Consider the following 72,089-nt stretch of genomic DNA (forward strand, 5'->3'; position numbering starts at 1 on the left):
TGCATCAGTTTTAGATCTCAGATATTCAGTCACGATTTAGTTTGTAGGTGCCCCATGCATCGTCTTAGCTTTTCCTTAGTATCTTAGCCAAGTCAGCATTCTTCGAGGGACATAATGTCCCAAGGGGAGATGCACTATAAACCCCGAGCTTTGATGTCCTAAACCTTTCAATTTCTCTTCACGTAATGAATCTAGTTTGGAGTAATGGATACTCATAAGTTGACCCTCTCATTCCAATCTCAACTGAATTACCATTCCCAAGTCATGGAATGTATTCAAGGACCCAGTTCCATTCATGATAGTCAGTCCATGTATCATATTTTAGACTCAATTATATTCTCATATTCCTGTTCATATGTTCAGTAAATGATCTCAGGTTCATTAATATTCTTAGTTTAAGGTAACAATCTTCCTTAGCTCTACTCCGTTCCATGTTCAGTTACAGTTTTAAACTTTGTATCCCTTACCACTGCATAACCAGCCATGCATTCATGAATCAGTTTAGTCATGTATTCCATGCATCAGATATGCATATTCAGTATGAAAATTTAGTATGTTAGTAGTTCAGTTATGTATTCCATGCAATATGCATGTTCAGTGAGTAAACTCAGTATATCAGTTTTTCTCAGCTTAATCAGTCTCATTCAACGATGAATGTTCCAAAGGGGGAGATATTGTAATACCCCATATTTCCCTAGCCTAGATTAACTCTCATTACATGAGTGATCCAATACAGTTATCCATATATCAGCAAGATAGTATCAGTCCCTCAGTATTCAGTAGTACAGTATTAGTTTCTACTCATCAGTGACTCAAATATCAATGTCAGTAGACTCAGTAGTCAGAACTCATTATCCAGTCCTGTCATGATCTCAGTTACAGTTATATATGCATACATGTATTCTGATGTTTATGTTAGTCAGTCAGTTAGTGTTGTTCATACATATGAACCTATTACGTTTAGCCTACCTTAATTGCATACCAGTACATTCAAAATACTGACGCATTTGCACTATGGTGTCTTATACCATAGGTTTAGAAGCATGATCTCCAGAGCATCAGTAACATCTCGGTTCAGTTATTAGATCAGATGTGAGTCCTCATCCTTTGAGGATATGATGATTACATTACTATTTCAATTTTCAAATTATTTCAGTAGATGGAGTTAGTTTGGGACATATCCCATCAACTCCTTATTTAGTTCAGTTTAGAGGCTTTCAGACTATAGCATGTCAAATAGTTATTTCAAATTTGCTTTGGTATTATTATACCATTTTCAGACATTGTTTTATCAGATATTTATCCAGTTTGAACCGTATGGCCTTTTAGTACATATTTCCACATTTATACAGTATATTATGCAGTAATTAGGTACAGATATCAGTCATGGGTTAGCTTGTGGTCCTTCGGGGTCATGGGCATTGTGTGGCATTCCGGATACCAGATTGGGGCATTATAAACTTGGTATCAGAGCTTAAGGTTCAATATATTCCTAGGAAGTCTGAAAAACCGCATCTAGTAGAGTCTTGTGCATGCATATGTTTTGCACCACACTTATGTATATAAGGCTATGAGGTGTTTTAGGAACATTTTCCCTTCTTTCAGTATTTATGTTGTGCCAGTGAACATAATATCAAGTCAATCTCTCAGTCTAATCTATTTCCCCCTTTTTTATATAGAACATGCCTCCTAAAAGAAGAAACGAGAATCAGTCAGCCCCTCAGCCCGAAGAACCTTTGGGCGAACATGTTTCTCATACGGAGTTCAGGGCTACATTCACTACTCTTGCTCAGTCAGTTGCTACTTATAATAAGCAACCAACTGTCATTTTAGCCAACCCAGTGGCCAATTCAGCTGCAGCTCGGATGGAGGGACTTCACCCGAATAAACCCTCCATCCTTTCTTGGGTCTAAGTTAGATGAGGACCATCAGGAATTCCTAGATCAGGTTCAGGCGATGACTGACATCATGAGGGTGACTACTATTGAGAGTTCTAAGCTAGCTGCATATCAGTTACAGGATGTGGCTCATACATGGTTCAAGTAGTAGAAGTCAGAAAGTAAATATAATGCAGGACCTATAGAATGGGATGATTTTGTCACTGCATTCTTAGAGAGGTTCTTTCCCCAAGAGCTTAGAGAATCTAAGGTGTTAGAATTCATCAACCTCAGGCAGGGCACCATGATAGTGAAAGAGTATTCTCTTAAGTTTACTTAATTAGCTAGATATGCTCCTCATGAGGTTGCAGATAGTAGGGCCAAAATGAGTAAGTTTCTGTCAAAGGTGAATGATAGTATGGTTAATGAGTGTAGATCTGCCATGCTAAATAGTGACATGACTTTAGCTATACTTATGAACCATGCTCAGCAGATAGACGAGAAAAAGATTAAGATAAAGGAAAAGTAGAATAAGAGGGCAAGAATAGGTAGTTTCAGTTTTGCTCAGCCTAAGTCAGGAGGTGGTAGCCGTACTCAATATAGTCATAAGCTTTCAGTACCAGCTCCATCGTAAGCTAGTGCACCAGTACCTAAGTTTAGGAATGACTGTCGTGATGGGTCGCCAGGCTTCAAGGCCCAGGGTAGTGAGAACAGGAGTCTTACTTATTCAGTTTGCAAAGAGTGTGGTAAGAATCACCTAGGTGTATGTAGAGAAGGTAGTGAGGTATGTTATGGATATGGTAAGACAGGAAATAGGCTATGGGAATATAGAGTAATAGATTAGAAGGGAAAAAATTTCTGCTAGCAGGGCGTCACTTCCAGTACCACTAGTGGTCAGTGTCAGAATAGGTTTTACGCTCTTCAAACTCGCCCTGATCAAGGAAATTCCCTTGGCATAGATTCGGGTACGTTATTGGTCCTTCATACTCATGATATGCACTGTTAGACCTTTTTCTCTGATTTTAGCTTAATATTTTTAGCATGAGTTGTTCAGTCATGAATTAATCCATTGATGCCCTGTGCATTACCCAGTATCTCAGTAAGGTGAGCGTTCTTAGAGGGACATAGTATCCCAAGAGAGAGATACCCCATTTTCTCCCAATGCTCTCATGTCTTAAATTAAGTTTCTCTTCGCATAAAAAATCCAGTTTAGAATAGAGGGTAATCATAAGTTGACCCTCAAAGTCCCAACCTTAGCTATGGGCCAAGTATTCAGAGGCTAAGTTCAATTCATGAAATTCAGTTTATATGTCATGTTTCTGCCTCAGTCATATTCTCAGGTTTTCGTTCATCCATACTTCTAGAATAATCATGGGGTCATCAATACTTTTCAGTTATATGATAGTTTTCTTAAACTTACTCAGTTCTCTATTCAAATTACCATTACAAACTTGGTATTCAGGTCATGCTCATATCCTCATTACAAACTTGGTACTAAGTACCCTTGCATATTCATTCATGCATTCATATATCAGTTCAGTCATGTAATTATGCATTAGACATGTATTCTCACTATGGGAAATTTAGTTCATTAGAATATTCAATCATGTATTCATGAGTCAATAATTATCAGTCATGCATCAGATATGCATGAATTCAGCTTATTAGTCATGCATCAAATATGCATGTTCAGTATGTTATATTCAGCAATCTGTCATGTCAGTCATGAAATCATGTTCCAGCCAGTCATGTTCAGTATGTACGTCAGTTTTTATTCTTTCCCTCTCACTTAATCTCATTTGAGGATGAATGTTCTCAAGGGGAGATATTGTAATACCCCATACTTTTCCTAGCTTGAAAAGTTTCCCAATATTGTTAGAAGCTTTATTTGAAAGATGAATCCACTTATTTACACATGGTATTTTCAAGATTTTCACTTTTTGTCATGTTGGGAACTGAATAAGCTTTCCATTGATACCAAATTAACCCAAATCCGATACCCGGGTAAAGAGTTAGAGCCTTTTTAGTGAGATAGTGCATCACCTAAGCCTTCAGTGCATCGCAGAGATAGTACAAATGGCAATTGTCAATTTCCAGTGTTGCTCCGCGATAATGGCGCATCACGCCAAACTTCTAGGTCACAGACAAAGTGGCAACACGATAGCTCCGCATTGTGCCACCGTGTAATTTTCCATTTGTCTTTTAGTGACTTGGTGTGATAGTGGCGCGTCGCGCCAAGGATGAAAATTAAGAAATTTTCTTAGAAATTAAATATGTGTCCTAGGGTTAAAAAGGTCAATTTACCACCCTATATAAGCCTTATAACACTAGATTTGGCCATAATTCAGCAACTTATACTCAATTACTCTCAAAAACTCTCAAGAAACAAGCCCTAGGGTTTTCATAGAAGGTTCAATTCCAAGGGAATTCACCGTCAAATTTCAAGAATCTCTCTGTCAATCTTCATAGAATCACAAGCTAAGGTATGCGTAGTGTTCATTCATGGACTTTTTTCGTCTATAAACCCCAAGAATCTCTTTTCTAAGTTTAAGTTTATGGATTTTTTATGAATTTCATGTTGGGTTTGTTTTGTTTATGTTGAAAATGATCAATTAAATTCAAATATATGTTGGGTGATCAATTTTATATAGAATTGATTTATATAGATGTATATTCATGTGAACCTATAAATAAACCCTAGGATTATGAAATTAGAGATGAATCATGATGATTAATTATTGTATAAGGTTGTTTACATGTGCTATGCCTACCATGTGTATGATTAAATGCCTACATGAAGGAACAATTTCGAACTAGTATGATATCATAAAATCCCCATGTATGTACAAGCTTATGCATATCACATGTTTGATAAAGTGCTTCAATATATGAATTATGAATTGTGTTGTTGATCATATGTTCAAGTAACCCATTCTATGTTAGTTTCTTCTCATTGAGTCCTGGGGGTACTTGTACCCGAACATTTAGCTGTGTGCCTAGAGCCATGTAATTTTTTCATGATCTCCTCAGTCAAGCTATGATTCATAGAACTCAGTCAGTCATGTGACTCAGGAAATCTACGAAATCTCAGTAATCTCAGTAGTTCAGTAATCTCAGTGATCTCAGTACTCAGTAATCTCAGTAACCTTAGTATTCCAAGTCAATCTCAGTAACTTCAGTATTCTCGGTCAGTCCTCAGAACTCAGTACATTCCGTTAGTTAACATAACTAAGTAAATTTAGTTTAGCTTCACTAGACAATAACGCTAGCATTAGTTTAGTTTAGTTAATCAACTCAGTTTAGTTAATCATTTTAGTATCTTTCAGATGGGAGAAGGATTCAGCACCGAGCGAGCCTAGGGGATGGGGACTCACCCGCTAGATAGGACTGAGATCCCTAGAAGTAATCCCTAAGTTCCAAAACTACATAGCCAGTGTAGGTACAAGATGTCACCCGTTAGATAGGACTGACATACTCAGGGATCACCCATTAGCACATTTAAATGTATAGGAATAATCCCAGGGGTCACCCGCTAGATTAGGACTGACTCTACAACAGTTGTCTTTACCAGCGGCGCGGCACTGGCATCGTTCTAGCTGGGGTTATAGGTTAGACCCCAATTATCTTAGTATGGGGCATGTTGGTTAGGCGAATATATCTCACAGTTTCAGTTACAGAATTAGGTCTGTCAGATACAGTTAATTAAGCTCAGTAGTATAAATTTAGGACTATCAGATATAGTCATTCCTTATCATTATAAATAGACTCCGGGATCACACACTAGATAGGACTGATCTCAACTATGGTCAATCAGTAATGGTATTATCAGATTTAGAGATCACCACCTAGATAGGACTGATCTCAGATTTAGTTACTCAGATGCAGTATGGAACTCAGCTAGTTCCATCAGATTTAGGACTGTCAGATACAGTCACTCATGTTATCATTTATATCAGTTATCACAACTTATGTTATTAGTATTCAGCTTCTGGACTGTCAGATACAGTCAACCAAACCAGTTCTTCATAATAAGAACTGTCTGACATGGTTATCCATGTATCAGCGACATAGTATCAGTCCCTCAGTATTCAGTAATACCGTATTAGTTTCTACTAATCAGTGACTCAGATATCAATGTCAGTAGACTCAGTAGTCAGAACTCAGTATCCAGTCCTATCATGATCTCTGTTACAGTTACATATGCATGCATGTATTCTTACGTTTATGTTAGTCAGTCAGTTAGTATTGTTCATGCATATGAACCTATTGCATTCAGCCTACCTTATTTGCATACCAGTATATTTAAAGTACTGATGCATTTGTGCTATGGTGTCTTATACCATAGGTTTTGAAGAACGATCTCCAGAGCATCAGCAATATCCCGGTTCAACAGTCAGAGTTAGATGTGAGTCCTCATCCTTTGAGGACATGATGATTACATTACTATTTCAGTTTTCAGTTTATTTCCGTAGATGGAGTTAGTTGGGCACATGTCCCATCAAATCCTTATTCAGTTCAGTTTAGAGGCTTTCAGACTATAGCATGTCAAACAGTTATTTTAGATTTTCTTTGGTATTGTTATACCATTATCAGACATTGTTTTATCAGATATTTATCCAGTTTGACCCTTATGGCCTTTCAGTACATGTTTTCCTTATTTATGTAGTAATATTATGCAGTGATTAGGTACAGATATCAACATAGGTTAGCTTGTGGTCCTTCAGGGTCATGGGTACCGTGTGGCATTTCGGGTACCAGATTTGGGGCATTACAGCTTTGCTCTGCCCAGGTGTCACCCATCAATTAGGCTTGGTATCCTGGTTTTCCAGTGTTAGTACCTGTTGCACGGTATTAGCACCCTTCCAACTATAGTCACAGGTTGGACTCCTATCAGCTCAGATTTGGGGCATGTTGGTTAGGTGATTACCTCCTACAGTTTTAGTTTTAGTCTTCAGTTTAGAACTCAGTTCAGTCTTACAAAATTAGGACTGTCAGACACAGTTAATTAGTATTAGTAAATTAGTTATCAGTAACTTCAGATATCAGTTAACCAGTACTTAGCTTTAGAAAAGCTCAGTTATAATATACATATATGCACAGTTGTAATACCCTAAAAAATCCAAACCAATATATCAATTTTACCTAAATCTGATATCGGAGCAAGGAGTTATTTCTATTTTACTCCAGCAAGTCAGCTTGAAACTGTGTAACAACATTCGTGGTAGCTTACCACATTTGTGACACCCGACCATGAAGGTCGTTATCCTTAGGCAGAAACCAGATCCTAAGTGATGATATTCGTGGTAGTTTACCATATTTATGATGCCTTACCATGAAAGTCGTCAGCCTTAGGCAGAAACTAGCTCCTAAGTGACGACATTTGTGGTAGCTTACCATATTTGTGACACCTTACCACGAAGGTCGTCATCCTTAGGCAGAAACCAGCTCCTAAGTGACGACATTCATGGTAGCTTACCACATTTGTAATGCCTTATCACAAAGGTCGTCAGCCTTAGGCAGAAACCAGCTTTTGTGTGACGACATTCGTGGTAGCTTACCACATTTTTTGACGCCTTGTCACAAATATCGTCAGCTATGATTTTTAGCAACTATAAATTTATTTCATAAGGCTATTTTTATATTTTCCCTTCACTTCCCATGACTTATAAACCTAAAGAGGAGTAAATTTTCCCATTTTTCTTCAGTTAAGCATCTCAAAAACCCTCTCTTACGCTTTTTACCACAAGATTAGGGTTTTCTCTCAAGATCATATCCTCAGGAACAAGAACATTCTTTCCCAAAGGGGTTAAACCCTAGTCAAGAAAAATCAAAGGCAAGCCTAAGGATTTCTTTAGGAACCTTCAAAAATATTAGATCTCTTTCAAGATCAAGCTTTAAGGTATGCGTAGTGTTCATCTATGGACCAATCCGTTCATAGTGCTCAAGAACCACGTTTTAAATCTATTTTGTGAATTTTTTGTGGTGATATGAGCATGTACATGTTGATGATTGTTGTTTAAGTTTCAAGATGATATCTAGAGGTGTTTTCATGGAATATATATGCTTGTTAGTTGAAAACTATGAACCTTAGATGGTGTAAAATGGTACAAGTTATGAAACACACCTATGCCTTAAAGAATGCATGCAAGGTGTTCGATAAAATGCTTAGGATGCTAGAAATTCATGTTTATATGGTTCCATGATGTCTAAATAACAAGTCCATGTTAGCTATATACTTTAATATGAATTCCATACTTTTCGTATGTTGCTATTGTTGTGGTATGAAGCATGTATGATAATGGAGATATACATTATGCACACGAAATATAGCTATGCACTCCCTACCATGCTTAATATGTTGAGGAACTACATGATGTATAATATCCTCTATTTATGATAATATGAATTGTGGACTCCAATCTTATGATCAATCAGTCATGTTGTGTCAGTTTCCTTCCATTGAGTCCTGGGAGTATTCGTACCCAAAAACTATAGTTGTATGCCTAGACCCATGTCTTGTTTCATGATATACAAAATCAAGCCATGATTCAGTAGAATTTAGTCAGTCATGTGACTCAGGAAAACCCAGTAATCTCAGTAGTTTAGTAATCTCAGTGATCTGAGTACTCAGTAATATCTGTAACCTCAGTATTCAAAGTCAATCTCAGTAACTTCAGTACTCTTAACCAATCCTCAGAACTCAGTACATTCCGTCAGTCATCGGAATCTATTAAACTTAGTTTAGCTCCATTAAACAATACCACTAGTATCAATCTAGTTAATCAGTATCAGTTCAACTAATCAGTTCAGTTCAGTTATTCAGTTCATCCCAGTTATTTAGTTTAGTGTCTTTCAGATAGGAGAAGGATTCAGCACCGAGTGATCCTAGGGATGAGGACTCACTCGCTAGATTAGGACTGAGATCCTTAGAAACAATCCCTAAGTTCTACAACTATGTAGCTAGCATAGGTTGAGATATCGCAGCCTGTTATATGAGGGTAGATGAGGTGGCTTAACCTATTATATAAGGGTTCCCACCATTCTCACTAGAGTTACCTGTTATATGAGGGTTGCTCACATATTTTCCTTACCAGTGGCGTAGTATTGACACCCTTCCAGTCAGGGCAGAGATTGGACCCCAGTCAGCTTAGCTTGGGGCATGTCGGTTAGATGAATACATCCCACAGTTTTAGTTACAGATTTAAGACTATCATATACAGTCAACTCAGTTCAGTAGTACGGATTCAGTACTGTTAGAGACAATTAATCCTTACCATTATAAATAGACTTCAAGATCACCCATTAGACAGGACTGATCTCAACTATAGTTAAATAGTATCAGAATCATCAGATTTAAAGATCACCCACTAGATAGGACTGATCTCAAATTCAGTTACTCCATATAAAATAGAACTTAGATAGTTTCATCAGAACTTAGACTGTCAGATATAATCTCTCAGTATCAGTTACATCGATTAGGCCGATCATCATATTTATATTAGTTATATCAGTTTTTTGAACTCATGTATCAGTCATATCAGTTATCAGAATTCATGATATCAGTATTAAGCATCAGGACTGTCAGACACAGTCAACCAGACTAGTTCTTTATAATTCAGACTATCAAAAATAGTCATTCATCTATTCAGTATCTCAGTATTAGCACACTCATGTTGTCAGTATTCAGACTCAGTAGTCAGTATCTCTACGAGTTCAGTTATAGTTGCTTATGCATGTATGTATTCTCACGTTCATATCAGTCAGAATTGTTCATGCATATAACCCTTTGCATTTAGCATACCTCACTTGTATACTCAGTACATTCAGACGTACTGACATATTTGCGCTATGGTGCTTTCTCTTATGTTACACCTTAGGTTCAGAGGTATGAGCTTCAGCTCAGTAGTAGCATTCCAGGTTCAGAGTTTGCAGTGAGTCCTTCTCATTCAAGGATGATATGATTATTGCTTCATTTACTATTTTAGTTCAGTCGCTAGATGGAGTTAGTTAGGGACATATCCCATCAACTCCTTATTCAGACAGTTTAGAGGCTTTCCAGACTATAACATGTTAGACAGTTATTTCAAATTTGTTTTGGTATTGTTATACCATTTTAAGACATTGTCCTATCAGATATTTATTCAGATTTGAACCTTATGGCCATTCAGTATGGTTTCTACATTTTCATATTATATTATGTAGTGTATAGGTATAGATATCAGTCATGGGTTAGCTTGTGGTCCTTCGAGGTCATGAGCACCGTGTAGCATTCTGGTTCAGAAAATCAGGGTGTTACAACAGTATTACATACTTAGTATTTATAGTAGTTTTAGTTATCCTTGTACTCTCATATTCAGTTACTCTATATCATTCAGTTAGTTACTGTTCATGCATATGAACCTTTGCATTTAGCCTTACCTCAACTACCATACCAGTATATTCCATGTACTGACACATACTGTTTCTTTTCGCTATGATATCTCATATCATAGGTTCGCATGCTCAGGTTTCTGACCGCGCTTAGGTAGTTGGAGTTAGTTGGGGGCTTGTCTTATCAACTCCATATTCAACAGTTTAGTTAGAGGCTTTTAGACTTAGACCAGTTCAGACAGTATTTAGTTTTTAGATATTTTTACCAGATATTATTATTTATCAGTATTTATATTTTGAACCTTATGTCAATTGAGCCTAATTCTGCATTTTTTCAGTATAATTATTCAGTGCTTATAGCAAATATCAGTCATGGGTTAGCTTGTGTCCTTCGGGGTTCTAAGCACCATGTGACGCGCAGGGTGTACTCTCGGGGCATTACAAACCTCTTTAGCATTGACACATAAAACTTTGTATGACCCCTGACAGGTTTAGCAGCACTGCCAACCTACAGGCTATCGACCTACATCACCATGAACCTAAAATAGACCCGTATATCAAGGGATAAACTTACCCTTCTTGCAAGTCTCATGACTTTCTATATAGGAGATACTTTCAATAATACTTGTTCACCCGATTTGAATGACATGTCTCTCACCTTGCAATCCATATATTCTTGCCTAGTCTGGGCTACTAACAACTTGATTTGAATAAAGCACGCCTTTTTCTGAGCTTTCTTAACCAAGTCTATTACTAAAGACTTCATATCGCCGACTTTGAATCATCCATAGGATGATCAATATCTCCTCTCTTAGAGTGTTTCGAATAAAGACATATCAATGTTATAATGGTAGCTATTGTCTTATGAAAACTCACATAACAACAAAATTTTATCAAAATGACCACCAAAGTCAATCACACAGGCGCTTAGTGACCAACTTCTCATGTAACTTGTCCTAAAGCTTAGAGGTGAATTACATACCTCTAATAAAAATGCTGGAATCAGTACTCCATACAGCCTCTATATCTCTTTGATATAAATCTTTGCTACCTACTTTGAGCCATAATCCACTCTAACTGGGATAAATGAGCTGACTTTATCAACCTGTTTACTATGACCCAAATCGAGTCATGTTGTCCCAAGGTGTTGGGAAGAATTACTACAAAGTTTATATCTTTTCTATTCATTTCTACTCAAGAACGGGCACCATCTAAAGTAAACCTGCAGGACTTTGATGCTCATACCTACTGAGAATTGTGTCCCTTAGACACATACTCAACTATATCCCTCTTTATCTTAGGCCACAAATAGAGTGGTATCAAGTCACGATACATCTTGGTTGTACATAAATGAAGAGATTATCAAGAACCATGAGCACTTGCAAGAAAACCTAGAGTGAAATCACCAACTCTAGTCATGCACACACGCCCCCTCACTATTAATACCCCCCACACATCAAGTATGGCATCAGAATATTCACCACATACTAAATTGTTCCAAAGTTTATTCAACTTCACATCTTTAAACTATCTGGCCTTGATCAAATCAAGGAATGTTGACCTTACTTCCACACTAGCCAACACTCTACCCCTTCCAAAAATAACAAACTTCATCAATTGGTATGCTAGAGTCTAAATCATCCTATCCAGGGATCGTTTCCCATAAGCAAGCCAGACTACCCATACTTATAATTTATCGATTCAATGCGTCTTCCACCATATTGCCCTAACTCGGCTGGTATTAGATGGTCATATTATAATCCTTCAATAATTTTAACCACCTTTTCTATCTTAATTTCAAACCCCTTTAGGTGAAAACATATTGCAAACTTTGATGGCCTGTGAATACTTCACACTTGACACCATAGATATATTGTCTCCAAATCTTAAGTGCAAAGATCACTGCCGCCAACTCCAAGTCATGGGTTGGATAATTATTCTCATGAGGCTTTAACTACTTGAATCATAAGCAGTCACATTCTTGTCCTGCATTAACACAACACCTAAACCAGAGAGTGAAACATCACAAAATACCATAAAATTCTTACCTTCAATTGGAAAGGAAATAATGAGAGTTGTAGTCAAAAGTGTCTTGAGCTTTTGTAATCTCTCCTCATACTTATCCGATCATACAAGTGGAACCTCCTTCCACTTCTACCTTGTCAAGTAAGTGGCAGTAGAGGTAAAGTTCTTGAAAAACCTATGATTGTATATAGCAAGACCCAAAAACTTCTAACTTTAATTATAGAGCTAAGCGCAACCCAACTCTTAACAACCTCAATCTTCTAGGGATCCACCACTACCCTCTTTTCTAAAATTAAATGCCTCAAAAAGGTAATAAAAAACAATAGGAAGTCGCATTTAGATAACTTAGTATACAACATATTCTCTTTCAAGATCCCTAAAATAATGTGAAGATAACCTACAGGTTCCTCTTTATTCTTGGAGTAAACAAGAATATCATCAGTAAATACAAACATAAACGAACAAAAAAGACTTAATGATACCGTTCATCAAGCTTATGAAAGTTATTGGTGTATTAGTCAATCTAAATAACATCACTAAGAACTCGTAATGCCCATACTGAGTCTTGAAATTTGTCTTGGGTATATCCTCAGGTCAAATTTTTAACTAGTGATAACCGAACCTTAAGTCTATCTTACCAAAAATAGAAACATCTTTAACTGATTAAAGAGATTGTCTATTTGGGCACCAGGTACTTATTCTCGATGGTAACTTTATTCAACCGTCTATAGTCAATTCTTATCCATTGAGTCAATTCTCATGGTGTTAGAATAAAAGATCATCTAATAAAAGATCCCAAATAAAAGATCTAATTTTTAGAGTCCTTTCCCAAATAACTTCTTATCCCAAATAAAAGATCTAATTTTTAGAGGACTAGTCTCATATACACCTTGTCACTCTATCTTATCCATTCTAGGTATCTATATAGTCATTGTCTTAGCATTATAATTTAAAATGACATGATATAGTGAGATCCAACTTATACCTAGGATAATTCCAAAGTCAAGCATATAACAATTTAGGTTGAATACCAAGGCAAATCTAACAGATACATATGAATAAGTGGACCCTGAATCCAATAAAATAGTTGTCATCTAGTTAAAGATGAGAATAATACCTATAATGATGGCATCAGATGCCTCGACCTCAGTTTTTCTTGGAAAGGCATAATAGTGAGCTTTATCATCAATCTAGGCAACCTCCCTAGCAGGTTGCATTTCACCCTTCCCTGCATTAGCATTACCTTGGTTATTATTATAACCTCTCTAATGATTACTCCACCCACTCTTTGAATGACCCTTACCATTACCATTACCTCCATCCTCTCTACTAACAAGAACTATAACTCTAGCCTGCTGGTATACCTATATCCCAACCTATTTCTATGGACACTCTCTCTTGAAGTGCCCTACAATACCATAAATATAACAAGATCACTCAAGAAAAGTCCTATTGGCAAAGAATGAGAAACCCTTTGGTCTTTAGCAACTAAGTACTGCTGAGTGACTTCTTAGTGACCCCTTATAGAAGTTGGTAAAGCTGACTAAATAGGACAAGCCTGATACCTCTAGAATAAGAAACATCAAAGTTACTCGTATTTTAGGACTTTTTTGCTAATACTTTTCCTAAACAACTTGCTTCATCCCTTCTATATTTTTTGCATAACAACCTCATTAAAAGTCTTCCCAACAAAAGTTATATGAATAGACAAAACCTACAAAGCTAGTGTTTAGGCCTTTCAATCAAATCCTCTTATTCTCTATACTAAGTAACTGACTAACATAATGGGACAAACCTTGAAACTTTGCCTCATATGCCACAACAGACATATTTCCCTGCTCGAGGGCTAGAAACTCATTCTTTTTGTGATAAGAAAGAGTACATGGTACTTATTTTCCAAAAAATTGGGTACAAAACCGAGCCCATGACAGTGAAGGTAAAGTGGTGATTGGCAATCCAAATATGATCTCTACCACTGCTTGGCATCACCTTACAACTAAAAAGTAATGAACTCAACACCGTGCTTCTTAATAATACCCATTTTATGCAACCTTCCATAACAATTAGCGATGAACTTAAAATGCATCCTTAGTCATAAAGCCAACAAAAGTAGGGGGTTTCATATTCAGAAACTTAGTCAACATGTTATGTTTAGTCCCAGTCAGAACATTACCTAACATCGGGCAAGAGAAAACCTTAGTACCCAAGGCCTTAACCATTTTAGGAGCAATTATAGCAATCGACTGAATACCTCGAGATGGTAAGCAGTTATAATAGGGGTGCCCAGTATTGACCAATCCACTCAAAAAAAGCACCTTTTTAATCATCTCAGAAGGCATCGGGGGAAGAGATGTACCCCCAACTAGTGTCACCTTCTCATTCTCTAAAATTCCCCATTCATTACTTTAACTTTCTCATTATGATCTTAGGATGGAGGAGGTGTCACTAATCTCTGACGGTACTGATCAGCTGATGATTAAGATCCATCCTTGATGGGTGTTGCTCCCTCTCTCTTCTTCTTCAACTACTCCTTCCCTGTTTTCATCCCCAAACAACACGTTCTGTATTTAGAGCTGCTGGTGCAGGGGATGCACCTTATATTTATTCATTCCAGTAGTCATAATCTACAGACACAAGAATGAAGAAGGTCAATTACCAATTTAGATCGCCATATACAATTGGAATTAAGTTATAACATAAAAGAAGAAAGATATGATAGTTCCTTGAAGTCCTAAATCTTCTTAAAGAAAAGTACAGGCGTCTCCATACAATTCTAAAAGACTCTACTAGTCCTCTTTTGGAATAATAGTATGACTAAACCTAAGACTCTAATATAAATTCTGTCACGATCCAAACCCATTGTGAGTAGCACCCATACTAAATCCTAATGGGAAAACCATCTAAAACCCTAAAACCAACAAGCCGAACACTTAGCCAAAATAAGGAAAATTATCTATTTTACATTAAATGAGATAATGTCATCAATAATCTAAATAATAACCCTATAGAATTAACGAACATCTAAATAATACCCTAGAATCTTAAAGTTATTGTACCAAAATAATATAAATATCAACAAAAAGGGTTCAAATAAAAACAACTAAAAATGTCCAATTCTAAATAATGGACCAAAATCTAAGTAAAGAACACAAGGAAGCCTGGAAGATCGTCTCCCCATTGGAAGAAAACTTTAACCTTTTTCTGATAAAATATTTTCATTAACTGGCTTAGTACAGGAACATTATGTTGTTTCTCTTTCACTTGAGCTATTAAGGTTGACTCTAAACCATTAAACCACCATCATCCGTGTCACACAAATGAGCTCCCAATAAAGCTAATCTAGTCACCTTCTTGGCCAACTCTTTCTTCTCCTTTTCCATATGGGCTATGCCATCCATAGATGACCTACTCAAAGCATCAGCTACTACATGTGCCTTACCCAAACTCATTTATGTCATAATCCCTTAACAACTCCAACCACTTTCTCTGCTTAAAATTTAAATCTTTCTATATGAACACGTATTGGAGAATCTAGTGATTAGTGAAAATATCCACATACATGCAATTATTTATGCTTTATTGATGGATATTAGAACTCATTGTGTTTATGGGTATGGATAATGCAATGGCGGTCATGGATTCTCCTAAATTTATGAATAATGTAATGGGGGTCGTGGATCCCCCAAACTTATGGATTTTGTTAATGGAGTTGGTAAAACCTAAATCCACCTTTATGAAATTAGCATTGAAACATAACTATATATAAATAAATTAATCATTTTGAAACTATTGCATTGCATAAAAGGTTAATGGAATATAAATGATTTTGAAAGGCCTTAGTAGCCATGATTTGGTCTAAGTTTGTGGTTAATTGGAATGGGAATGGCATGATTCTATAAGTTTGCATGCATATTGGTATGACGATACCAATAGTGAATGCCTTAATAAATGGTTATTGGTTAATGGATGGGTTATATACAAATATTTTAATTAGGTTAATAGAGGTTTTGTAGCTCACAGTGGAAGGTGGGGGTCCTGGGGGAATTGATACTGGAAGCCACATTTGCCAGCGTGGGGGTCTTCATGACTGTGTGCATAGTTTAAACTTGATATATATATATATATATGACTTATATTGGCATGGGGTTGTGGATTTCCTGGCCTTTCCTTAGATTTCTCTAGTTTGTGTGGCCAACACGCATTGGAGCCCTTCTAGTGGGGGGATCCAAACCCGTATAGCCCATGGGTACCCTTAGGACAGTTAGAGCTACACAGTCCAGGTTAATAATTTTAAATCTCATGCTAAACCTTGTTCCCTATTCCAACATCTTGTATATATGTATGCATGTATATGAACATGTACATTGATTTAGACTCGATTTTTGAAATGGCATTAATTTTTCTCTATTCTGAGTTACATGCTAGCGCTCACCTTATTAACCATCCTAGGATTCTACATTATTTTATAATGTAGGGTCTGAGGATACCTCTTTTACCCCTATACAACATTAGGTGATCCGAGTTTGTCGATTAGTTCATAGTGAAGTGGTGAGCTTTCATCCTCTGGAGAGCTTAGTCACTCCATTGATTTACTTCCATACTTTAGAATTGAAGAGTTCACATTAACATTGTCATTGTCATTTTCACCGTCATAGTTGAGGGCATGTCTCGACCAAGTTGATATTGGGATTCTTTTAGAGGCTTTGTGGACAACTGCGAATTAGGATATATGTTTGGAATCTTAGAACCTTTGTCTTGGTTTATTTATTTTTCATATGTTTGTTTGGATCGCTTCTGCTATTATACTATATCATATTTAGATTAGAAAAACTATGGTGGTGGGCCCACAGTGGCCTTGAGGCACCCATCACGGCTAGACTCGGGGTTGGGTACTAACAAAGGTATAGTTCTAATTATGTCTCATATCCTCTCGCTCATAAGTGTACCATGCTTCACACCATTGATCAAGACTCTACATAATATAGTTCATCAGACTCCCCAGGACTCTTAAAACCTTAGGGTTTGATATCAAGTTTGTAAGACTTGAGGCTACCCCCCAGATGTCGCATGATACATAGGACCACAAGTAGCCCTAAAGTTAACCCATGATATCTACTCAACACTGAACCATGAACAATATACCTAAAATATGAGAGAGAACTAAAATTTAATGTAATGCCTCGATTTTCTGGAACTAGAACGCCACACGGTGCTCATGATCCCGAAGGACCACAAGCTAACCCTCTGCTGGTACTTGTAACTGAGCACTGCACAATATACTAAAATAAATACAGAAAATTGGCAAAAACTTGCCATAAGGTTCAAAACATCTAAAATACTCAAAACTGAAAATTGAATACTGATACATCTGTCCGAAAAGCCTCTAAACTATCTGAACTGTGGAGTTGATGGGACATGTCCCCAACTAACTCTATCTGCTGAAAATAAACTAAATCTAATAAAATAATAAAATACGGATCATCCTCGAATGAAGAGGACTCACTTCTACGTTTACTGTTGCTGACTGAGTCTGGACTGTTATGGGTGCTCTAGACCCCATACATCTGAACCTATGGGATAAGACACCATAGCGTAGGAAAGTATGCATTAGTAATTTGAATGTACTGGTATGCTAGATGAGGTAAGGCTGAATTTAAGGGCTTATGCATGAACATTACTTAACTCAATATCATGAGAATACTAAATGGGGATATATGCATGAACGCACAAACCAAAACTGGTATCGCAGTAACACTGAATATGAACTCTGAATACTAGTTTTTGAATACTAACTTACTGATGGATAGGTCTACTAATAAAGATATCTGAGTTTACTAACTCTAGAATACTGAATAATTAAATCTACTCATATCCATAACTGAGTTCTGAGCTTGATACTATCGACTGACTACATTTGGGATCAAACCTCTCTAACGGATGATCTCTGAGTCTACTAATAATGATAAGGAATGATTGTATCTGAGATCAGACCTTTCCAGCGGAAGATCTCTAAATCTTTTAATAATAGAAATGATGGACTGAGTTGGAGATCAGGCCTATCTAACAAGTGATATCTAGATCTATTAGTATTGATACTGATTAACTTTATGTGAGACCAGACCTATCTAGTGGGTGGTCTATGAATCTATGGAACCATCTAAGTTCCTTACTGAGATAGGTGACTATATCTGACAGTCCTAATTTTTGAGTTCTACTCTGAAGACTGATACTGTAGGAGTTCTCACTTAATTGACATGCCCCAAATATGAACTAGTGGGGTCTAACCTGTAACCCCAACTGGAAGGGTATCAATACCCTGCCATGGGTAAAGACCTCTACTATGGTCAAGCCTCTCTAATGGGTGATCCTGAATAGGAAGTCAAGCCTAAGATAGTATGATAGTCAAGCCTTAATCTAATGGGTGACTCCTAGTCCTGTAGTGGCTATGCAGTTCTGGAGTTTAAGGATTGTTAGTAATGACTCTACCTCTCTAATGGGGAAGCCGTCATCCCTGCACTCGCTCGGTGCTAGTTCCTACTCCCAACTGAAGGACTCTGAACTGATTCTTAATTGAACTTGGACTGAGCTGAATCTGTTACTATTCATATTTCATGACTGGTCTGACTGAGTTCACTTGGTTCCGTTATCTGATGGAATGTCACTTAGATTCTACTATCTGTATAAATGCTACTGAATTCTTTTTAGCCTGCTGAGTCTCACTGAAGTCTGAGCTGAATACTAAATACTACTGAGTACTACTGAATATTGATTACTTTTGAATACTGTTAAGTCAGAACTGAATACAAAGTCGGATTAGACTGATACTGAGTCTGGATTGCACTTATACTGAGATCACTGAATTTTCTTAAGTTCTGTAACTGTCTGAATTCTACTGAGCATAACACGACTACGATTATCTTGAGACTGACTTAGCTCTAGACAAGCAGCTACATTTCAGGTGTTAGATACTCCCAGGACTCGGTAACATAAATATCATAAAACAGGACAACTCATACATGACATGACAATAGGCTATCATCCATAACATAATCAATCCGATATCTCGCTAATCACTTGAATATCATGAACATGTAATGGTATATAAAGTACATACCAATATCTCAAATTTCACTCAATAAGAATACACGTGAATGGGAATGCATACAACATAGCATAAATTATTCAATAAGGATTTTCAACAAGCACTTGGCTTACATGAACTTATACATAATTTGGGATTTCTTGCTAACCATGCGATATTGACTCTATTTTCTTCACATAAGCATTTTAGCAAACATGTGGGGAGCATGCTTTAGTTATACAACAAATACTACACCCAAGTATCATGCTTTCATCAACCAACATGCAACTTGAAGAGGGTTTATCATGAACATCACACAATTAATCACATGTTAGAATTAATTTTTAATACCTGTAGTCTAAATCATGAATTAAAACTCAACAACACTTAATCATGAACTTCAATACACATAAATCATGAAATCTCATATATACATAAACTTTGTAATTTTTAAAAGGATTATTGGACTTCTTGGGTGGAAGGAACCCAAGAATCAACATCTAACACACCTTAGGAGATTCTTTCTTGAAGGTTCTTGGAGAGATTCTTAGTTTCTTGAGTTTTCTTGAAGAAGGATTTTGATCTTGTTCTTGGGTTTTGATCTTGAAAGAAACCCTAGATTTTGATGTTATAGATGAATAATGAAGTTGAGAGCCTTGATCTGATATAAATAGGTGCTAAAAAGGGTGGAAAAAGACCAAAAATCCCTTTCTAAAATGACTAAAAATCACTGAACGGGATATGAGACGGTCCATCTTTGGGTCGACGGTCCGTAGGACTAACTGTCGTACCTGGACCAGAACTGGGACTTACTACCTCATCGTAATGTCCTGGGGCGACAGTCCATCGCTAGCTTGATGGTCCATAGGTCCTGACCGTCGTACTTGTCCAGTGAATGGGGCTACTGCCTCATGGCGACGGCTATGGGCGACAGTCTGTCGGCCTGTCCATCGCACCTGGGCAGTTCAGACAACTTTCTGTAAAACGTCCATAACATTTTACCCCGACATCAAATTTTGATGAATTTGGTATCGATGGAAAGAATATTAAATTCTCCACATGACAAAAAGTTGATATATTGAAAATTCTACATGGGTTAAAATATTTCTAACTTGGTAAGTCAGACCTTACTCTTCTTAAGGATAAAACACGACTTAAAGAAAGTTTGGGGTATTATAGTTTATAGCCTGGGACCAAATGGATTAAAAATCTCCATAAAACACTAAAAACTAAACATCATCTATAAATCATAAAATCTAGAGAAAAACAATTAAACTAATTGATCATGACAAGCCTCTAAGTCTACTGAAGAGCCTGTTGGATAGACCTTAGCTGACAAAATTGAAAACATTCAGTCAAAACTGATAGTAATTGATCATCTGATAGTAAACATAAATATGAGGACTCACCAACTGGCAGGATGTAGGAGGTGGTGATCGTGGCTAATCATACTGCTGAGGACGAATACCAGAACCTATATTATAAAATAATGTAGTCACATAGACATATATCTAGTCAGTATTTCTGGAACGTAGCGAGTATATGCGGGTGAATGTAATAAGTAAAACTAAAAGTGATCATAATCAAAACATGCATACTTAGTGAAAGAAGACTTACCATGATCATGGATAAACTAAAAACTAAATCAACATAAGATATGTCATAAAACAATATCTAAATAAAGTTTGTGAGCCATTACACTTAGATTCTGAACCCATTACTTCTATGGGAGATTCTTAAAATCAACATAAATCATGTGAGCTAGAATGGAGTCTAACATTTGACCCATATTAAGGAGGGTTGTCCCATACCTTGCCATCAGTATAGAATATGAACTAGAGTGATCACTAAATTGAACCTATTTGGGCAAGGGTGTCACAACTTGATTTCTCATATCATGATGACACCTACTATAACCCACTAGCAGGTAAACCAACCTGTATTTCAAAACTTCTAGTAACAGACTACCAATAGAAATAATGTGGAAAATATGGCATACTTATAATAAAAGACTAATACATATAGGACATTGTCCCAAAACATGGTAAAATCAGCACAAGAGCTTCTAATACAATAAGAATACATAGTGAAATACAAAAGGAATATACAGGTATAACCCATCTCTGAATACAAATAGAGATTAGTCTAATACATAAGAGGGATAATGGTAATATCATGAACACCATGAGCTCGCCCTAAGTCTCTGAACCATAGTTGATACACACGATTAACACAACAATGAACAGAACATGTACTATTATTTGCAGGCTATAAAAGTGTAGTATGAGTACCAATCACGTAGTACGTAGTAGGAAACTTCCTCATTGAACCATGTACCATCATATACATTATCCATCTACATTGAATTGCAATTAAAATTCATATGTTAGTAATTATTTATTACATTATCTTTTAAATATTTTGTTTTCCAAACAAATAAATATGGTTAAATATCAATTTTTACATTAAAATTTTATAATTTTTACTCCATCTATTCCTTTTTATTTGATCCCTGTTCTTTTATAAATTAAAATGGTAAACCTTTGATCAACCTTTTAAGTTGTACATATCATCTACTAAATTTTATCTTTATTAAGTTAGTTACTTCAAAATATGTAAACTTAAGATTCCTCCTTTGACTTGGGAATTTATATATAGATATAAAATTTTTAATCTAGTAAGTTACCAATACAAATTATTACTCTTTTACCACCTTCTTATTTATCCAGTTTACAATGATTTTCATCTACGTATTACACAACAGCTAACCCTTCATATCTAGGATTGTTAACTGCCTTTAATTTTTCTTCCGTTAATCTATAAACTCAATTCAAATACTAATTTAACCACTGATTCCTTCGTAAATTACTTTGAATCTTAAAATCTTTACCATATTCTACAGATAGCTTCAAATACTGATGTAGTCGTTGATTTCTTCATAAATTACTTTAATTATTTTAAGCTTTACCATATTCTACAAATACCTAAATACTCTATCCAAAATGACAGACTTCATCAATGACATAACAATCACAAAAATGCATTGAAAGTTGAAAGTTTGGATTGTTCGGCTATGAAAAGTGAAAGATCGTTTTAACCCTGACGCTTTGTATGCAATTGAAATAATTCCTCATAATGAACATGTATCCAACATTTTTTAATTTCTTTATATTTCTAATAATCACTTTGTTTGACTCATTATTCAATATTTTAAATTCATGTTTTATTTTTATAAGGTGATTGGATTCAAGCTTCTATATGCAGTTCTATGCTTAGACAATTCAAATTTGATATCAACGAACGTGGTTTATATTTTACGGAGAATGTTATAGTATGTGAAAATTCTACCAAGATAATGGCCATTACTCATATGTTGAAGCTTAATTTTACACTACGAACAATTGTACTAAAAAATCTGATCTATCTTTTTCAATGAAGTCTTTGATTTCTGACCTTATCCACACTTGATAAATAAGGTTTATATGAATGATTCTGAGTTATTTGGTAAGTAAAATATCACATCAACATTCTATGTATTACATTTAATACTGCTAATATTAACAAATTTAAATGTACTAGATGCTATTGGAGAAATCATCAATTTCAGTTAGATACAGACTCATAATGTTGGAGGAAATTCTAGGAAGTTCATGAATATTGAACTAGAAGATGATGAATAAGAAAAAAATACTCATCCATTGATTATTTATGAAATTTGTATTATAATATTATCATAAGTTGTATCTTTATTATATTTAATAGAAACAACATTCTAATATCTACATTTTGGGGAGAATTTATTGATCAAATTGTACCTTAACTTCTAAATTTGGATAACCAACCAGTTGTTGTTGTTCTATAACTCATACAGGCACATAAATTTTAAGGTAATAATTTATATTTAATATAATTAATAAAAAAGTTTAGTGCATTTGACATATATTGTGTGACAGATTCCTATACCATGTGCAATACTTAGAATGCCTCAACGCCGTGTATTGATCCAACTGATATGAAGAGTTTAAAACATGGTTAATTATACATTTTAATCCTTCTGCTCAAACTCACTCTTGGAATACACTAAGATGTCATCTATAAATACAATAGCAAAGGAGTTGAGATACGTCAAAACACCGAGTTCATCAACTCCATTAATGCGACAAGGGAATTGGTCAACCCAAAAGACATGACCACGAACTCATAATGACCATACCGGGTCTGAAAAGCTATCTTTAAAATATTCAAATCTCTAATCATCAACTGGTGATAACCAGACCTCAAATCAATCTTCAAAAACATGGTATTACCCTGAAGCTAATTAAATAAATTATCAATGCTAGGAACATGATACTTATTCTTAGCCATCACCTTGTTCAACTGTCGATAATTAATACACATCCACATAGACCCATCTTTTTTCTTCTCAAATAAGAGAGGCATACCCTAAGGCGATATACTAGGCTGGATAAATCCCTTACCCAGCAATTCCTACAATTGATCCTTTAATTTTTTCAATTCGACTAGGCTATCCTATAAGGAGAAATAGAAATGGGCTTAGTGCCTGACTCAACAACAATAGCAAAATTAATATAATAATTTGGAGGTATACCAGGAAAATCCATAGAAAACACATCCATAAACTCATGAACAACACAAAAAGAATCCAATGAAGGAGGTGAAACAACACTAGTATCATAAATATGAGCTAAATAAGCTAACCATCCCTTATAAACTAATTGATAAGCTGAACATAAGATATGCCCTTCTTGGGTCCCGAATGAAGCGCACCCTTCCAAGCTATCCTTGGCACACCCGACGAAGCTAAAATCATAGTCTTAGTAAAACAATCAAAGATAACATCATAAGGAGCCAACCAATCCATACCAAAAATAACATCCAAATCAACCATATCTAACACAAGCAAATCTACCCAAGTCTTACAGCTACAAAAAGTCACAACACAAGATTGATACACCCAATCCACCACTAAAGAATCTCCATTAGGGGTAGATACATGAATATGCATGGCAAAAGGCTCACTAATAGAATCAAAGACCAAAGAAAAATTTATAGACAAATAGGAGAAAGTTGATTTGGGATCAAATAACACAGATGCAAATCTGAAATCAATAGGTATGATACCTATGATCACAACATCTGAAGCCTCTGCCTTTGGTCTGGATGGTATATCATAGAAATGACCATGATAAATAATTGCCTGATTGGCCCCGAGACCACCCCCATGAGCTCTACTAGCTCTGTCCCTCACACTTGTGGTAGTACCCCTACCTCTCACTACTGAAATAAGAGTATCCTTAATAACATGGGGGAGGGGGGAAGTCCTTGGCCAAATGGCCAACCTCATGACACATATAACAAGTCCTATGGCCCACCTTAAAAGGGGAATGAACCATTGGGCCCAAATGGCCAACCTGCACTGCTGACCCCAAAGATTTACCACTTGAATTCTAAAAGGCCACCTGCACTGGCCTACCTTGATAACTACAAGAACCTCAAAATTCTCTATCATGAGAAGATTAACCTTTGAACTTACCAAAATAGTTCACCTTATTGGTGATACCTTGAGATACTCAAAGAATGCCCTCTGTTATCTTGGCATGATCTATAATACTCTAAAAATAGTCCCCAAATACAACCATTTGAGATGTAGCCAATTGAAGGGAGATATATAGACCCTTCACAAGCTTCTAAATCTTCTCAGACTCAGTGGATATACTAGCATAGAAATATCAAGATGCGGCATAGAAGCGTGCCTCATACTCTACTATAGTTATGGATCCCTGCTCTATTCGGTCAAACTTATCACGCATCTAATTTCTTAAACTATAAGGCACAAATCTATCTAGAAAAGTATCAATAAATTAATCCCAAGTCAACTTAGAGCATTAATAGGTCTATAACTAACAAATGACCTCAACCAATCTCTTGAAGCATCCATCAACTGATAGGTACTATAAGCCAGTCTATGCGACTCAAGAGAACCTAAGTTATGCAGCTTCTCCTGATAATTAATCAAGAACTCGTATGCATTCTTTCCCCCAACACCAAAAAATCTAAGAGGTAACAAATGAGTAAATCTCTCAAACCTCTTTTGATCATTAGAAGACATCATAATACTCACAATAAGAGAAGGCATAGTTAATCTAGTAAGTTGAGATCCCATATGAGGAGGTAACATAGATGACGGATAAACTCTCAATCTCAGAACACCATGCTCAAATGTCGATAGTGAAATAGAAAAAGGACTTGGGGTATGAGGAGTACCCATAACAGAAGCTGGTGAAACTGAAAGATCCACACTCTAAAAGAGAGAAACACCCGACACAACCAAAGGAGAATCGTCTAGATAGGTTAGCAAATGCACCAACAACCCACCCAAAATTGGGGAAGATAGACTTTAAGAAATTAAAGTAGAACCTATACCTCTAACCTACTCACCACAAGGCTCAGGGGAGAGTACCCCTAGTACTACTCCTAGATGAGACTAAACCACGAGCTTGTTCCCTCCCTCGAGTCAGTCCATGACTCGTGGCTTGCCTATTTGAATGACCTCTCTCTCCAAAAGCAAGCTCTGCATGTATAACCTCATAGAACCTAGTCTATACCATCTATGCAAAAAGAGTGAAAGATAACTCAGAACACAAGATATCAAAGAACTTCGCATGATAAGGAATTAATTAAGAAAAGATTCCTAAATATATCCTATAGTCTATAGAAGATAGATATTGACATCTACATACCAATCCATGAGACTCAATTAGACATCCCGTTCTTACACCGATAAGACCAATGAAACTTGGCTTCTTTGATACTAATTTATCACAACCCAAAATCCAAAAGGTTATATGGCACTTATCGTGGTGAACCTTGACAAGTAAGACTATCACCCTAACCAATACACAAAGAGTGAAAACACAGTAATAACCTCAAGTTAAGGGTCATAGAATGAAACTGAACTAACAAATATAATAAATGCAGAAAGAAATATAAAAATACAGCCATAACTCCCAAAACTAGGTGTCAATAGTATAAGAACGTATCTAGTAAAACTTGTATCTATATAAAATATATAAGGTATCCAAGTACAAAAGAAACTCTATCTTTGAAATAAAAATAAAGACATATTCTATAGTGAAAGGTAGCAGAAGACATCCGGATGCCTAAAAGTCATCAACTACCTTAAAAGCTCCAACAATCGCTCGAGTCAAGCAACGTGGGGCGTAGCCAAACCTGAATTTGCACTAAAAGGGTACAGTAGGAGTGAGTATGGTCCACTAGTACTCAGTAGTTATCATAGGCCGACCGAGCAAAGTAGAAAATAAGGTACACAAAATACACACTAATGGCACGCCACTTGCAATAAGAATATGTCCCACATAGGTAGCCCACACTGCTTGCACTAGTGTGTGTGTGTGTATATATATATATATATATATATATATATATAAGAAATACAAAAATAATACAATAAGTATAACAAAATTATACATTATATGACATGTAAATATAAATAGAAAAAAACATACATATAAATGATGGTCAAGTATAAGTAACAAATTATCGAGCAAGTAGACATATAACAAGTCAATACATAAATTCAATCACAAAATCAACCCAATAAAGCAAATGCAATGTATAAGATACTGCTGCTGCTGCTGCTGATGATGCACGAGGTTGGCACACAACCTTTTAGTCTTGTCTGGTATAATTCATTGGAGAAGGTTCATAATATACAATATCTTATACCAATATCTTGTATTTTCCAGGTTTCCTATATTTTTAATATTTTCTAGTATTTCCCAATGTTTCCAATATTTCCAGTGTTTCCAAGAAGATACATAACATAATACACAAATCAAGTAAACATACATGATAATAAATAAATATAAAGCAATAAAACAAACAAGTGAAATGATTCATAGGGTGCATGAGAATAATGATGCACTATTCACAACCCATTCAAAATGAATATTTCCATAACCAAGCTACATGGTTTATTTCCACAACCAATCCATATGATGTATTTTCACAACTAACCATAATATTATAGTTCCACAATCATGGGACCCAATATCCACTCACTATTTCCACTATCCATGAATTTTCATATGCTTCATGTTCTATCAAAGAATGAATATATCACAGTACGCCAAAGGCACCACAATAGGCATTTCTAATAATACAATAAAATTGTTCATATGTATTCCAGGCCATCAAAATCACACAAGAATCCGCACTGTCACACATATTACATGATATCTTAGATTTAATAATTATATCATATTTAGGCCCCCACACAGGCATATCATATAGGTAGCCATATATAATGATTAGTTCCCGCCCTTAACATGTATTTTGATACACAAATTAACTACCCAACCCAGTCTAAAGAGTTAAGCCAGGCCAAAATTGGTCTGTGATACTTCAGCCACAAAACTCTACTTCTCACGAATAGTCATAAAATCAACTCAAATAAAGAAATATAGAATCTATACATCAAAACAAGGCTAGCAATACCCATATTTCCTAATTTTGGTTTAGGGTCAAAATGGACCCAAAAAATGAATTTCCAAAAAAACACAAAATTGGAACTTTATTACAAAAATGTGTTTTCCATGCTTTTAGGAATCTATAGTGGAAAAACCAAATCAAATCGAGTTTAAAACGCAGTTCAATTCAAAGAAAAATTATTTTTAGACTTTATTGGGTAAAACCTTTGAAATTCATAACAATTCAAAAATCGAAGTTGTTTTAAGATAAAATCGAGTTAAAACAAGTAGTTATAGGATTAGGAACACTATTTAAGTAAAAGGGAGTGAAATTTGGGGATAAATCAAGTAATAAAGTTTTTAGGATTTTGAACAATTATATCAATTAAAGTAAGAAAAGGATAAAATCTCACCTTAAATCCGTAAAAGAATCAAGAAATAGACATTAATCTAGCTTTCCAAGAAACCACAAGCTTCACTTTTATGCTCTCACACTATTTTAGGGTTTAGCTCTCAAGAGGCAAGGTGATAGAATGAGCAAAATTAGGAAAAAAGGTTTTTTATACCTGAACTGGGTTGTTAGGAAAATAAGGTGTAAATCGAATGCCTTGAATGCAATTTACCCTTTATTGGCCAGGTCAGCACCCTGGTGCACTAGATTTTTAAGTTCATAATGGACTTCAATGGTGTGCCTGAAATTAGTTCAGAGTCCAATATGAGCAAATGAACTATGTAACTACACTAAATTCAATGCTCTAGACTCAATGACAATATTAGATTTTTGAAAAAATATCATTTTCATAGAGTTGACCCCCAAAATCTAAAATCACAATTTTCCAAATTGAGGGCTGAAATGAGATTTAAAAGTTGTAAAATCCAATTAAATATGTTATCACCCTAAAATTGACGTTCTAGATTTGTTGGTACAGTCCATTTAGTCATTCGTCACATGGATCAAATGATAATCACATAAGTCCATAATAAGACTCTCGAAGCCTCTAAAAACCACACTATCGTACAATGGGCGTCAAAATGTATCGAGAATCACACCAATCACTCCTATACCCTATAAATACAACAATACAAATATGAGGAGGGGTTAAAATAGTTAAATCACACAAAAACACATATTTCATTAAATTTTCAAGTCATTACACATATTGTTATTGAAACCCAAACTAGACTTCTCAAAAGAATAAATGAGTTGAATGATTCCTAGTTAGCCCTCCAATATCCATTATTTTTTCCATACGGTGAAGATGGACACAAATAAGCATTGTTTCAAATGACAAAGATGAATCAATTTGAGGAAGAAAATTCATTAACATGCGTGAATTTTTTCATAAAAAATCAAGAGAGGAATGGTGAAGTACCAATAATTATTAACTCAAAAAGTTTATTTCAATAATTCTTGGTAGATGCATTTACAATGAATGAATCATCTAAGTTAAAATATACAAGAACTCATAAAAAACAATTGTATGTTGCAATGTAAAAGGGATTAGAAGATGCAATTTTACATGGAGAGATTGATCCTTCTTCTTATAGTAAAAGGGTAATTCTAACATCCAGATTCATTGAAGTGTATGATATATTATTCAAAATTATCAAGATTCTATAGCAATCTATAAATAGACTGGATATTTAGATTTATTCATCACATTTACTTACAATCTAAAGTGGCCTAAAATTTTCAATTTCTTAAAGAGTAGAGGCTTACAACTAGAAGATCAACCTAACATTTAATCTAAGGTATTCAAAATCATATTAGATCGCCTAATAAAGGATTTGAAAAAGAAACAAATATTTGGAGCAGTTAAATTAGGTACCAAATTCATGTTTTATAACAAATTACTTTTATAATTAAAAAATTATTTTAGTATTCAAATTTATGATGATAAGTTTGTTTTGTATCCTAACTTTCAGATTGTCTGCTATTAAATTTTAAATTTGTGCTTAAAATCATTACATATAATATATTAAATTTGATGCAGTGATTTATACTATTAAATTCCAAAAGCGAGGGTTACCTCATGTGCACATATTGTTGTTTCTTCATAAGAAATGTCAAACTATGAGAGACATTGGTCAAATAATTTTAGCAGAAATACCAGATAAATTGGCTGATCCTCATTATTACAAGGCTGTGAAAAAAATCACGATACATGGACTTTGTGATCTTTCTATGAAATCATCTCCATGCATGTAAAATAATTGATGTTCAAACACTTTCCAATAAAGTATGTAGAAAACACCACAATCAATGAAGATGTATATCCAATTTGTAAAAAAAGTGAGGATGGTAGAACTATCAGAGGAGAAGATATTCATTTAGATAATAGGTATGTGGTACCACACAATTGGTATTTGTTATTGAAGTATGGTGCATATATTAATGTTGAATGGTGCAATCAAGAGAAATCTGTAAAGTGTTTATTTAAGTACATAAATAAGGGAAATGGTCATGTAACTCTAGCTTTTACACAATATGCATGAGAATGATTTATTAAATATTGATGAAATCAACATGTATTATAACTGTCAGTATATTTCTTCCCATAAAGCTGCCTGGAGAATTTTTGAATTTTGGTTTCACCATAGAGAACCTGTAATAGAAAGACTTTCTTTCCATCTACCTAATGAACAATCAGTTATTTTCTCTGATAACAATTTAGTTGATGTTGTTGTCAATAAACAAAGTGTAAGAAAATCATAATTTTTAAGTTGGTTTGAGGCGAACGAGTATGAAGAAACAAGAAAATTAACTTATGAAAAATTTCCTCTTAAATTTGTGTGGAATAGGAAATTAAAAGAGTGGAAAGAAAGAGATAATTCTGCATTTTCTATTGGTAGAATTTTTTTTATTCCGCTAGGTAGTAGAGAGTTATATTATCTCAGAATATTGTTGAATATCATTAAAGGTCCTATGTGTTATGAATATTTGTGCTCAGTGAACAATCAAGTTCATCTAACATTTAGAGATGCATGTTATGCATGGGTTTATTAGATGATGACAAAGAATATCTGGATACCTTAAAGAAGACAAGTAACTGGGGAATGCCATCCTATCCAAGGTAGTTATTTGTTATGCTTTTGTTATCAAATTCAATGTCTCAGTCAGAATTTAATTAGGAGGCAATACCGATTTTACTATTTAAAGATATCCTACATGAAGTATGATGAGTGATGGACAATCAAGGTACACAAATTGATCATTTAATATATATTTTAATAATTTACATTTTCTAAGAATTTATTATACATTTTTTGCATATATAATTGTTTAAAATTATATCCAAAAAATTTGAATGCTCCAGAAATTTTTGAATGGTTAGATTTTCAAAGTAAAGTTTACTAAAAAAGATTCAGTGAATTCATTCTATAAAAAATAAACTTTTATACTTGCCATTCTTTTAGAGGGAACAAATATTTGAGTAAACCTTCATAAAAAGATAATTGGTCAATTTTCTAAATGTTATTAGAATATTTATAATGGAAGTACCTTTAGCATTAACATGTTTCTCACCATTATATAAAACATTATCAGTGAATAACCTTTTTACACAGGGGTTAAGCTAACAAAGGATGAATTGAAAAGTTATTTTTTGTAAAATTTGAAAAATTTATTAAAAGATTGTGAAAGAAGCTTTCAGAATTTTTCAATAATTCTAGCATCAATCAGTGGTAAGATATAAAGGAAAAATTATTTTAATAGTTATGCCTAGTGAGATTGCATTACTTTTATTCCCCGGAGGTTGAACAACCCATTCAAGATTTGCTATCATACTCAATGCAGCTAAATATTCAACATTGTAATATAATACAAGGTAATTCTCTTGCAAGTTTTATTGTGAAGACGAAATTTAATTATTTGTGATGAGGCACTAATGATGCATAAATATTATTTTAATGCTCTCGATAAAACATTAAGAGATATTCTTAGATTTGAATATGTATCTAATTTAGATCGACTAGTTTGAGGTAAAATGATTGTTCTTGGTGGTGACTTTAGACAAATTCTACTGGTCATTACAAAGGTAACAAACAAGAATGCAAGTGCTACCCTTAATTCCTTATATTTTTAGGCTAACTATCAAATACTAAAGCTAACAAAAAATATGAGGTTAGAAGGTAATCATGCAGAATCACATTTGAATGATTTAAGAGAATTTTTGATTGGATTTGAGTGTTTGGCGATGATATGATTGGTGATTAAGTTGATGAAATTCGAAAAGTTCCTATCCCTAATGATTTTATTATTAATAATTGTGACGATCCAATTTCTACCCCTGTGGACAACATATATCTAGCTTTTTTTTTAATCATTGTAGTGATGTAACATACCTACAGAAAAGAAGAATTCTTTCTCCCACTCTTGACATGGTGGAATCAATCAATAATGATATCACCCAATAATTGAAGGAACAACATTCTTCAGTTTTGATACAATATGCATGTAAAAAGACACATTTATAGGTTCAAAATAAGTACATACTCCTGAATTCCTAAATACTATAAAATCTCTGGAATACCAGATTATGCCATTACTTTAAAAGTTAGTGTACCCATGATGTTATTAAGAAATATAGATCAATATTTAATGGACCAAGATTAACCATCACTAGAATTGAAAATTGAATTATTGAGGCAAAAGTTTTATTAGGAAATATCACTAGATAAAAGGTTTCCATACCAAGAATGTCATTGATTCCGTCTGATTTTAGAATACCCTTTAAGTTTCAGCGAAGACAATTTTCAATAGCTATATCATTTGTCATAACTATAAATAAAAGTAAAGGAAAATCTTTATCTCATGTTGAGTTATATTTGAAAAAAATAATAGTCACACATGGTTAGTTTTATGTTGCCATATCACGGGTGACAAGAAGGTAGGGATTAAAGATTTTGGTATATGATAAGAAGGGAGAAAAGTACAAATGAAGCAACAAATATAGTTTTCAAAGAAGTTTATCATAATTTAATTAGAGAATTATAGCAACTGCAATCTAAATTTCAATTTTTTTTATACTTTTTTAGTCACAATAACTATGAATAGCAAAAAGTTAGGTAGTAATGTAAAAAAGTTATTAGTATAGTTGCGTTATCACTAATCCACTTTGAATATTCAGTTAGGGCATATTAGTTTTATGTATAATTTGGTTAATGTTCAGATAGTTAATTTGATGTAACATTATTATGTTACACTTTGCTATAATATTATATTCTAAATCGTTGTTTTTTTTTAATTTTTAGCTATAAAATATTTGATTTTTGATTAAGAAAACTTCTGTTTGATCAATATACATTACACATGTTCATTAGACGAGTCATCAATGATAAATTAAACATGATCATCAGAATCATGAATAAACGAATAGCAAGAAGGCCAAACTACATGATCAAATTCATAATCATGAGTGTGACCATTAGGTTTATTTACATCTATAATTTGTTTCTTATGTCTTATTCATAACTCCCTGTTAAGATCAATATTATTAAAATGGTGCAAGACAAGTAATGCAAGCTACGGACAACTATCAAGAATGGCTTGAATACCTATATTTTTCAATGTATTCTCAAAAAGTGTAAGTTTGCTCAATTAAGGTACACTTCTGGTGGTAGCTTATCAAATGTTTTTATTTTTAAATTAACTTATTAAATATTTCTCACAAAAGAAAGGGTAGAATCAAAATCACATGAAAAAAATAATCTAAAAGAGGAATTAAAAAGATAATTAAAACACCAGCAGTCACTACATAAACGAGAAACCAACTCCAAATAACAACATAATACACCATATTAGACATAAATGACATAACATCTGCCATAAATTCATCAATAAAATAATAAAAAGGTACAAAACAAAATTGAAGAATCATTATGCACACAATTTTTTGGTAACTTAAGCATGTTGTTTCAGTATATATTGGATCATTTTTAGCTGCATCAAGCTCAGATCTCATTTCTAAAGGAAGAAGAGGGCTTACCGGATATTTCTAAAACCATAACATCAGGGAAAAAATAGATAAATTGAGAATCTCTCGATCATTATCTTGATATCCAACAACAAAAAATTTTAATTCCATTGAACCTAAATAATGTCAAATAGAATTAAACTCACCATCTGGGGTTAGTGAAAAACAACTTTTACTAAAAATGGTCATCGTAAATAAAGAAAAAATATCAAAATACAGAGACCCATTTTGATTTCATATGAAAAATGCCGATTTGAGCTTGGTTTTTCACTAAAGAAGTAAAGTATTTGCAAGTTGAGCAATGAAGACAATGGTGGGGCTTTGGTATAATTAACTGAGATGATTATGGATGTTACAAAGAAAAAATCAATAAAATTGAAGTATAAATCATAAAATGAGAAAAAGAGGAAGAAGGGGAGTGCGACTTTTTGTATGTCATGATCCAAAATCTGAGGGTCATGATGGCACTTGTCAGGACAAATCTTGACAAGTAATCCTATCACACAAACTGATACAAAAAGGAAAATAACTATCCAAACCCAAGGCTTGGCTTCTAGAATGAAGCTGAATGTACGACCCCTTAAAATTTTTATTATTTTATTTTTGACCCCCCACATATGTAATCTAACTTTGTACTTGAGTTATATTTAGGGATGTTAAAAGGATATTTGAGAAAAGTTTTGAAATTTTTCAAAGGGGTTTGGGGTTATTTTAGGACCTCAAGGCAGTGAGGGTCCACGATAGGTCCATGTCACGCAGGTTAACCTGCATGATATTGGCATGGCATGAAGGATAACCTCAGAGATAACGGCATGCTATACAGTATGTTATTTCATCTAGTTTTTTTTTAATTGGGGTGAAGTGCTTTTGGTATTTTTACCCCTTGTACGACCTTTAAACATAAAATAAGCCTCTTTTTTCAAGTTTTTAAGGATCAAAATCATCTATTCTTTCTTAAAACTCAAAACCTAAGAACATTCAAGGGTTTCATAGAGAATTCATCATTCGAGCTCCAAACTTTAGATTGACTTTAATTTCTTGTGTATTTCTAGCATGTATCTCTTCCCTGAACTTTAATTTTACATTGTGGCATGAATTGGATAGATTTTCTTATGATTTGAATTATGGGTTTTGAAATTAGATTGAGGGGTTTACGATGTTACAGATTGAATTACTTGTATCATATTTTGAATTGATTATTCATGCTTTAAATTGATGTTTTTGGGACTGAATTGGTATATTATTTAAATGGTTGGAATGGCGGACATGGGTTTCCCCAAAATTGATGAATTTTAGCTTGGAATTGCATGAACCTCAACCCACTTTGTAAATTTGATTTTTAATATGGAGAATTCGATAGTTTAACTTGGTTTTGAACCAAATGCATTGCATTAATGGAGATAAAAATGGATTTGGATGACCTTGGTGGCTATAGTTTGGATTTTAATGGAAATTGGGAGTCAATATGGTTATGTGGATTAGTTTGGCATAATTACTTTATCTTGCATGTGTATTGGTGTAATGATACCAAGTGGTAAATGCCTTAATGAATGACTCTTGTTTAATGGTTGGAATTATGTGAAAATTATTTTAATGTAGAATTAAAAGGGGTTGTGTAGCTCACCGTGAAGGTGTAAGTCCTGAGGGGACGAACACTAGACACTATGTTTGTCGGCGTTGGGGGTCTATATAACCGTTTTGCTTGACACATATATGATATATATTTGGGATGGATATTGCTCATGGTGGTTTTAATTTTTGCTCATATTTTCCTCGATTCATGTGACTAACATCCACTGAGGCCCTTTTAGTAGGGAAGCAAAACCCATATAGGCCATCGGTACCCTTAGGATAGATCGAGGAACACAGTATAGGTTAATGTTTTTAAACTCTCATGTTCATGACCCTTACTCTATCCTGGCATCTTATATATGTATATATGAATGTGTGCACGTGGTTTTGACTGATTTTTGACATTGCATTATTTTATCACTTTTTATGATTTATATGCCAGTGCTTTTCCCACTGATCATCCTAGGACACTACATTATTTCATAGTGTAGAGTATGAAGACTTATTTATTTCTCCTGTGTAGTGTTAGGTCGATTAGCACGTCTATTGAGTTGTGGTGAAGTGGTGAGACTCTATCCTTCAGAAGGGCTTATTCTTTCATTACTTTTCCTTTAATAATTTAGTACTTTTGGATTATTTTTACTCATAGTTAGGGGCATATCCCAACTTAGTGAATATTCTGGTTTAGAGGCTTTCATGGACAAATTTGGGTTGGTTATTGATTGAATTTTAGATTTTATTTGAGTTATCTATTTTTTGTTTATTACTATCTTTTATGGGCTTTTTCTTTATCTTTATTATTATTGTTATGCTCATAAGGTTAGGCTAAAGGGGTGGTATCCAATCCATGGTGGGCTTGAGATATCCATTATGGCCAGGCCCTGGTTTGGGTCATTACAAGTTTGGTATAACACCCTCAAATTTTGATCCAAAGGCAAGTCTACCATTCTTTTGCAATGATCAGGTATTCGTGGTTAGATCAAGAGTTGACAAGAAGTGGTGAGCTTTCATCCATTCAAAAGACTTCATTTCATATATTAGTATTTATGACTTGGACTTTGTTTTGGTCTTGTTTTTGGCTATGGTTAGGGGCATATCCCGACTCTCCTTTGGTACTCAATTTTGTTAGAGGCTTGTAGATATTATGGACTTAGGTATTATTGATGGTTTTAGAATTTGATATCACTTAGACAGTTATGTCATATCTCATGTTTTAATTTTATATACACATCGTGTTCTATTTGGATAGTCTAAGGGGGTGGTTTCGGGTCCTTTTTAGATTTGAGATACCCATCATGGCCAGTCGTGGTTTGGGTCATGACACTTGGTATAAGAGTCTAATTTAGGTTCGTTGGGTGTCCACAAAGTCATGTTGAGTAGTACCGCACCCCACATTTTTAGTCTAGACTTTGCACCATTGTTCCTACATGTGTATACTCTAATCCCTTGATTTACATTTAAATACATATGTAATCATTATCCTAATGAGAAGAGTGCTTATGAGGTGAGTAATGTTTATAGGAATCACTTAGAGCAAAGTTGAGTTAAGAGCCTTTATTTCGGCTAAATTTTGGTATTTGATTCTACAAGAGTCTACTTTGAACATGCATAACTTTTGATATATGTGAAAATTTTCCACTCAATACCAACGAAATTATAGATAATTGAATTATATTTCCAACGATACCAATTTCACCTTAATCCGATACCCGAGCAAAAAGTTATGATCATTTTTGTAAGACACTAAGGGTCCGTGCCGCAAGGGATATTCCCCCAAAATAAAGGTCATTTTGCGAGGGTTGCTTCCTGGGAATAAGGTTCATGCCATGGGGGCTGTTCCCTCACCATTTCATCTTCTTAAAGGGTCAAGGGGCAATTGGGTCTTTTCCCCTCAACCTAAGTTAACCAAAATGCAATTTGGGACACTCAAAAGGGAATTATTTGCCCATCTTCCTAAAAAAAACTAACCTAGAAACCCTCCTCTTTCCCAAGAATAACAATCCAAGCTTCTTCTCTCAAGAACTCACAAATTCAAGCTACAATTTCAAGATTTCTTTAAGAATTCATTCAATTAAGGTGTGTGGGATTTTGAACAAGATTAATCTTTTATCCTTATGCCCAAATATATGATTTTCAAGTTGAATTTATATGTTTTAAGTTAGATTTCATTCCCAAATCTTCATGTGTTTAAAGCATACCATTATCCTGTGATTTAAGGGACTAAGGAGTATAAAAGTTGTACTTATTAATGTTTTAAACTACAAGTTTGATATTTTTTCTTGAATTCATTATTTTGATGAGAAATTGTTATTCTCCTAAGTTTGATATGTATCCATGCTTAAATTCATGTATTATACTTATGTATTGAACTGTCCAATGTTTTAGGTCTCTGAATTTTGACTTTATATTACTATTTTAAGAGTTGTTATCGTATTTTAGAAATCATTCAGTGCTGTCGGGTTATGAATACCCGATACCTATATGTTTACTGGTTATTTCATACTTTTCAAATTACAAGTCATTCAACTCATGATTTTATTGCTTAACTAAGTTTGTTATGCTCATGCTGAGAACTATCAGTTTACATATTTATGATTACTTCAGAATCTATATGCACTGCTCTTTTCAAAAAACCATGAACTGAGCTTATTAGTTATCAGTGCATGCACTATTAGTATTTCAGTGTCTTTTAGTTGGGAGTAGGATTTAACATTGAGTGGGAAGTGTGGGTTAAGCGCATCCTACTTTTCTAAAAACTACGTGCCACCGTAGGCTTAGGGCCCTCGCCAGAGAGTGTTTCCCTTTGTCTAATATGGGCTTAGTTTATTGATCACTCTAGTTCAAGTTCTACTCTGATGGCAAGGATAGAACAATCTTCCTCAACATGCGTCAGACATTGGACTACATAAAAGATCACTTGGTTAATGTCAGTTACATGATAGCTCCCATAGTTTCAGTCAATATTTAGTTTATCTCGGTTTAGGTTTGTTTGACAAAGAAATCAAATTTTTGTAATTATTCAGTCAATTTTACAGATCATTCATGTTATTTAGATTATGTCAGTACATGCTATACTTGGTCTTGCATTCTCAGTTTTACATGTTTACGTGTTCCTGCTTAGCATTCATACATGATCCTTAAATCAGTTTTGTAGCATGTTCAGCGTTACTTGAGAGTTACATTCAGTATTCATGTTTTACTATTTCCCAACATCAGTTCTACGTATTCTACAAAAGTACAGAGTTAAGAAACTAAGTGTAGTGATTCACCAACTTATTAGATTATGTTTGTACTCATGTTTTAAGATACTTCAGATTTTAGTTGATTTTAGTCTCTTGGTGAGTCTACTCGAACTTAGCATGTATGTTTTAAGATTATGTATCTATTCAGTTTTACTTATTGCATTCCCCCTAACTTACTCAGTATATTCCAGACGTATTTGGTGGCTAAATTATTTCATAATGTAGGTACCAGTTGTAGCCCATATAGCATAATAAAATAGTCTGCAAATTCTAGCCAACAGGAGATGAGTTCTCTTATTTTGAGGGCGCTAGTCAGTTGTAGTTCATGTACTATATTGTTATTATTCTTATTTATTTATTTGTTGTCGTTGGAGGCATGTTCCAACCACCTACAGTCAGTATAGTAGAGGCTTTATAGAAATTTATTTAGAGTCACTCGTGTAATTTAAGTTCTTGCTTTAGATTTATCGTGTTGTAAACCATTCTAGTATCACATGTATTCAAATTTTCTTACGTTCATGCTTCCATTCAGAAAATTTAGCTTATATAATTAATTTAATACAAATGCTCAAGTATAATGCAAGTTCATGGGTTAGCTTGGGATCACTTATGGTTTTGAGCATCGTGTTATGATTAGTAGGTAGTCTTGAACCGTGATAAACTTGGTATCAGAGCACAAATTTCAAGTTTCTTAGGGTGTCTATGAACCCGTGTCTAGTAGAGTCTTGCAAAATAGTATGATGGCATCTATACTTTTGTTTGAGAGGCTATAGGGAATTTAAGAAATATTTCCTTTCTTTCATGTCTCAGATTATGCTGTAGAAAGGTTCTCTAAGAAACTTATACAGATTGTCATCATGCTCCATTCATGTCAACTCGACCTTATTTTCAAGGTACCAGAAATAGTGAAGCTTAAATTCCTATAGATAGTGCTTTCTCAGACAATCCCCACAGATAGTTATGGAATTCCACCCAGGCTCAAAAGTATCCCACCAATGCCTTTATCTTCTAAAGTATGAAGCATTTTATTCACAATCCTAAAAAAATCATGTACTAAGCTAAAGTCAGATATGCCCTCAGATCCCATCTCAGAATACTATGGCAACATATGATCTAGAGTTAAAAGCATAAACCCAAAAGATTTAATAGTACAAAAGTGGGGATAGTGTTTATCTAGATTTAGCAAATTATATATTCATAGGGCTAGTTGTATGAAAGGTAAACCAGTATACTTGAAACAGTGCATGCAAGAATTTAAGTTTATAGATTTGAGATTATGTATTGGTGTGATCTAGAGGTGCACCCAAGGTGATATATGATTGTATTATTTCTAAGTTTTAAAGTATGTGTGCTTCGATAGTACCCTTGAGTTGATAAGTGTTAATGAGACTAGTAATGCAGTATGTGATGTTCTTACCAGCTAAGTTATGGGCTATAAGTTGTTGATATCGGATGTTCAGGTGTGATGGTGATTCTAATGGTTTAGAAAAAAATATAAGTTTAGAGATATGATATTAGTAGGCTATGATGGAAGTAGTATGGTTCATTAACGATTTGGGAATATCCATGTTAAGTGTTAGAATCTAAGTTTGAATCTTGGAGGATTGAGCTAATAGAAAGAAGAGTTGAAATTCTAGATGATGTGAACTCAAGGTATGGTGATACTCCCAAAGATGCTAAGTTAGTAAGTGTTTAAGTTATTATATGATGACTATTAGGGCTATAGAAAGTTAAGAGTTCTATCTCAAAATGAAGTATTAATGTGGGTTTTCCAATTTCATGTATAGTCTTTAAGGGTGAGTTTATTATTTATGTGTATTACTGTATCTCGGTGTCTAATGTAAAGTGGTTTCAGTTCAGTTTAGTGTTAATTAAAGGGGTCTACAGACTTAGAATGATAACTTTAATCTAAGGAGGACATGATAAAACAAGAAACCAAGTTAGGATCTCAGATTCTAGTAGTGAGGATAGTGTGTTATAGAACAATACTAGGGGAGGAAGATACCCTACCCATTGTTACGTCAGTGCAAATTTTTGCACTTTAGTCATTACGACATCTACTTATGACTTACATATCAACTCCATGATCATATCTCATATTCATGCACTTTCCATAGAATCATATACCCATCCAACTCCTAGCATATTGAGTTCCAATTCACTCAGCAGTACGAATCATATTCCATGAAATTATGATCTCCAAACTCAGGTCATGCAACTCATGACTCATGTACTCATTCTTTACAGTGTGCTCAGTTCCCATAACTCATGGTGCACTCTTAATGATCAGTGAAAATTCAAATTTATGGCCTGTATGCCCTCAGTTTTGATCTTTGTGATGAATTCATGCCTTTGATACTCTATTCCTCAGGCCTCACTTAAGTTTCAAGGTTATGTATAGTATTTTTTCATGCTTCAAGACCTTATGTCCTAACTTTTTGGTGACCTCTACTTATGAAATGATAGTGGCGATGAACTATTATTTAGATAGGAGAAAGCAATTGTTCCTTATTAGGGAAAGATTGTTATATGCTTGTTTTATCTAAGGCTATAAGTGTGAAGGAAGATTGAGGCAAAGCTTTGGGTATATGTCATGGTTAGTTGAGAATTCCATGTGTTTCTTTTTAGGAATAGTGCAAGAAAGTTGTTATTGATAGAGGTTTAGAGAATACAAGAAAAATTCTTTTATGGGTGTGTACCTTGAAGTTCGTATATGGTTATAATAATAGGATTGAGTGTCATGTTGGTATATAAGTAGATGAATAAATTGTGCGCTAGTGAATTCCTAGTAAGAGGTTACTTGAGATTTATATTTAGTATTCATGTTTTACTATTTCCCAGCTTCAATTCTACTTATTCTACAAAAGTAAAGTGTTAAGAAACTAAGTATAGTGATTCACCAGCTTATTAGATTATGTTTGTACTCATGTTTTAAGATACTTTAGATTTTTAGTTGATTTTAGTCTTGGTGAGTCTATTTATACTTAGCATGTATATTTTAAGATTATGTATCTATTCAGTTTTACTTGTTATATTCACCCCAGTTAATCAGTATATTCTATAAGTACTGACCACATATACGTTTGTGTGGCTACATTATTTCATAATGTAGGTACAAGTTGTAGCCCACACATCATAATCAGATAGTTTGTATCTTTTAGCCAGCAGGAGATAAGTTCTCTTATTTAAGGTACTCCAGTCAGTTGTAGTTTATGTACTATATTGTTATTATTCTTATGTATTGATTTGTGGTAGTTAGAGACATGTCCCCGCCACCTACAGTCAGTATAGTAGAGGCTTCATAGATAGTCAGTCAGAGTCACTCATGTAATTCAAGTTCATGCTTTGGATTTATCATGTTGTAAACCTTTTTAGTATCACATGTATTTAGATATTCTTATGATTGTGCTTCTATTCAGCAAATTTAGCTTATATAATTAATTTAATTCAGATGCTCAAGTATTATGCCAGTTCATGGGTTAGCTTGGGATCACTTGTGGTTATGAGCACTGTGTTATGACTAGGGGGTAGTTTCAGATCATGACAAATAAAGTCCTTTTCATGGGTGTATAGCATGCAATAGTTATAATAAGGGGGATACAAGACTTTTAGGAATGTTTCCCTTTCTTGTGTTCACTTCTCAGGGTTCTTGGGCTAGTGATGCTTATGTTTAGTCACCTTAGGGAAATATCTCTAATGCAAAGTTTCACTGCTTTATTTATTTTCTTACACAGTTAGTGACATCCTAGTCTCATCAGTTGAATTGTGTTAGTTCTGTTGCTCCTTCACCAGAGATCATTTGGGCTGGCTATTTCATGAGGTTGAATCCCCCATCCTAACAAGCTCTAAGGTTGTGGAGTATCCTCAGGGGTTTGTAAATGAGATTGAGAAATATTTTTGAGTGATCCATGCTACTAATTCTGAAGGTGTAGAGTTTTCTATATATCAGCTAAAAGATACAGCTTATTAGTGGTATAAGGATTGGGAGAGGTTGAGGGGTGATGATACGGAGCTGGCAATATGGGATGATTTTTTGGGTAACTTTCTTGATCATTTCTTTCCTCAGGATATGAGAAAATCTAATGCTAAGGAGTTTGGAATTTTGAAGCAAGGCAAGATGAGTGTGAAAGAGCATGCATTAAAATTTCAACAACTGTCTCGTTATGCTCCGCAGTTGGTTCTAGCCAAAAGTCTAAAATACATAAGTTCACTTTTGGGTTGTCCGGTGACATGGTATTGGTATGTAAGGCTTCAATGTTTAATAATGACATAGATATCTCTAGACTTATGGTTTATATGAACTAGGTCGAGGATGAGAAATAGAAAGAGATAAGAGAGAGGCAAAATAAGAAGTTTAGGTGTTCAAAGTACGGTGTGGGCCAGTAGAATAGTGGGAAAGATAATAGACAATCGACTAAGAAAAGAACTAGGGAAATTCTTATTCTTCTGCTAGTTCTCCCTATCCTAAGCCTTTGGGTGATCATCGTTCTCAGGCAGGCAATGATCCTAAGTTATAGAGTACCCAGTTTCAGGATAGTGAAGCTCAGTCAGCCGTACCTCATCCTCCCTATCATTTTTATGGGCATTTTAACTATGGATATTGTGAAGAGGGGAGAAATAATGTTATAATTATGGTCAGATAGGCCATATACAACAATATTTTCCTTCACTAGAGTTTCCACTGGGGCTAGTAAAGTTTTGATCCCCACATCTTTAGCTCATGCACTAAAGAGAGATACTTTTAGTATCGGCACTGGCCGGAATCATCTCTGTGCAGTTGCTAATTGCCGGGAATCTAAAGTATCTCTGGATATTGTTATTGGTATGTTACAACTCTTTTCTTGTGATGTTTATTGTTTACTTGATTCGAGTTCTACCTTATCTTATGTGACCCCTTATGTGGCTGTGCATTTTGGTTTTGGTCCCAAAAGTATTTCCAACCCCTTTTCAGTGTCTATTCAAGTGGGTGATTCTATAGTTGCTATAAAAATCTATTGGGATTATGTGGTTTCTATCTTTTATAGGGAGATATTGATGGATTTGATAGAGTTGGATATAGTGGATTTTGATGTTATCTTAAGGATGGGTTGTCTTTACTCATGATATGCTTTTCTAGATTATAGGACCCAAAAGGTTAGTTTACAATTCCCTAATTAATTGATAATTGAATAGGAGGGAATTTCCTTTGTGCCTAAAGGGAAGTTTATTTCCTATCTTTGAGCTCAAAAGTTGATTTCACAAGGGTGTTTATATCATATAGTTTGGGTTAAGGATTTTTAATTTGGAGGTTTCCTCCTTGCAGTCTATCCTTGTGGTTAGTGAAATTCCTGAAGTATTTTCTGATGATCTTCTTGGAATTCTTCCAGATAGGGAAATAGATTTGGGATTGATCTTCTACCAGATACTTGTTCTAATTCTATTTCTCCTTATAGAATGGATCCAACAAAATTAAAGGAGCTGAAGGAGCAGTTAAAAGATCTTCTTAATAAGGGTTTTATTCATCCAAGTATTTCTCCGTGGGGTGTCCTTGTGCTTTTCGTGTGAAAGAAAGATGAGTCTCTTTAGATGTGTATAGATTATTATTAGTTAAATGAGGTTACAGTGAAAAATAAGTACCCCCTTCTTAGGATTGATGACCTTTTTGACAAACGGTAGGGTGCTAGATTCTTTTCTAATATTGATCTCAGTTTGGGCTATCATCAGTTGAAAATTAATGAGGTTGATATTCCCAAGACTGCTTTTCAAAGTCGATATGGTCACTATGAGTTTTTTGTTATGACATTTGGGTTGACTAACACTCTGGCTGCTTTCATGGATCTTATGAATTGGGTTTTTAAGAAGTTTTTAGATTTGCTTGTTATTGTCTTCATTGATGACATCTTGGTGTACTCTAAGAGTGAGGAGGATCATGCCAATCACCTCCAAGTTGTGTTGTAGAATCTTAAGGACCAGAAATTATATGCTAAATTTTCTAAGTATGAGTTTTAGTTGAATATTTTGACCTTTCATAGGCATGTTATTTCTTGTGAGGGGATCAAGGTGGATCTAAGAAAGTTGAGGCAGTTAAGAAATAGCCTAAACCCATGACTCCAATTGATATTAGGAGTTTCTTAGGTTTGGTCGGGTATTATAAGAGCTTTATAGAGAGTTTCTCTTCTATTGAAACTTTATTTACAAAGTTGACTCAGAAAAAGGTAAAGTTCTTATGGTCCACTGCTTTGAGGGTAGTTCTGAGAAATTGAAGGATAAGTTGACTTTTACGCTAGTTTTGACCCTGCCCGAGGGTACATATGGTTTTGTTATGTGTTTGTAATGCATCCCATGTATGACTTAGTTGTGTTTTGATACATCATGGTAAGGTTTTGGATTATACTTCTACCTAGCTTAAGGTTCATGAAATGAATTATCTGACTCATAATTTAGAGCTGGCAATTATGGTTTCTTTCTTTCAAGATTTGGCTTCATCATCTGTATGGGGTGCATGCGGATATCTATTCAGACCATAAGAGCCTACAATATATGTTTTCTTAGAATGAGTTGAATCTCAGGTAGAGGCGGTGGCTCAAATTGCTTAAGGATTATCACATGAGCTTGAATTACCATCCAGGTAAAGTTAATGTTATTGTTGATACTCTTAGCAGGTTATCTATGTGAAGATTATCTCACGTGGATGAGGAGATGAGAGGGTTAGTGAAGGATATTTATCGGTTGTCCAATTTGAGATTCCATTTTTTAGATTTCAAGGATGGGGAAGTAATTGTTAAAAAGGTGGTCAAGTTTCTCTTGGTACCAATGTGAAAGAGAAGTAGGTTTTGGATCCCATACTTATGTAGATTAAAGATAATGTGGCTTAGCAAAAAGGTAATGGCTTTTGTAATTGGGGAAGATGGTATTCTGAGGTAGCAAGGTAGGTTATGTGTTCCTGATGTTGATGGGTCGTTGGAAAGAATTTTGACAGAGGCTGATGAGTCTCGATATACAGTTCATCTGGGTTCAACTAAGATGTACCATGACTTGAAGAAGGTCTATTAGTGGAACTATATGAAGTGAGATATGGAAAACTTTGTTACCAAATGTATGGTTTGTTAGCAAGTTAAGGTTAAATCCTTGAGGCCTAGTGGAATGTCCCAAGATATAGAGTTGCCCATGCAGAATTGAGAGATGTTAAATATGGATTTCATTACGAGTCTTCTGTGGTCTCGCAATTAGTATAATTTTATTTGGGTCATTGTGGATAGGATGACTATGTCTTCTCATTTCTTCTTGTGAGGACTTACTACATAGGAGAGGATTCTTCTAAGTTTGTTCATTCTAGAGATTGTGAAGCTACATGGTGCACTAGTGTCCATCATTTCAGATCGAGGTACGCAGTTTTCATCTTACTTCTGGTGCTAGTTTAAGAAAAATTTAGGTACACAGGTCAACCTTAGCATCGCTTTCCACCCTCAAACGGATGGACAAGCGGAGCATACTATTCTGACTTTGAAGGATATGCTAAGGTCCCGTTTGATTGATTTTAAGGGAAGTAGGATGGATTATTTGCCTCTTATTCAGTTTACATATATCAATAGTTATCATTCAAGCATTTAGATGGCTCCTTTTGAGGCTCTTTATAGGAGGATGTGTAGATCTCATATTAGATGGTTTGAGATTGGTGGGACTAGGTTGTTTGGTCTTGACTTGGTTTACAAAGCCATGGAGAAGGTGAAAGTGATTAGAGAAAGACTTAAGACTACTTAAAGTCTCCAAAAGTCTTATGCAGATATGAGGCAAAGAGAATTAGATTTTGAAGTAAGTGATTGGGTATGCTTGAAGGTGTCTTCTATGAAAAGAGTCATCAGGTTTGGGAAAAAGGGAAATATTAGTCCTCGATACTTTGGTCCATATCGTATTTTGAGGAGAATTAGGAATGTTGCTTATGAGTTGGATTTGCCTGCGAGTTTGGGCTCCATTCATCCTGTCTTTCATGTGTCTATGCTGAAAAAGTTTGTGGGTGATCCTTTCTTGATAGTGCCTATTGGGGATGTTGGTGTAACAAATTCCTTATCTTACGAGGAAGTCCCAATTGAGATATTGGATAGGCAAGTTTGTAGATTGAGGACCAAGGATTTAGCATCGGTGAAGGTCCTTTAGAGAAACCAAAAGGTGAAAGAAGTTACATGGGAAACTAAGGAAGATATGAAGGCCAAATAACCATTCTTGTTTCCCGGATTGGATGAAAGTACTTAAGGTATGAGTTTAATTTTCATCTTGTCATTTGATTCTGGTGTATTCTTGATATTCTCGTGATAAAAGTGTCCTAACTTATCATTCAGGGACGAAAGATCCCAAGGAGAGATAATGTAAGACCCTTTAAAATTTTGATTATTTTATTTCTGACCCTTATGCATGCATAATATCAATTTTTGACTTGAATTATATTTAGGGATATTAAAATGGTGTTTGGAGAAAGTATCAAAATTTTTTGAAGCGGTTTGGGGTCATTTTGGGATCCGAGGCAATGAGAGTCCATGATAAGGTTGTGTCATGGAGGGTAACCTCTGCAATATCGGCATAGAATAGAGGATAACCTCTGCGATAATGGCATGTCATGCCAGTGTATTAATTTCATCCAGTTTTTTTTTTTTAATTTGGCTGAGGTGCTTTTGGTTTTTTTTATCCCTTATATGATATTTAAACATAAAATAAGATTCTTTTTTTTTTAGTTTTCAAAAAAAAAAAAATAATCATCCCCTCCTTCTCAAAACTCAAAACCCAAGAATATTCAAGGGTTTCACAGAGAATTCATCATCCAGGCTCCAAACTTCAAGTTAACTAAAATTTCTTGTTTGTTTCAGGCATGTTTCTCTTTCCTAAACTTTAATTTTATATCGTGGCAAGAATTGAATGGATTTTCATGTGATTTAAATTGTGAGTTTTGAAATTGGGTTGAGGGGTTTTGGTTGTTACTGATTGAATGACTTGTCCCATGTTTTGAATTGATTATTCCTGTTTTAAATAAATGTTTCTGAGACTAAATTGGTGCAGTATATAAATGGTTGGAATTGGGGACATGAGTTTCCCCAAATTGGATGAATTTTGGCCTAGAATTGTATGAACCCCAACCCACTTTGTAAATTTGATTTTTATTATGGAAAATTGCGTGGTTTAACATGCTTTTGAACCCAATGCTTTGCATTAATGGATAAATGGATACAAAAATGGATTTGGATGTCCTTGGTAGCCATTGTTTGGATTTTAATGGAATATGAGAGACAATATGGTTATGTGTATTGGTTTTACATAATTAATTTAGTTTGTAAGCATATTGGTATGATGATACCAAGTGGTAAACACCTTAATGAATGAATCCTGGGTTAATAGTTTGAATTATGAGCAAATTATTTTAATTTTGGGTTAAAGGGGGTTGTGTAGCTCACTCTGAAGGTATAAGTCCCGAAGGGACGAACACTTGAAACCACGTTTACCGACGTTAGAGGTCTTTATGACCGTGTTCTTAACACACACACACACAATATATATATATATATATATATATATATATATTGTTGCCCATGGTGGCTTTAGTTTTCCCTCAGATTTTTCTCAGTTCATGCGGATAACACGCACTGGGCACCTTTCAATAGGGGAGATAAATCCATATAGCCCATGGGTACCCATAGGACTGATTGAGCTACACAGTCCAGGTTAATGATTTTAAACTCTCATGTTCATGACCCTTACCCTATCCTGACATCTTATATATGTATATATGAATGTGTGCAGGTGGTTTTGACTGATTTTGACATAAAATTATTTTATTACTTTCCTTGAGTTACATGCCAATGTTTATCCCACTATCCTAAGATGTTACATCGTTTCATGATATAGGGTCCAAAGACTTTTCTGTTGCTGTTGTGCAATGTTACGCGGATTAGCACGTCTATTAAGTTGCGGTAAAGTGGTGAGCCTCCATGGGATAATTGTTGCCCATGGTGCCTTTAGTTTTCTGTCAGATTTTCCTTAGTTCATGTTGCTAACAGGCGCTAGGTACTGTAATACCCCACCATTCTACTAGTTCAAATTTGTCTCTAGAACATCAAAGATCATGCTTCAAAAATGAATACATTTTATTCTATGTGAAATTTTTAAGATTTTGACTTTTTATCACATGGGAAATAGAATAAGCTTTCCGTCGATACAATATATGCCCAAATCTGACACTCGGGCGAAGAGTTAGAGCCATTTTAGTGGAACAGTGTACCACCAGGTACTTTAGTGCATTGTGGAGCCAGCCAAAATGGCAATTGTCAAAATATAGTAAGCCTCTGCGATTCCACCATATTGCGGTATCTTTCCTGTTCACAACCAAGGTGACAACGGATTTCCACCGCGTCGCGCCAAGGGTTTGTTTCCCAATTGCCCAATTTTCAGTAAGCTGGGACGATTATGGCGTGTCGTGCCAGCATGAAAAATTAAAATTTTTCAGGTTCCGTTATTTAATTTCCAGGGACTATTTGAGAATTTTCCAAAGCCTCTAATCAGTCTTTATAAGAGATTTATATCCTAAATAACGAGAATACTTCATTCTTCGTCAATTTCCCCCCCAAATCAAAATATTTTCTCTCTCAAGAAGTCAAGAACCCTATCCAAGAAATCAAGAACAAGCCTAAGGATTTCTTCAAGAACCTTCAAGAAAGAGTCTTCTAAGGTATGCAGATGTTGATTCTTGGGTTCCTTCCACCCTAAAAGATCAAGAATCATTTTTTTTAATTCAAAAATCTTATATTTATGAGTTTTCATGATTCATGTGAATTGAAATTGAAGTTCATGTTATTAGTGAGTTTTAATTCATGTTTTGTTTATAAATTTTCAAGCTTTGATCCTAGTATGTGATATTCATGTGATGTTCATGGTAAACCCTCTCCAATTTGCATGCTAAGTGATGTATTTATGATAATTAGGTATAGAAATTGTTGAATAACCAACACATTCTCCCTGTATATTTGATAAAATGCTTATATGAAGGAATTAGAGCCATTATAACATGTTGACTAGAAATCCCCAATTGCGTGTAAGTTCATGCATGCTAATTTTTTTGTTGAAAAGCCTTAGTGAATAAATTGTGATAGGTTACCATGAAATTCCCCAATTATGTGCTCTTCAATGCATGATAAGTGTTTGTTGTAAGACCTTGTTGAATGGAGTATAAGCCAATAGCATGTGTCCCTATACTATCGGATGTTTATGATTTCCAAGTGCTTGAAGAGATGCTTTAATGATTGTAATGGTGAATTAAAGTCCATGGTCATGATTATTTAAGATGGTTATGTTTTACTTTTATGTTATCGAGTCCTGGGGTTATTTATACCGGACAATTTAGCTGCAAGTCTAGAGCCCGTGTCAGTTTTCATGATAATCCTAGTCAAGCCACGATTCTTAGAACTCAGTCAGTTATAGAATTTAGTAATCTTAGATAGTTACAGAACTTAAGAAATCTCAGTAATCTACGTATCATTAGAATTCCAGCTTCAGTTCAGTACTTAGCTCAGATCTTATTAGTATTCAAGTGTTCAGTTCAAACCTCAGTAACATTCAAGTAATCAATTCAGAACATAGTATCATTCTATCAGATAACGAGATTCAGTAATATTCTGTCAGTCTTCAAAATCTTGTGAACTCAGCTTAAATCAGTTACTCAGTATGATCAGTAACAGATTCAACTCAGTCTAGGTTTAGTTAGAAGCAACTTAGAGTCCTTTAGTTAGGAGTAGTAACTATCACCGAGCGAGTACAGGGATTACGACTTCCCCATTAGAGAGGCAGATTCGTTAGTAACAGTCCCTGAACTCCAAAACTGCGTATCAAGCACAGGACCAGATGTTACCCGTTAGATTAAGGCTTTACTATCATTCTGATTTAGGCTTGACTTCCTATTTAGGGCCACCTATTAGAGAGGTTTGACCATAGCTGAGGTCTTTTCCCGTGGCACAGTATTGGCACCCTTCCAGTTGGGGTTACAGGTTGGACCCCACTAGATTAGATTTGGGGTATGTCGGTTAAGTGAGAACTCCCACAACTGCAGTTTCAGTATTGGTCTTCAGAGTAGCATTTATAAATTAGGACTGTCAGATACAGTCACCCATCTCAGTAAGGAACTTAGATAGTTCAATAGATTTATAAACCACCGGCTAGATAGTCCTGATCTCATATATAGTTAATCAAAATCAGTACTAACAGATCCAGAGGTCACCCATTTGATCTCAAACTCAGTCCATCATTTCTATTATTAAAATATTCAGAGTTCTTCGCTAGATAGATATGATCTCATATATAATCATTCCTTATCATTATTAGTAGATTTAGAGATTATCTGTTAGAGAGGTTTGATATCGAATTTAGTCAGTCGATAGTAGCAATCTCAGAACTCAGTTATTGTTATGAGTACATTCAGTTATTCAGTATCTCAATATTAGTAGTGAGTTCAGACATCAGTAAGTAGAATTCAAGTCTCAGTATTCAATGTCACGATGATTTCAGTTATGGTTTGTACATTAATGTATATGTCCTCAGTAGGTACTCTCATTATTATTTAGTTAAGTAATTGTTCATGCATAATCCCTTGGATTTACCCTTACCTCATTTTGTATATTTAGTATATTTCTACGTACTGACACATTTGCGCTATGTTGTTTTACTTTACACCATTAGTTCAGAAGCATGAGATCCAAAGCACCCTTAGTAGCTCAGCTCTAGTCAGTAGCAGTAGGCCTAGAAGTGAGTCCTTATTATTCAAGGATAGTTCTTATTTCATTTTATTTCTAGTTTTAGTATTTTAGTAGACAGAGTTAGTTGGGAACATGCCCTATCAACTCCACAGTTCAGATAGTTTAGAGGCTTTTCAGATAGATGTATTAGTATTCAGTTTTTAGTTTTGAGTATTTTAAATGGTTTGAACCTCATGGCAAGATTCCTCTAGTTTTCTGCATTTATTACAGTATATTATGCAGTGCTTAGGTACAGGTATTATAAAAGGGTTAGCCTGTGGTCCTTCAAAATCATGAGCACCATGTGGCATTTCAATTCTAGAAAATTGGGGCGTTACAAGCTTGGTATCAAAATCTAAGGTTCAATAATGTCCTAGGAAGTCTGAAAAGCCACATCTAGTAGATTCTTGTGCATGGGCGTGTTGCACACCACATTTATGTACAAGAGGTTGCAAGATGTTTTTAGGAACAGTCTCCCTTCTTTCAGTATTTATGTCATGCGAGTGAGCTTGAGCTCAAGTTAATCCTCAGTCTGATCCATTCTCTCTTTCATTTACATAGTATGTCTCCTTACAGAGACAATGCCTATTGGGTTGATAAAAAGACACCTTTGCCAGTAGATCCTGAGAATGATAATGTGTCATATATAGAGTTTCAGGAAGCTTTTCAGGCACTAGCCCATGCTGTGATGACTAATGTTCAGGGTAGGAGTTTCAGGATGCCTTTCTAGATATGTTTTTCCTAGTAGAGATGAGAGAAGCTAAGGCAGAAGAGTTTATGAACCTAAGGCAGGGATTCATGACAGTAAGAGAGTATTTCCTTATGTTCAATCAGTTAGCTAAGTATGCTCCTGATTTGATAGCTGACCCTAGAGCGAGTATGAGTAAGTTTATGACTGGTGTATCCGGGTTGGTGTTAAAGGATTGTAGAACTGCTATGCTCAATAGAGACATGGATCTTGCTAGATTAATGATGCATGCTCAGTAGATAGAGACAGATAAATCTAAGGAGAAAGAGAGATCTAATAAGAAAGCCAGAATAGGTAGTTATAATTTTTCTCAGGTTAGGTCACAGGGCAGTAGTCATTCCAGCATAGCCAGAAATTTTTAGTCCTAACTCCATCCTCAGCTAGTGTACCTGCACCAAAGTTTAGGGATGTCAGTCATGATATGGCGCCAGGCTCCAAAACCCAGGGTAGTGCCAGCAGTGTTCGTACCTATCCACTTTGTGGAGAGTGTGGCAAGAATCACCTAGGTGTGTGTAGAGAAAATAGTTAGGTATATTTTGGATGTGGTAAGCCAGGACACAGAATGCAGGAGTGTAGAGTGCTAGCTTAGAAGGGTAGATATTCGCATCAGCAGGGAGCCACTCCTAGTACCACTATTTGTCAGCGTCAGAACCGACTTTATGCACTCTAGACCCGCCATGATCCGAAAAGTTTCCCTAATAAATATTCGGGTATGTTATAATCCCTTTATATTTATGATATGCATTGTTAGATCCCTTTCTCCCATTTGAGCTTATGTTTCAGCATGAGTTAGTTAGTAAATCCAGCAAGTCAGTTTAGCAGTCAGACAGTCAGATTCATATAATTTGTTTTCTCATCTTTTCATCTAAGCATACTATCCAAAATCTCAAGGAAAAATAACCATTCCAAGATAAAGAGTACCAATTGTTACGAGTTTAGTTTAGTTTATGAGTCATGCATTATTTTCAACTCTCCGAGGTTCAGTTACGATCCAGTTCATAGATGCCCTGTGCATTGCCTCAGTATTTTGGTGAAGTAAGTGTTCTTAGAGGGACATAGTGTCCCAAGGAGGAGATACCCTATAACTCCCTGATGTTTTCCATTCTTTAAATCCATTCAGTTGCATGTTCAGATATTTCTCACAAAGCTAGCATCAATTATCATTACATAATCAGTCAAGCATTCAAAAGACAGTTCAGTCAAGTGTTCATACATTAGATATGCATGTTCAGTAGAAAAGCTCAGCTTATCAGTGTATTCAGTTATGCATTCATGAGAACAACTCGGTCAAGAATCCATGCATCAGATATGCATGTCCATTATGAGAATTCAGCTTATGAGTAGCTTCAGTCATGCATTCCATGCATCAGATATGCATGTTCAGTACGAAATCTCAGTATATCAATAGTTCCAGTCATATAGTCATGTTTCACATGCTCATGTCCAGTAAGTAAGTTTAGCCTGCTAGTATTCTTATCTTAATTAGTCTCATTCAAGGATGAATATTTCCAAGAGGGAGATATTAAAATATCCCACCCTTCTCCTAGTTTAAATTCATCTTAAGAACATCAAAGCTCTTGTTTTAAATATGAATACATTTTATTCTATGCGAAAATTTTAAGATTTTGACTTTTTATCACGTGGAAAATCAAATAAGCTTGCCATCGATACTAAATTCACCCAAATCCAACACTTGGGTGAAGAGTTAGAGCTATTTTAGCGAGACAGTGTACCACTTGGTACTTTAGCGCGTCGCGGAGCCAGCTATAATGGCAATTGTCAAAATTCAGTAAACCTCTACGATTCCACCGCACTGTGGTGTCTTTCTAATTAAAAAACAAGGTGGCAATGTGATTTCCACCGCGTCGCACTAAGGCTTAGTTTCCTAGTTGTCCAATTTCCAGTAAGCTGGCGCGATTATGGCGCATCGCGCCAGTATGAAAAATTGGGATTTTTCAGATTTCGTTGTTTAATATCCTGGGACCATTTGGCAATTTTCCAATGCCTCTAATCTTTCATTATAAGGGGTTTATACCCTAAATAACGATAATACTTCATCCTTCATCAATTTTTCCCCTAAATCAAAATATTTTCTCTTTCAAGAAGTCAAGACCCCTAGCCAAGAAATCAAGAACAAGCCTAAGGATTTCTTCAAGAACATTCAAGAAAGAGTCTTCTAAGGTGTGCAGGTATTGATTCTTGGGTTCCTTCCACCCAATAAGTTCAAGAATACTTTTTTAAAATTCATAAATCTTACATTTATGAGTTTTCATTATTCATGTGAATTGAAATTGAAGTTCATGTTATTAGTGAGTTTTAATTCATGTTTTGTTTACAAAGTTTCAAGCTTTGATCCTAGTATATGGTATTCATGTGATATTCCTGGTAAACCCACTTCAAGTTGCATGCTAAGTGATGTATTTATAATAATTAGGTGTAGAAATTGTTGAATAACTAAAGCATGCTTCCCATATGTTTGATAAAATGTTTATGTGAAGGAATTAGAGCCATTATAGCATGTTGACTAGAAATCCCCAACTGTGTGTAAGTTTATGCATGACAAGTGTTTGTTGAAAAGCCTTAGTGAATGAATTGTGATAGGAATTTGTTGAAAAACCTTAGTGAATGAATTGTGATAGGTTAGCATAAAATTCCCCAATTATGTGCTCTTCAATGCATGATAAGTGTTTATTGTAAGACCTTGTTGAATGGAGTATGTGCCAATAGCATGTCTCCCTATACTATCACATATTTATGATTTCCAAGTACTTGAAGAGATGCTTCAATGATTGTAATGGTGCATGAAAGTCCATGGTCATGATTATTTAAGATGGTTATACATTACTTTTATGTTATCGAGTCTTGGGGGTATTTATACCTCAAAATTTAGCTGTAAGTCTAGAGCACGTGTCAATTTTTACGATAATATCAGTCAAGCCACGATTCTTATAACTCAGCCAGTTACAGAATCTAGTACTCTCAGACAGTTACAGAATTTAAGAAATCTTAGTAATCTAACTATCATTAGCATTCCAGCTTCAGTTCAGTACTCAGCTCAGATCTTAGTAGTATTCAAGTGTTCATTTCAGACCTCAGTAACATTCAAGTAATCAATTAAGAACTTAGTATCATTCAATTAGATAACGAGTTTCAGTAATATTCTGTCAGTCTTCGAAATCAAGTAAACTCAGCTTAACTCAGTTACTCAGTATGATTAGTAACAGATTCAGCTCAGTCTAGGTTTAGTTAAGAATCAACTCAGAGTTCTTTAGTTGGGAGTAGTAACTAGGATTGAGCGAGTGCAGGGATGAAGGCTTCCCAATTTGAGAGACAGAGTCGTTAGTAACAGTTCCTAAAATTTAGAACTGCGTAGCCAGCGCAGGACCAGGAGTCACTCGTTAGATTAAGGCTTGACTATCATACTGCCTTAGGCTCGACTTCCTATTCAGGGTCACCCATTAGAGAGGCTTGACCATAGCAGAGGTATTTACCCATGGCATGATATTGGCACCCTTCCAGCTGGGGTTACAGGCTGGACCCCACTAGATCAGATTTGGGGTATGTAGGTTAAGTGAGAACTCCTACAGTTGTAGTTTCAGTATCGATCTTTAGAGTAGAATTTATAAATCAGGACTATTAGATACAGTCACCCATCTTAGTAAGGAACTTAGATAGTTCCATAGATTTATAGACCACCTACTAGATAGTCCTAGTCTTACATAAAGTTAATTAAAATCAGTACTAACAGATCCAGAGATCACCCATTAAATAGGCCTAATCTCAAACTCAGTCCATAATTTCTATGATTAAAAGATTTAGAGATCTTCTGCTAGATAGGTCTGATCTCAAATATAATCATTTATTATCATTATTTATAGATTTAGAGATCATTCGCTAGAGAGGTTTGATCTCAGATTTAGTCAGTCAATAGTAGCAAGCCTAAAACTCAGTCATTATTATAAGTAGATTCAGTTATTCTGTATCTCAATATTAGTAGTGAGTTCAGACGTCAGTAAAGTAGTATTCGAGTCTCAGTATTCAATGTCACAATGATTTTAGTTATGGTTTGTGCATTCATGTATATGTCCTTATTCAGTACTATTATGATTATTCTGTTAAGTAATTATTCATGCATAATCCTTTGTATTTAGCCTTATATCATCTTGCATACTCAACACATTCCCACGTATTGACGCATTTGTGCTATGGTGTTTTACTTTACACCATAGGTTCAGAAGCAGGAGATCCAGAGCACCCTTATCAGCTCAGTTCTAGTCAGAAGCAGTAGGACTAGTAGTGAGTCCTCATCATCCAAGGATAGTTCTTATTTTATTTTATTACTATTTTCAGTCTTTCAGTGGACGGATTTAGTTGGGGACATATCCCATCAACTCCACAGTTCAAATAGTTTAGAGGTTTTTTGGATAGATATATCAGTATTCAGTTTTTAGTTTTGAGTATTTTAAATGTTGTGTACCTTACGGAAATATTCTTCCAGTTTTCCGCATTTATTTTAGTATATTATGCAGTGCTTAGGTACAGATATCAAAAAAGGGTTATCTTGTGGTCCTTCGAGATCATGAGCACCGTGTGGCATTCCGATTCCAAAAAATTAGGGTGTTGCAGGTACCTTTCAGTAGGGGAGCTGAACCCATATAGCTTATGGGTGCCCGTAGAATGGATTGAGCTACACAGTCTAGGTTAATGATTTTAAACTCTCATGTTCACGACCATTACCCTATCCCGACATCTTATATATGCATATATAAATGTGTGTATCTGGTTTTGACTGATTTTTGGCATGGAATTATTTTCTCACTTTCCTTGAGTTACATACCATTTCTTATCCCACTGACCATCCTATGACATTACATCATTTCATGATGTAGGGTCCGAAGACTTTTCTGTTGCTCTTGTGCAACGTTAGGTGGATTAGTAAGTCTGTTAAGTTGTTGTGAAGTGGTGAGCCTCCATCATTTGGAAGTCCTTATCATTTCATTATTCTTTCTTTATTAATTTAGTATTTTTGGATTTTTTTTGGTCTTAGTTAGGGAAATTTACAGACTTAGTTATTATTCTCGTTTAGAGGCTTTCATGGATAAATGTGGGTTGATTATTGATAGAATCTTAGATTACATTTGAGTTATCTATTTATTATTCGTTACTATATAAATGGTCTTTCGCTTTATCTTTATTATTATTATGCTCATTAGGTTAGGCTAAGGGGGTGGTCTCCGGTCTATGGTGGGCTTGAGAAACCCATCACAGCCAGGCCTTGGTTTGAGTTGAGACACTGAACCATATCAATATAACAAATGCGGAAAGAAACATATACTCAATAATACCAAATCCCATAACCTAGTATCATAGTGTAAGAATATAACTAGTATAACTCGAAGTCAAATACAAAAAACATAAAAATCAGGACATAATATATATATATATATATATATCTCTGAAACACAATAAAGACATTGTCTAATAAGAAAAATGCCTGAAATCAACTACTTCCTCGAAAAACTCCAAATGACACCCAAAATCAAACACCGTGAGGTGTACCCGAACTTGAATCTGCACTAAAAGGGTATAGTAGGAGTGAGTATGGTCTACTTGTACTCAGTAGGTATCATAGGTTGATCGAGCAAAGTAGAAAATATAACATACAAATACACACTAAGGGCATGTCACCTGTCAGAAAATGTCCCACAACAGTAGCCCACATTGCTAGCACTAACTGTTCTATAATATCTATATATAACACAACAAAACACAAGAAAAGATTACAAGTATACATTTATACCACATAAAATCAAGGAAATGAGACAACATATAAGTGAACATCGAGCATAAATAAGGAAATGTAAAACAATGGATAGGTAACAAGTCAAGCAAAATATACAATCACATCACAAACAAAATATAATAAATACAATAGGAATGATGATGATCATGATACAGGTAGTGGTGGTGATAATAATGATGATAGATATTATGTAACGCATGAGGTTGTCGCACAACCTACGAGACCATTGCACAGCCTTTGAGACCATTATATAGTTTTCATATACACCTATGGATCTAAAGCTACAAGACATAGGACCCATTGGGGGTTCATCAACCCGTACAATCCACATATACACATATCTCCTCCCTGGCACATCCCTTGAGAATGGTTTTATAAGATGCCATATTTTTTTGTCAAAAAATGGTGTTGCTAGTGTTTCACAGTATTTCTATAGTGTAGTGCCCTGCAAATCCTCTTCCAGTCCGAGCCTTAGAGCGCATTTTGGTAAAGCAAAAATTTTAGTCAAAATGTTTAAGAAATATCCTCCTAAGTATAAAATACTTTGAATCATGTAGGAATATATTTGAGCATGAATTGAGATCATAGAGGTCCCCTAACTCATGGACGAGTTGAAAGATTTCGTATCGTTTAAGTACTAGTGATCGTCAAAATTTGGGTTAACTTCAATCGAACATAACTCCTTGTATATATCGAATTAGAGGATTTACTATATATCAAATGAAAGCTCTTTGAATTATCTTTCCAGCAATACCAATTTCATCAAAAACCAAGATCAAAGAAAAGAGCTATGCCCATATTACTTCAGCATGTCTGGATGGAAAACAGGTCATGACAATTGTGACAAGCCGTCACGCCCGTGACGGCCTATCACCAAATGTCATCAGCCCTGGGCAGAAAATAAAAAATTCAACCCCTTTTTGTGATGAAAATTCGTGGTGGCCTATCACAAGCCTGACGGGTTGTCACAGATGTCGGCAAGAATATTTTTCCAGCAATTTTCAAATATTTTTACAAAGGTATTTTGGTCATTTTCCACCTTTTGGAAGCCTCTATAAATATGGAAAACCTCATCCAAAACCCTAATTTCCTTCATTTTCTCTTCCAATTCTCTAAAGATAGAATGTCTAGAGTTTCATTCAAGAACCCTAATCTTCCAAAGTCATCCATAAAATCTTCAAGATTTCTTCAAGAATTAATTTCCTCATAGTGTGGGCTTCGAGAATCATTTATTACGAGTGCAGATAGTGTCTCAAGCATTAGAATTTATCTAATTTCAAAGATTAAGGTATGTAGATGTTGATTCTTGGGTCCCTTTCATCCAAGAAGCTCAAGAACCCTTTTTAAAACTAAAAGATTTTTATATTTATGAGTTGTTAATAATTTGTATGAGTTTAAATTGATTTTTAATGTGTTGTTGAGTTTTGATTTATGTTTGCCTACAAAATTTATGAGTTTTGATCCTAGTATGTGGAATTCATGCGATGTTTGTGATAGACCTTCTTGAAGTTCTTTTTTATATGATGTGTTCATGAGTTTTGGGTGTAGAAATGATTGAATAAGTGAAGCATGTCCCCCATAGGTTTGATAAAGAGCATAGGTGAATCATAAGGTCCATTATAGTATGTTGAATAGGAAGCCCCAAATTGTGAGTTAGTTTGTACTTAGTGTTTGATAAAATACCCAAGTGAATGAATTATTCCATGGTAGTAGGAAATTACCAAATAAGTGTGAACCTGTGCATGTCTAGTGTTTTGTTGAAGGACATTAGTGAACAAGTGGAGAGGTGATAGTAGAAATTTCCCCAATTATGTGCTCCTGATATATGCTATGCTTTTAATACATGCCAAGTGGTTAGCAAGTAGGTTATGATGTGATAGTATGAAGTTTCCCCAATCTATGTGATATCCAAACACGTGTCAAGATTGATATAGTATGAAATAGCTGAGGTAAAATGTTGTTGAATAGAATACGATTTAGTAGCATAATTCCCCTATGTTATTATATGATTATGATTTCGAGATGCCTAAAGTGACCCCTCGGCGACTGTGAAAATGCTTTAATGATTATGAGATGCTTTGATGATTGTGATGATGCATGAATTATTATTCTTTACTTTTATGTCATCGAGTCCTGGGGGTATTTATACCCGACAATAGAGCTGTTGTCTAGAGCCTGTGTCAGTTTCTCGATAATTCCAGTCGAGCCATGATTCTCTAAAATTAGTGAATTATAGAACTTTGTTTCCTCAGACAAGTGCAGAATTTAAGAAAGCTCAGTAATCTCAGTTATCTCTGTAATCTCTGTATCACTAGTAATCTAGCCTCAATCCTATAATCAGCTCAGTTCTAATAGTATTCAAGTGATTCAATTCTAATCTCAGAAGTGATTCGAGTAATCTATTCAAGCTCTATATTGTCAGTCAGATATCATGATTCGATATCTTTTCTGTCATATACAGAACTAAGTAATCTCAGTGTAACTCAAGCAGATCTTTTAAAAAACATAATCAGTATCAGATTTAGCTTTGTCTAGTACAGTCTAAGAATCAACCCAGAGTCTTTCAGTTGGGAGTAGGATTCAGCATAGAGTAAACCCAAGAATGGAAACTCACTTACTAGTTGAGGGTGTGATTCTTAGTAGAAATCCTTACATTCCAGAACTGTATAGCCAGCACAGGAAAAGGAGTCGCCCGTTAAGTAAGCTTGACGCCCTTTTGAGGGTCACCGCCAGAGAGCCTGACCTTAGAGAAAAGATAATGTCTTTACCCATGGCACAATATTGGCACCCTCCCAACTAGGGGTATAGGTTGGAACCTAAATGTGGTAGGTTAGGGCATATCGGTTAGATGACTACTTCCTACAGTTTCTATTTCAGATTCATTCTTTGTTTCAAAATCAATCTTCAGAAATTAGGATTGTGTGGTATAGTTGTTTATCTCAGTGAGAAACTCAGATAGTTCCATTGATTTACGGACCATCCCATTAGATAGGCTTGGTCTTACATACAGTTGTTTGATATCATATTTAGAGATATGCTGCCAAACAGGCTTGATCACAGTATCAGATTTCTATTAAATATTTATGTTGTCAGGATTCGGACATGATCATACTTCTTATCATTGAGAATTGTTTTGGAATAATCTATTATAAAAGGTGATATCTAATTCTGTCATTCAAAAACAGTAAGCTCAGAGTTTAGTCCTTGATGTAAGTACATCCAGATCCTCAGTTATCAGTATCAGATGAGTCAGTGGTTCCGTATCTCAGTTTTAGTAAAGAATTTAGTCTGCAGTAAGGTGGTATCTATGTTTTAGTATCTAGAGTTGCGATGATTGTGTTCATGTTCTGTGCATTCATGTATGTGTTCTCATGTGGCATTTTCATGATTAGTCAATTTGGATATTGTGAATGTATGAGCCCTTGCATTATCCTAACTCGTCTACATACTCGGTATATTCCTGTACTGATGCATTTGTTCTATGGTGTTTTATTTGACACCATAGGTTCAGAGGCATAGGATCTAGATTATCCTCAGCAGTTCAGTCCCAGTCAGCAGCAGTAGCAGTAGTTCTCTTCTTTCGAGGACGAATCTCAATTTACTATTATTGCTTCATACCTTGTTTATTTTTAGTTAACGGAGTTAGTTGGGGACCTGTCCCATCAAATCCATAGTCCAGATAGTTTAGAGACTTTTCAGATGGATGTATTAGTATTCAGTTTTCTATATTATGAGTATTCATAGATGTGTTGAACCTTATGGCTAGTTTCTGTATTTACTTTTGATATTATGCAATGTACAGGTATAGATATTAGTAAAGGGTTAGCTTGTGGTCCTTCAGGGATATAAGCATCGTGTGACATCTTGGGATGGGGTCTCGGGGCGTTACAAACTTGGTATTAGAGCCTAAGGTTCAAGAGTGTCCTAGGGAGTCTGTAAAGCCACATCTAGAAGAGTCTTGTGCATGGGTGTGTATCGTGCCACATTTATGATCCTTAGTCTAATCCACTTCTGTCTTCCAATTACAGAGTATGCCTCCTCACAGAGATTTTGTCCGTGGGGTTGGTGATCAACCCCCACAGCCAGTAGATTCGGAGAAAGAGAGTGTGTCACATACGGAGTTTTAGGCAGCTTTTTAGGAACTAGCCCAAGCTATGACTAATGCTCAGGGGAACCATAAGGCTACAGCCCCACCTCAGCAAGATGGGAATTCCACCATAGCTAGGGTTAGAAATTTTATGAAAATAAATCCGCCAAAATTCTTTGGGTCAGTAGTAGGTGAGAACCGCAGCTTTATCTAGAGGATGTGAAGAAGAACACACAGATTATGCATATTTCTGAAGAGAGAGTGAGTAAGAGAGCCAAGATAAGTAGTCGTGGTTTCTCGTAGTCAGGGTACCAAGGTGGTAGTACTACTCAGTATGGTCGAAGGTTTTTAGTCCCAGCTCCATCTTCAGCTAGTGTACCTACACCTGTATTTTGGGGTGGCAGATCTAAGGAAGAGCCAAGATCCAAAGGCCTGAGTAGTGCTAATGGTGTTCGTACCCATTTGAGTTGTAGAGAATATGGCAGGAGCCACCAAGGTATGTGTAAAGCGGGTAGTGATGTATGCTTTGGGTGTGGTGAGCCGGTCGTAGAATGCGAGAATGTAGAGTGCTGACTCAAACAGGTAGACTTCATGCATTTCAGGCTCGCCTTGATTGGGAAGGATTCCCTAAAATAGACCCGGGTATGTTATGAGCCCTTCATCTTTGTAATATGCATTGTTAGATCCTTTGCTCCCATTTTGAGCTTATATGTTAGCATAAGTCATGCATGAGTTTTAGATATTGATCGGTCAATTATGACCCAGTCTGTAGGTGCGGCATGTACCGGTCTAGTATTTCAGCGAAGTGTGTTTAGAGGGATATAGAGTCCCACGGGGGAGATACCCCATAGTATTATAATGTTTCATCCCGATGCATGTTCATATTTTCTTTATGGAGTTAGTATCAGTTGTCATTGCATTGTAAAGTCATGCTTTCAAAAGTTAGCTTAGCCAGAAATTTATGCATTAGATATGCACATTCAGTAGAAGGAGTTCAGCTTGTCAGCATGTGTTCAGTCGTGTATTCATGAGATCATCCCAGTTATGAGTCCATGCATCAAATATGCATGCCCAGTGTGAGAACTCTTTATGTCAGTCATTCCAGTTGCGTTGTCCTGATCTGAGATATTTCCATTTCTTGAGTAAGTTCTGTTAATCTGTATTATCAGTCTATCAAGCGACATTCAAGGACAAATATTTTCATAGGGGAGATAATGTAATGCCTAGCAAAATCCTCTTCCAGTACGAGCCTTAGAGCGTATTTTGGTAAAGCAAAAATTTGAGTCAAAATGTTTCAGAAATATCCTCCCAAGTATGAAATACTTTGAATCGTGTGGGAATCTATTTGAGCATGAATTGAGATCATAGAGATCCCCTAACTAATTGACGAGTTGAAATCTTTTCTATCGTTCAAGTTTTAGTGACCGTCAAAATTTGAGTTAACTTCAATCGACCATAAATTCTTGTATATATCGAATTAGAGGACCTACTATATGTCAAATAAAATATCTTTGAATTATATTTCCAACGATACCAATTTCATCAAAAACCAATAGCGGATCAAAGAGTTATGCCCATTTTACTCTAGTATGTCTGGCCGGGAAACTGGTGACGACAATTGTGACAAGCCGTCACGCCCGTGATGGCCTATCACCAAATGTAGTCAGCCCTGGGCAGAAAATCAAGAATTCGACCCTTTTTTGTGACGACAATTCATGGCAGCCTATCATGAGCCTGATGGCTTGTTACGGATGTTGTCAAGAATATTTTTTCAGCAATTTTAGAACATTTTTGCAAGGGTATTTTGGTAATTTCACACCTTTTGGTAGCTTCTATAAATATGGGAAACCTCATCCAAAACCCTAATTTCCTTTATTTTCTCTTCCAATTCTCTAAAGAGAGAATATCTAGGGTTTCATTTAAAAACCCTAATCTTCCAAAAGGCATCCATAAATTCTTCAAGATTTCTTCAAGAATCAAGTTCCTCATAGACTGGGCTTCGAGAATCATTTATTACGAGTGAGGATAGAGTCTCAAGCATTAGAATTTATCTAATTTCAAATATTAAGGTATGTACATGTTGATTCTTGGGTCCCTTTCATCCAAGAAGCTCAAGAACCCTTTTTAAAACTAAAAGATTTTTATGTTTATGAGTTGTTAATGATTTGTATGAGTTTAAATTGATGTTTAATGTGTTTTTGAGTTTTGATTTATGTTTGCCTACAAAATTTATGAGCTTTGACCCTAGTATGTGGAATTCATGTGATGTTTGTTATAGACCTTCTTGAAGTTGTTTTCGATATGATGTGTTTATGAGTTTTGGGTGTAGAAATGGTTGAATAAGTGAAGCATGTCCCCCATAGGTTTGATAAAGAGCATAGGTGAAGCATAAAGGCCATTATCGTATGTTGAATAGGAAACCCCAAATTGTGAGTTTGTTTGTGCTTAGTGTTTGATAAAATGTCCAAGTGAATGAATTATTCCATGGTAGTAGGAAATTCCCAAATAAGTGTGAACCCGTGCATGTCTAGTATTTTGTTGAAGGACCTTAGTGAACAAGTGGAGAGGTGATAGTAGTGATTTCCCCAATTATGTGCTCCTAATATATGCTAAGCTTTTAATACATGCCAAGTGGTTAGCAGGTAGGTTATGACGTGATAGTATGAAGTTTCCCCAAGCTATGTGATATCCAAACACGTGTCAAGATTGATATAGTATGAAATAGCTGAGCTAAAATGTTGTTGAATGGAATACGATTTAGTAGCATATTTCCTCTATGTTATTATATGATTATGATTTCGAGATGCCTAAAGTGACCCCTCGGCGACTGTGAAAATGCTTTAATGATTATGAGATGCTTTGATGATTGTGATGATGCATGAATTATTATTCTTTACTTTTATATCATAGAGTCTTGGGGGTATTTATACCCGACAATAGAGCTGTTGTCTAGAGCCCGTGTCAATTTCTCGGTAATTCCAGTCGAGCCATGATTCTCAAAACTCATTAAATTATAGAACTCTATATCCTCAGACAAGTGCAGAACTTAAGAAAGCTGAGTAGTCTTAGTTATCTCTATAATCTCTGTATCACTAGTAATCTAGCCTCAGTCCTGTAGTCAGCTTAGTTCTAATAGTATTCAAGTGATTCAATTCTAATCTCAGAAGTGATTCGAGTAATCTATTCAAGCTCTGTATTGTCATTCAGATACCATGATTTGATATCTTTTCCGTCAGATATAGAACTAAGTAATCTCAGCGTAACTCAGTCAGATCTTTTAAGAAACATGATTAGTATTAGATTCAACTTTGTCTAATACAGTCTAAGAACAACCCAGATTCTTTCAGTTTAGAGTAGGATTCAGCACTGAACAAACCCAAGGATAGGAACTCACCTGCAAGTAGAGGATGTGATTCTTAGAAGCAATCCTTTTGTTACAGAACTGTATAGCCAGCACAGGAAAAAGAGACACCCGTTAAGCAAACTTGACGTCCTGTTGAGGGTCACCGCCAGAGAGCATGAACTTAGAGAAAAGATAATGTCTTTATCCATGGCACGGTATTGGAACCCTCCCAACCGGGGGTAGTGGCTGGATATCACTTTTGGTAGGTTGGGGAATGTCGGTTAGATGACTATTTACCATAGTTTTAGTTTCAAATTCAGTTTCAGTTTCAGAATCAATCTTCAGAAATCAGGATTGTGTGGTATAGTCGTTTATCTCAGTGAGGAACTTAGGTAGTTCCATTGATTTATGGACCATCTCGTCAGATAGACTTGGTCTTATATACAGTTGTTTGATATCATATTTAGAGATATGCCACTAGATAGGCTTGATCACTGTATCAGATTTCTATTGAATATTTATGTTGTCAGATTCGGACATGATCATACTTCTTATAATTGAGAATCGCTCCAGAATAATCTGTTAGAAAAGTTGATCTTTAATTCTGTCAGTCGAAAATAGTAAGTTAGAGTTCACTCCTTGATGTAAGTACATCCATATCCTCAGTTATCAGTATCAGATGAGTCAGTGATTCCGTATGTCAGTTTTAGTAGAGTGTTCATCTTTTTGTTAGTTTGGTATGTTTTGGGTATATTTTGCAGGAAACCATGATTTGAATGGTAAGTTCATAAAATGGCGAAAAAGGTATTTTTGCCCACTTTCGGAGCGATTATTGATGATTGGGATGTTTTTTGGCTTGTCGTGATCAATGCATGTTTGAGATTTGAAGTAGAATTGAAAAACTGACTCCCGACACCTACTAAGTCAACCTAAGGACTGCAGGTAGACAAAACGGGCACCAGAAAGTCCAAAATCCTGAGAGTTGACCTGCAGGAATTTTCCCATCCGGTACATGTGATTGGTAACTGCGCTTGGAACAGACCGTACGTACAGAACACAGCTAGGACCAAACCGCAGGTACAAGAAGCGGGTATCCACCGACCCTATTTTCTCCTATTTCATTTGGATTTAGTTTTTAGGGTTTTCTCTTGTACTATAACTACCCCTTATATACTTTTTAGTAGAGTTTTGATACTTTTAACACTTAGACATATATTTTGATTTCACGATCCATATTTGATCTTGGGATTCCATTGTATTGATTTTGATTGATTATTTAGTTTATGGTTATGGGTTTTCTTTCATCTTATCATTGTGTTTTCATCTTTGCTTTCCAACATGAATGTTATTGATTTCTTCACAATTATGAGTGGCTAAAACCAATAGCCAGGGTTGTGGAAACCCTGGCAAATTGATGAAGTAGGGAAAGTGTGATTGTTGACAGGAACCAATACCCATAGAATGCATTGTTTTATCTTCGATATGATTGATTTCTTAATGGGTGCACATATTAGGATCCCGCCTAGATATTACTACTTAATCTAACTAAGGGGTAGTAACTAGGAAAAGATAAAAACAACAGTAATTTGGAGAGTTAATAGTCGATACATTGCATCACAACGGTATATGTGAATGGTTATTAGCCTTCATCTAATAACTTGAGATTCAAAAAGTGATAGTTAACTGGGACCAGGGTAAGGGTTAGCAACGCGACACTCTGAGACTTAATAGGTAAAGGGTGAAATTCTCCTGCTCGTTTAAAATATTGTAGGAGGTATATAACTTATCGGTTCTGCATACAAGGTATTGAGTTGGTTCAACAATGCACATAAACCTACAAAATTGAGATGCAAGGGGGAACACAATCCTAGTGTTCACTTACGACTAATTTTCAACCAAGTTAATATTGTTCCATGTTCGAGACTACTACAACCAAATCTACCCATTTACTTTTTTATTTTTCCCATAGACTGTAACCATTGAGATCTGTCAAATCACGTGTTTCCTTGGGATTCGACCCCAACCTTATTTGGGTTACTATAACTTGACAACGACCGTATCATCATCTAAAAAGAGGTGTTTCTTGGACGTCATCGGTATACAAGGCTATCAATATTATATAGGACCCTAATGGTCACACATAACACATAATGTTCCAAAACTGCCACATAACATCGTAGGCTCTCACACGGGCACAACATATTAAGATAGCCATTTTTAAGATTAGTTCCCATACCCTTAACATGCTTTTGTATAAAATTAACTAACCAACCCAATCTGAAAGAAGTTAAGCCATAACCTACCTCGAATACTGAAAATCTGAACAAAGCCTTCAATCCACAATCTTACTCCTCACGCACGGACTTGAAATCAACTAAAATATCAAAATATAGAATCTACACATCAAAAGAAAGCCAACAATACTCATATTGCCTATTTTTAAGTCGGGGTCAAAATAGACCCCAAAAAAGGATTTTCGAAAAAGAAGGCCAAAATCATTACTTTGTCTCAAAAACATGTTCCCCATATTTTTAGGACTCTACAATTGATGATCCAAGAAAAAACGTGGTCCAAATTGAAGAAAAACCATTTTCAAGCATTACCGGGTAAAAATCCCCAAAATTCATTGAAAAATTAGGAATCAAAGTTGTTTTGAAGATGAAATTGAGAAAAAAATGATAATTATAGGATTTGAAACTTGCCCAAGTGAAAAAGGTTTGAAATTGGGGTTTAAATTTGAGAATTACAATTTTTAGGTTTATGAGCCAAAATCCCCAAATTTCAGTCTTTCATCAAAGTTTAAAACAAGAAATAGATGATAAAGATGGAAGAAAATAATTGAAATAGGTGTTATGGAGCTTACCCAAACTTAGAAGTGGAAGAAATAGCTCAAAATCATGAAACTCTAAGCTTCAAGTCTCAAAAATGGTGAAAAAAGGCAAAACCAGGTATTTATATACCCAAGCATCGCGATCGCGGATTAGGGTTGCGATCGCGGTACCTATCCTATCAAGGGTATCACGATCACAAAAGAGGTATCACGATCGCAACATTCTGTTTGCAGGGCTAGTCACAAGCATAACAGGTTCATCGTGATCGCGGGTGCACAAGCTGGAGACTTGGTGCTTTCTAATTATCTGTGGGCCCCTCGGGATTTATCAAAAATCCCTTGAATGCAAATGAACTGTGATACACTATCAAATTTGATGCTCCGAACTAAATGGAGACATCCAATTTTCAAAAAGACTTTATTTTCACAAAGTTGAACCTCGAAATCCAAAATTACATCTTTTCAAACCGAGTATGGAAATGAGATTTAAAAGCCATAAACCTACACTAACCAAATTCCACCCTAAAATCAACATTTCGGATCTGCTAGCGCAGTCTATTTTTCCATCCATTGCATGGATAAAAAGATATTAACTAAAATCAACTATAAGTCTCTCGAAGCCACCAAAAACCACAAAATCAGATAAATGGCACCAAGATGCACAGAGAACCATGCCAATCATCCCACACCCCAAAAATACTACATCACAACCTTGGGAAGAGCTAAATTGTTAAATCATATAAAAGCAATATTTCACATATTTCAACAAAATTCAGGTTGTTACATCATCCACCACTAAAAATCTAGTTCATCTTTGAACTAAAGACAAGATAAATACCTAGATCAGAAAAAACTGGGGATAAAAGATACGCATATTAGACTCTACCTCTTAAGTAGCCTCATGTACATGTCGATGCCTCCACTGGACCTTAACAACTAGATTAACTCTAGACGTAACTGTATAACATCCCTAGCCAATATGGAGACCGACTCCTCAATAAAAGGCAATCTCTCATTTAACCGAACTGACTTCCAACGAATGACATGAGACTTATCTGGAATGTAATGGTGAAACATTAAAACATGAAAAACTAGATGAATAGCTGATAAAACTGTGGGCAAAGCTAATTCCTAAGTCATATCACCTTCAATCTGAAGAATCTCAAATGGGCTAATATATCTAGGGCTAAGCTTTCTCTTTTCGAAAACCTCACCATGCCCTTCATGGGTGAAACTCAAAGGAAAAATAATCACCGACACCAAATCTTAAGGTACGAAGTCTATGATCCGTATATCACTTCTTCCTACTCTGTGCCGCTTAGAGTCTATCCTGAATGATCCAAACTCTATCCAAAGACTCATGAATCAAGTTCGTACGTCGTGGTCTAATCATAGAAACCTCAAACCAACAAACTGGAGAGCGATAATGCCTACCATACAAAGCCTCAAAAGGAGACATATTAATACTGGAATGGTAGCTATTATATACTCAAACTCTGGCATGGCTAAACTCTACTCCCACTGGCTACAAAAATTCATCACACAAGAATGGGGAATATCCTCTAAAATCTGGATAGTCCGCTTTAACTAAACATCAGTCTGAGGTTGAAAAGTTGTGTTAAGATCTATTCGAGTACCCAACTCATTTTGAAAAGTCTTCCAAAAGTGAGATATGAACATAGAACCTCGATCTGAAATGATAGAAACTGGCACCTCATGAAGACGCGCAATCTTACAAATGTAGATATGGGCCAGCCTCTCAGCACTGAAAGATACTTGCATCGAAATAAAATAAGCATACTTGGACAATCGATCCACATGACCAAACACTATTAGAACCATGATAAGTGCAAGGCAATCCGGTCATAAAGTCTATTGTGATCTATTCCCATTTTCACTCGAGAATGGGTAACCTCTGAAGCTTTTCCCCAGGTCTTAAATGCTTGGCCTTAAACTACTTGCAACATAGGTAACAAGCTACAAAGTCTGTTAAATCCTTCCCCATAAAACCCCACCTGTAATGCTGCCTTAAGTCATGATACATCTTAGTCACTCCCTGATGGATGAAATACATGTAACAATAGGCCTCCTCTAAAATCAATCTATTCCAATCGCCCACTCTCGGCATAAAAACTCGTCCTCTAATCCTTAAAACACCATAAAAATAAGTAAGGCTTGCTTAGCCCTCACCACTCAACACCTAATATTGAATCAACTTTAATCCCGCATCATCAAACTGATAGGCTCGAATATGCTCCATCAAAGAAGACCTAGCCTCCACAAATGCCAAAACACAACTAGGTTCTGAAATATCAAGCCTAACTATCTCGTTAGCTAATGACTGCACCTCTAAGGCTAAAGACCTCTCCTGGGTCAAAGATGCGCCAAGCTACCCATATGAGTTGACTTCTGGCTCAAGGCATCTACAACCACATTAGCCTTACCCGAATGATAGAGAATAGTCAAGTTATAATCCTTAAGAAACTGAAGTCAATGACGCAACCTCATATTAAGATATCATTGGGTAAATAAGTAATAGGCTATGATTGATCCGAGAAAATCTCACAGTGGGATCATAAAAGTAGTTCCTCTAACACCTCAAAGCAAAAACAACCACGCATAACTCCAAACCATGGGTAGGGTAATTCCTCTCATGGGGCTTGAACTGATGAGAAGCATACACAATCACCTTACCGTCCTGTATCAACACATCACCTACCCCAATACCTAAAGCATTACAAAATATGGTGAAACCCATAATCCTTGGGAAAAGTCAAGATATAGGTTGAAGTCAACAAATCCTTAATCTTTTGGAGGCTCGCCTCTCAAATATCAGATCATTGAAAGGAAATCTTCTTTTGAATTAACTTGGTCAACAAAGTTGTAATAGATAAAAAAACCTTCACCAAAAAGCTAATAATAACCTGCTAAGCTAATAAAACTCTAAATCTCGATGGGCGAAGTGAGACTAGACCAATCATGAATAACTGCAATCTTTATTAGATAAACCATAATACCCTCCTTAGTTACCATACAACCTAAGAAAGAAAGAAAGTCTAACCAAAACTCACACTTAGAGATTTTGGCGTACAACTTTTTATCCCTCAATCTCTAAAGTATAATCCACAAATGGTCCTCATGATCGGCCTCACTCTTGGAATAAAATAAGATATTATCTATAAATAAAAAAAAAGAGTTAAGATACGGTCGAAACACCCAGTTCATCAACTTCATAAAAGCGGCTGGAGCATTGGGCAACCCAAAGGATATGACTAAGAACTTGTAATGACCATATATAGTTTGAAAAGCTATCTTTAGAATATCCAAAGCTCTAATCCTCAACTTCTGATACCCGAACCTCAAATTAATCTTCAAAATACTGTGACACCTTAAAGATGATCGAATAAATCATCAAGATGAGAAAGAGGATACTTATTCTTAATCATTACCTTATTCAACTATTGATAATCAATAGACAAACACATAGTCCCATCTTTCTTCTTCACAAACAAAAAAGGTTCACCCCAAGGTGATACACTAGGTTGGATAAATTCCTTATCTAATTACTCCTACAATTGATCCTTCAATTCGTTCAACTCGGCTGGGGCCATCCTATAAGGAGGAATAGAAATAAACTTGGTGTCCAGCTCAACATCAATATCAAAATCAATATCATGATCTGGAGGCATACCGGGTAAATCCTTAGGGTACACATCTATAAACTCGTGGACAACACGAACATAATCTAAAAAGGGAGGTGAAGCAACACTAGTATCACGAATATGAGCCAAGTAAGGGAAATAAAACACTAATACTACGAATATGAGCCAAGTAAGACAAACAAAACACTAATATTATGAATATGAGACAAGTAAGACAA

This window comes from Capsicum annuum, chromosome 8 (genome assembly GCF_002878395.1).
Source record: "Capsicum annuum cultivar UCD-10X-F1 chromosome 8, UCD10Xv1.1, whole genome shotgun sequence".
NCBI lineage: Eukaryota > Viridiplantae > Streptophyta > Magnoliopsida > Solanales > Solanaceae > Capsicum > Capsicum annuum.